General features: G+C 41.6%; 1 protein-coding gene across 4 annotated transcripts; it reads left to right on the top strand.

The window, feature by feature from the left end:
* The first annotated feature begins 19,189 nt into the window (after positions 1-19,189).
* DOK5 (docking protein 5) lies at positions 19,190-63,400 on the top strand. 4 transcript variants are annotated; one of them, XM_057401681.1, is made up of 9 exons: positions 19,190-19,332; positions 39,620-39,727; positions 50,799-50,913; positions 51,013-51,132; positions 51,879-52,068; positions 53,527-53,662; positions 59,547-59,609; positions 59,815-59,935; positions 62,737-63,400. In XM_057401681.1, the coding sequence occupies exons 1-9, from the start codon at positions 19,267-19,269 to the stop codon at positions 62,802-62,804; spliced, it is 987 nt and encodes a 328-aa protein (XP_057257664.1). In that variant the 5' UTR covers positions 19,190-19,266; the 3' UTR covers positions 62,805-63,400. The 4 variants fall into 4 exon arrangements, with proteins under 4 accessions (XP_057257664.1, XP_057257663.1, XP_057257666.1 ...); XM_057401680.1 differs by having other exon boundaries at positions 50,992-51,132; XM_057401683.1 differs by lacking the exon at positions 59,547-59,609.
* Positions 63,401-71,885: the final 8,485 nt, after the last annotated feature.

Genomic DNA, 71,885 nt, shown 5'->3' with positions numbered 1-71,885 from the left:
ACAGCTGTGCCTTAGGCTATGAAGCTACTTGTTTCTTGGTGTATGTCATTTACTACTGTGTTCATCGTTTGTGCATTTCCCTCAGTGAAAATAAGTATTTTCTTTCCGTGCATTCCATTAGCAGTAGATATCTGAGAGTTTTTTATTTGCATTTTAAAAGACATGAAGTCAAATGCACAGCAGGTCATCAAGCTCTGCTGACACACTTTGAAGAGTGTTTTCAATGTTCACATGCTAGCTGGTCTTCACAAATGGGTCTGTACAGCCCCCCAAAGGCACATCTGAATGAATATATTACAATACCATTTGGATGTGTGACTTTGACATGCACAACAAACCCAACACATTTTGTCGATATAGATACATTAAATATATTTATATTGATATTTCAGTTGCCATTTGTATTCATGTCTTCACTTGACACTTCTGAAAATCAATATTAAGGTCTTAATCTGACAGGTTTAGAAATCAATAGGCAAAAATCTTTGTCTTCAGTTCACTTTCCTTTTGAGCCAGGCATTGCTCATGTTTATGTAGGAGATACTACTGAGGAGTTTTGAGGGTAGTATGAGTCTGGATAAGTACATTTATAGCTGGAAGTAGCTAGGCTAAAAACGCAGAAAGTGCCTTGTCCCCCCACTTCTCAGTGCACTGGGAAAAGCACAACTGCCCATGTTTTTTTTCAGCCCTAATTCATGTTTTCTGATAAGTGGTTGATTTCTAATACAGCTACAATTGTATTTATATCAGTGTTAAATGTGTAAAAGGCTGTTGCAAAAAAAACAGTATTACCTAGCTAATGATATGAGACGTGGCATTGAGTAAGAAATGACAAATGGATGCCATTAATTTTGGATGTCTGCTCTCTGCACAAATGGCGCTTTTTGAATGAAATCATTGTGATGAAAGAAAACAAAATGTTTATTCTTATGATTTTCTTGCTATAGGAAAAACTGCTGAAATGTTTTCAAGTAGCCTTGGAAATAGTATTAAAACTTTCTGTTTGAGATATGGACATGTTAGGCTTAATTTAAAAGAGTTCTTAACTAATTTCTCTGAGGAACAGCCAGAGCCATCCTGATTCAGGGACTTCAGAAGTCAAGCACTTAAAAACAAAGCCATCCCTTGTGCAAGGTTTTAAGTATTTCTAGCAGAAGTTTCTAGGTAAGAATGTCGGAAGCTGAACTTCAGCTTTGTTGGTGCTGCCTTTTTTCTTGTCCTTTTGTTTTTGTGATCACCAAAGCTCTGCAGCTTGTTACACCCAGTTCAGACTCTGAATTGCATCTGCAAGTTAATTGCATCTGCTACTAATAGATGCTAGCATTTCTAACCCATAGACCCGCTGCTGCAAAACCTTTCTGTGCTCTAGTATTGTGACATTCTCATTTCAGTATGATGTTCTAGCTACTTTGCTGTTTGTCAGGGATCTACTGAAGTTGCCTGGTTCTCATTCTGTATTATGTTTTTCTGGGCAAGTTTTCCAGGCTGTAGCTCTCACACATCTGAATGAGCAATCTATTGCCACTTTGTTGAGATGAATTTTGCTCACGTAACCTGTTAATGTCATTGAGCAAGAAACCAGTCAGCTCAGCCTGGGGGTTTTTTGGTACGTGTCACTCTGACAGGAGATGCACAGTTTTTCCTCCCTGGCACTTTTTATCTTAATGCACCATCAGTGCAAGCATGAGTCCTTTATGTCATAGAGATCACGTAAAATCATCTTGTTCTGTGGATTTTTATAATGATGACTCTGCGGATGTACTTTTTCTTACCTTCTTATTTGCATTTGATGCTGCAGCCCTGTTTCAATGCCCTTAAATGAACCCAATTTCGTTACCTAAGAATTCTTTCTGCAAGTCAGGGATAAAATATACCTGGCAAAGTAATGACAGAAGTAATAAATTGTCCTTATTTAGAACTAAGCAAATGTGATTATTTTCTTCATATCTGTATCTAATATTGATATGGCATGAATTTTTAAGAGGAGAAAACACAAGCTCATTCTATACCAAGTTTTAAAACTTATCTGTCATCCATTGAATAGAAAACCTGGCAACCTGTATTGCTACATTATATAGCCTCAGTAAGTTCATGTAATGTACTATATAAAGCTTTTCTATGACTTGATCTCTGAAATTGCTCCTTAGTACATAGGTAAGGTGGAAGATAAAGCAAAATCATGCTCCATTGAAAGAACTTTAATTTGCATGCAAATTTAGTGAAAGATAGATTTAAGATGGGGAGAAGTAGATCTAGCTATGAGACAAAAGGCATTTATATCTGGCGTTAATAATGCATAGTGTCCCCTAATGTTAGAGCAGAGAGCAGGTGCACCTCCTCTCTATAAGGATGAACTGTTTTAATAATAATGATTTCATACAAGTGAAAACAGTAATTGATCTAACTTACATTAGCATGTAAATTATTTATTAGTGAACTGCACAGAATAAAATTAAAGTAGCCAGCAGAAACACTTATTTGCCTGTGTGTGTTCCTGCCCTTGGTGTGTGATATTTGCTGTACAGATTCTTAAATGATGTATAATTTCAGCAAAAAGCATCTATGCAGATGATACACATGAAAAAACTGTCCAGAACAGCATCATACTTTGGTAGAGACTTTTTTATATATTTCACAATTTAAGCAGAGATATATTCAATGCTCTTTGCTTTTAGTTTTCTCAGACTTTATTTCCTGCTCTTTGTAATTCCCATACAGTAACTTGAATTTCACCCCTCTTTAATCCCATTACCACTCATATGCCTTTCGCTTAGCAAACATTTTAGGTAGCTCTTTCTCCAGTGGAATGGCAATGAAACTCGATCCGTATTTAGGTATTAGTCATAAATATGATAATATTAGTCAAGAAACAACATTTGCCCATCACCATCTTTCTAGCTTGTTTTCAGGATGGGATATTTGTAGGGGCATTCTGGGTACATGTAGGAGTAATGCTCCATTTTTTACATTCATCTATCTATTTCACTAATGATTCAGTCCCACGGGAAGATTCTCTGTTCAAAGCAGTGAGAACTAAATGTCAGTGACAGTTTGCACCCGTTTGGATCAGCCCTTCTGCTCACCAGAGAAGGTCTCTGGACTCTAGGGCTCTAGTTGTTCCCTGTGATGCTCCAGCAGAGATGTGGGGCAGTGAGAACCAGCAGGATATCACTTCTGGGTCACAGCTCCTAGAGGACATTATCAGAGGAGACATTTTTAAGACTGTTTTCTCCAGGGACCTTCATAGTGCATCCAACTTGCTGACATGTTAGAAAATAAAACATAACAGTGCTTTTCTACTGAACTTTCCTTCAGAAATCTCAAAGGACTCTGCATAACATTCACCTGCACTAAAAGCTTAGTGAGATCGTTTCATCCATCACTAAATACAGCTAACTGAGGATTGGGCTGCAACAACGCTTTCACAGTGACAAAATTGCCCAATGACTTTGGGAAGAGAATACAGAAGAATATCATACCCAACTGAAATTGTAAGGGTACTTAGACTGAATATAATTGCATGTAATGCAGTTTTCCCAGAGCACCAAAAGTAACTGCAGATGCCTCCTGAAACCCCTTATCAATACAATAAGTAATGCTGCAAGGATACAGCTGCAGTGGGGCATGCTTCATGGAGGATTCAGTTCAGTGACCAAACAAAAGCTTAACACACTGTCTGTGAGGAAAACCACCAAAACAGGGATTAGAGAGACTAAGTGGGCTTTGTGCACAAGTCCATGAATGTCTGAAGTGCTTTAAATGAATTGCATTAAATCTTAATAAATGGGCACTTTTTTCCCAGAAAAGTTAATGAAATCAAACAGATTTAGGTGGTGCCTCATGGGATTCAAGAACATCAGACTGCTAATGAGAAAACTTCTGGGTTCACACTTCTTATTTTTACAGAAGAGTGTGAGTAAACCTGACCAAGTTTTAACTGGAAAATCCCACTGGCTAAGCTTTCAGCTTAAGTCAGTCTTAGTGTGTTCTGGGAATGGAATCCATCAGCTAAAAGGCAGGATAACTGGGTGTTGCTTTTTAGGTGATATTAAGGAAGGCTCTCAAACCAGAGGCAAAAAATCCAGCAGACAACATGTGGGGGTGTGCGGTAAAACAGAAAGTAGTCAATGCTGAAAATAACCATAAATTCAGTAGCATTTTAGCTGCAATTAAAAACACTAGGAATGAATTTCCTCCCTCTTTATTCCAGAAATGACCTATAAAAAGCAAAAGTGAACTATTAGTATTTTTCTAAATGCTGTTGTGTTTCCTTTCATTGAGGAAATCTGGGAGGATGAGCAGCTGTGCATGTTAAGGCCATACACTTTAGTGGGATTTTCTGTCTGTGCAGTGTAAAGTACTTGTGAGCACCAGGCAGCCTGCTTGGACTTCTTGAAGCCTCCAAAGTTTCTGTTGGATACAAAAGGTTTCTTGGCAGAAAAGGAATATCTAGGGAAGCCTGAAGCCTGTGTATCAAACATCCACTAGGGATGTTGGTCCTTCAGTTCCCAGCCACCTCTGTCACCCATGATTTCTTCAGGAGTTTGGAGCTGAACTTCTTCATTAATGGTCCATAATTTGAGGCACTTTAAAAAAGAAAAGTGCTGAACATTAACTTCCTTTTTGAAGAGTGCTATAAATTTTGATTACTGCTAAAAATTTTGCATTGAGGCTCTTCCAATATAATGAAGATGGTTGGCAGCGGAAAACCTGAACACAAGGGAAGAGCTCAGATGAAGAAAACATTCTAATCGCATAAATCATTACTCCAGGGCAAAATGTAATGAGCATTCTTTAAAACATGAGCTGTCTGCACTGTGACATCCATTTCACATCATACCACCGTGCCACACCAATAATTTATTAACTTTAATGAAATCCTCCTCCCCCCTCACATCACCCATGCTTTTGATTAGTCTGAAGGTATCACAACAATACTCAGTATTGATTTTCCTATAAAGACAGCTTCTCGGTCCCCATGGAGAAATGTGGGAGCAAGTGACACTTGTGACCATGCAGATTTCAAATTAATGGGCTACTCTGCTATGACTAAAAGAAATGATAGGTACCTCGTGGTATTAATCATTCCGTGACAGTCTGTCTTAATTGCACAGTTTTGAAATCTCTATAGCAAATTCACTTTTCAGGTTTAAATCACCCTACTGCATATCATCCATGCTTAGTGATGGTCGTGTTTTCAGGATGAAATGTTGAATGAGAATGGTGCAGAAGAGCAGATGCTACACTGAGGCATTTTCCAGGTTTTGTAGCACCTTTAACTTCTGAGCAGACATAAACATGCTCCCCTACAGAACACGGTGATAGAAATGTCTATGCAGTCACAGGCAAAAACGTGGAGCAAAACTGAGGAAATGTTTTTATTCAGTCATGGTCTCATTTGAGAGAATGATTGCAAGAGAGGGATCTGTCTGAGAGGCTGTATTTATCCACTTGATGCATACGTGTGTTTACTTACATTTACATAGGAAAAATAGTCTGACATGTTCAGCTTTTACCTTTCCATAGGGTAAATGCAAATATCCATTTAAATAAATAAAATATGACCAGCTTTGTGATTGCTGACATCTTCCTGAGCTCTCATTTGTAACACACTTTTCAATACCAAGGATGTTGATATCTGGTATCTTGTTAATTCCTCTGTGGGGAATAGGGCTTTTACTGACTTCCAGCCTTATCAGCAAGGAGACATATGAAGCTCTTTGTTTCATTGTTTTCTCTTTTATTCAACAAGTTACAGGTTTGATGCAAATCCCATTAAAATCTCAGTGTGTGTTGGATCGTTTTCCTATTGCAAAGCTGCTTTACCTTTTCTTTCTGCTAGCTGTTAGGAAGAGGTGAGAGCCTCCACCAGCTGTTGTCTGGGCTTCTTGTCATGCTCCTAATGCCTCCTTATCAGCTGGCCAGCATCATTTGCAGAGCCGCAATAATGCCAACATAGTGAAATTGTACTAAAAAGGTGACTTAACATTTTGTTTGTGAATTGAAAAAAGCAAAAGAACACCCAAAACCCCACAACCCAACCCCCTCTTCAATTTACCTGCATGGCAGGGGTATTACGGGGTTTCACAGAATGGTGCAAAGGATACGGTAATTTCTGTGCTGATTTATATGTACACAGGCATACATTTCTTTACAAATGGTGCTTCTTACCTGTCTTGTACTCTTTATCTGGCAATGATTCATGAGAGATGTAATCAAACATGCTCTGAAGCATAAAATAGGCATGCCTCCCTCATGAGATACTACCACTGGGACCTCGCAGCATGCTGGAAAAGGGAAATGCACATTCATTCTCCCCTGTGCAAACTCTGAATCACCAAAAAGCTTGTTTGCACAGTGGTTTTGTGGTGGCAGATCCCATATGTTGCCTCTCTTTCTGGCTCTTGTTTTCAGACGAGGTGCTGTGCTGGAAACAAAAGAGGCTTTTTCAGGCCACAAAAGGGCAATACTGTTTTTGCTGGAATTTGTACTGGTTTTAACATGGCTTCTGCTTGCTGCTACAGGGTGTCGAAGGGAAAGCGCTGAAGCAATGTGTCCTTATGAGATAGCTGCCACAGACTGAGTCAGTCTCATTAGCACACCACTTCATTAGGTTTTTCTTTTAATTGCTTCATTGGCTTAAGCTTCAGTAAGCATCTAAGAAGATTTTTCCATTCAGCAATAGAGGAAGATGCTCAGTGTGTAGTGTTGTTCATGGCTTGTCAGTGCAACAGAGACAGGAATGTTTTACTTTCAAGTGGCAGATTTTGCTTTATTTTCCATCCTATGATTAAAAAAAGCAAACATCAGTTGCTGGTGTGACAATGAATGAGAGTTACAGAGAATGAATGTGAGGCACAAATATGATTTTTTGACTCTTTTTGTTTTTAATTCCTAATTTTACCAAAGGCCATGAAGATTGGTCAGATCCATAATGCTCGGGGACAGCAGACCAGATAGTTCCCTTGAAACTGCAGTGGCTACATCTTCCAAAATTCTGCTTTTCTTTAATATTAAAAAACAAAGAAAAAAGTCATATCTGACTAATTCTAAAATTCTTCTCATTGAAAGACTTGGGAGTTGCCAGCAGTAGTGCAATATTTGCTCTTATCTGCCTGTCATACACGTTCTCACTTGCTTTCGGTTAATTTGTCACATACTTCGTAATTACCATTAACCATATGAAATCTTCTCTAAATGAAATGCACTGCCAACACGGTCATTTGCAGTTATTCAGTTTCCTTTAAGCAAATCGTTTTAATAAACCTGAAACCCTCTTTTGATCTTATTCATAGTTTTAGGAGCTGCCTTCTACCTTTGTCATACAGGATTTTCGTTTCTAGTTCATTAATTTTGAGCAACCTTTTTGGCTAAATCTCCTTAGAAATACTGCAAAGTTCACCTAGGTTGATTTAATTTATATTTTTGTATGTGTTAAATGACATTCTGAACTATTACTTTATTTTTTCCTTTTCATATATTTATCTGTAAAAATATTGCCCAACTCAATTAATTCTTTACACCAAGGTAGAAGGAACTATTTAGTTTCCATATGTGCATGCACAGACAAGTTACAGCATGACATTCTTGCATGGAAAATGGTTTTGTTGGTCAAAGAGCTTTTCCTGCATTGTATGTCTGCTCAGGTGTAGCTACCTTTGGGAAATAAAAAGGCAGCAGGTTTTCTTTGCTTTATGTGTTTGTTAGCTGTACCCGAGGTGGCTGCAATGGCTTTTCACCATCCCAAGCAGGTAAAAGCTGCTGCCCTTATAGCTGAGGTCTCAGCATTGTACCCTGTCCTACCCCTCTCTTCATATGATGGATGTCTGGACCCTGCTAGTCCCAGTGAGGGACACATGCTCTAAAAGTACCATTTCCTTCTTTCTGTCCTGGACCATGTCTCATTTCTGCTCATTGTCCAGTTACTAAACTTGTTGCATTAAGCTTGTGGCTGGGCTGTGAAGTGCAGCAGGTCTGGATGGGGAGCGCATCCCTGTGCCTGCACTCTGGGAGGGGAGCTGGGTATTTGTCTCATATCCACCTACAGTTTACATGCAGCTGTATGGTTTGTGCTTCCTTTCTTCCAGATTGGACTGTATATTACTCTGGCTCAGTTATTAGAGTTGAGTGCTGTGCCTTTCAGTCCTGAAGTACAATTGTTTATATTGTATGACATTTGTCAAATCTTTCACTGGCAGATAAGGTAACATCAAAGTCTTAATAGTTTATTCTACAAGGATATTTTGGAGTCTTTCTAATCCTCTTGCATGATTGCTTATCTTCTTCACTGCAACTTGTTGAATGAAAGGATAATCCTCCTTTTGGATTAGTTTAGGAATTTTAGACCAAAAAGTCCACAGTGTTTTATATATGAGAGTATTTTATTGCTGTTCATGGTGCTTCTGCTGAAGTTCAATATTACTACGTAAGCACTATATCAGTTTTTCATTCTGCTTAGCTGGAAGCATTAAGTCAGTAAGTGAAAACAAGATTTACAGATATATGAAGAAATAATAATATTTTAAGAAATATATTTAAGAGGATTTCTGTCTTTCTAGAAATCAAGGCACAAGCAGGAAAATGTCCAGAAATTAGTGAGTCATTGCAAAATGTTTTCTAGAATTAGTGAGGTTGCTTGGGCTGAGATATCCATTAAGAAATGTGCAGAACTGTGTGGAAACCTAAATAAAAACTCCAGTCGTAATTATTCTGACTATGTTAACTAAAAGATGGATCCAGTTTTGAGAGGTGACAATACCTGTGCATATCTAAAATGGATTTACAGATTCCACCAGATACTTATTTCGTTCTCTCAGAGTTTTCAAGGAAATGTTAACAATGCAGTGTAGTCAAGTTACTCCATTTAAGATGGATATATACAGGGAAAAAAACCTCATGGGGAAAAGCCACTGGAGAATTCTATTCCACAAAATCACCAAATGCTTACACTTTTAAAGCTAGAAATCTCACAACTGGACCTTTAAAAATAGTAATTGTAGTGCAAATAACCAACTGGCAGCACTTTTATAAAGACAATATGTACATTTAGATTCACAATTATACACTTTGTTTATTGGCAAACATTCCTTCTCCAGTTTGAAACAAAGAAGAAAATGTGATGAGTAGCTTTCGAGTGACACTAAGTATTACACATAAATGCATTTTAGCAAATCTGCCCCATGAAAGTCTAATAGAAACCACTGATTTTCATGAAAGAAAATAACATTTGGTTAAACTTTAATGTTAAGGAAATGAACTGTCAGAAAGGATAAGGCTTGAACAGACTGAGAAGGGTTGACAGCAACGCCTGTTTCAGACCCAAGTGCTGCTAAAATACCATGGTAACACTCATGCATTATTTATTTCCATGACTAAATATAAGCATTACTTTTGCTATCCCAAACTGAACCACAGCTGGGAATTAGAGTTTTCTTCCAGTAAAGCTCATCAGTCTTACTGATCTATCAATCTTACCAGGCCAATTAACCAAGTAGTTGTTCCATCCAGGCCATGTAATGGGGGTACACACTGCCCCAGGAGCTTGCACCAGCCAAGAACATATCCACACGTTACATGGCGTAAATTGCCTGTATTATCATCAAGTGACAAATGAACTGTGTGTAGTTGTAGGATGGTCAGAAAAGAAGGAACAAGCTCAAAACATATTAGTTGGTGACACCAATCTAGATCCAAGGGATTGCTCTACAAGGAAGCCAGCAGAAAATATGCTGATGGCCAAATGCGCTGCCCTGACTGCCCGCATGTCATTGCTGGGACTGCCTGCATGTCATTGTTGGTGCCCCTACCTTCTGTATGAAAATTTTAGATCTTATGTGAGCCTCTGTAGTAACAGATTAATTGTGACAATTACTCAACATTTTAAGTTTGCAGCATGTGTTTTGATTGGAGACCGTAAGAAAAGCTCCCAAGACAAAGGCTAAAGACCGACGTGTCTGCTAGTGCAAACTGGCATCATTCAGCTGAAAGGAATGAAATTCTGCCAGTTCAGTTTTAGTGAGACTCTGACCAAACGCTCAGAATAAAGTTCCAGTGAGCAGACACCAGTTTCTCCAGGAAAAAACCTCAAAACTACTGTTATTGATAGAGAATGAAATGGAGGCCTCAGAATTACTCATCCATCATTCAAGGAAATGAAGCCCTGGAACAGCCATCGCCTGAGCACATAGCAAACATTATTACATGAGTAATACCATTAATTGGTAATGTCACTATGGTATTGCTTCAAATTATGTTCATAGTTAAGGCTCTTGATGAGTCAGGGCAGTAGCACTTCAGTGCTCATGGTCAAAAATTACCAAGAAGAGAAGCACAGGAAAGAAGTGAATCCTTCCCCACACCTAACGCGAATGAAGGGCAGACTCCCCAAGGAGAGGCAGACTCCCCAAGGAGAGGACAGTTAAGCTTCCTGTTCAGGTGTGTGCTTTCACTACTGCCAGGAGCCCCAGGGATGCACACAACTCTGGAGCTGATTTGCTCCTTGTCATGTTGATAGCACCATATGGCCCTGCCTAAAACATCCCAACTCCATAGCGAAATGGGAAAATTCTGTATGCTTCACCTGTATGTTGCAAAAGCCTCCTTCAAAATATAATAAACAGGCTCTTGGAGGAACCTGACAGAGGTAAGCATCCAGACCCCACTGAAAAGTCATTAAGAGTTGAGCTTCCTTAAGCTCTTCTGAAAAGGCCAATGCAAAAAGTGGTTTCTGAAGCATGAAAGTGATGCCCAGTGCAGTAGTGCCAAGAGCAGAGTACACTGCCAGTTGTTCTTGCATCAAGCTCTGGCAACCAAAAGGGACAGGCAATATTGTTACAGTGAGATTAGTTACAATTTTAAAATGCCTTTCCCCCCATTCTTTTGCCATAGTTTGTTTTGAAAGAGAAGGCTGTTTGAGTGTACAAATTTGTAACGATTCACCCCAAAACCACAATTTGAATTTGGTTAATACAATAATACTGCAAGACAGATGTCAAGTTTAGCTTGTTCATAAATTGTACATGGATTTTTTTTCCATCCAATTTCCCATTGTCTACTAAAATGTACGGAAAAAGATGAATGCAAAGCTGAGTGGATAATTATCAGGATGGCTGATCACTGGCTGAGGCATACAGTAGCAGACAACTGCACCCACCTGAACTACCCATGCCAGATCACAATTCACATTATGGAGTTGGATCTGGATGATCTTTAAGGTCCCTTCCAATCCAAACCATCTGTGATTCTATGATACTTTGCAGAGAACTGGGCTGGATGCAGTCTGGGCTGCTGTTCCTCTTCTCACCACCAAAAGTTCCTGTCCAGGCCAGCTGGAAGGGTTGTAAAGCTGCATGTGGTTTTGCTTCAGAGAGAGATCTGACTTAGCTTAAGTAATCTATAAGTCTCATATATGAATATAGTATAAAGTTTTAATACAATGATGGAAGTTTCAACAAATGGTTTGTTATGGGTTAAAGAGCATAGGGGCTGTGCAGTGTGTTTGTAATTCTTCAGCATTACATTTTGTAATAACTTAATAACCTTTCAGCTTAGTGGTTATTACCACCCAAATCCATATATTAGTAATACCCATTTATCATTTTAAATGTGTTGTAAACTACTTATTGAAAGGATATTAACATAAAGTGAGATAGATGTGTCTGGCCACAAATAATGACAAAGTTCAATTTGAATTGATCTAACGTTTAAACACCTGTGAGGAAACACAGGCTCTGCTGACAAGACTTGTTAGTGTTGGACAGTGCATGTTTCTCAAGTTGTCTTTGTTGTTTTTGTTTATGAATGAGTGCTCCTTGTATATATATGCCTGTGCTTTTCTCCCCTGCTCTATTCCTGCTAATCAGTGTGTGTATCCACCATGCAGGACAATGAATGAGTCCCCAGAGCCAGCTGAGCCTTGGCAAGCAAAGTCACCTGTGTTAATGAATACTCATTTGAAATAATTTACATGAGAGATGCAATTTACAATATTTTCTGTGTAAATTGCATGAAAATCAAGGATAACTGGGTGTTAAAGTCATTCCTCTCAGTTCCTCAGGAAAGTAGCTACATGAGAAAGGTCTGTAAATTCCACCCAGTACAGCCAGATGTTCCATTTATGGCAGCTTTGTTAGAAAACTTGTTAAACTGTGGGCAATAGTAAACAAATATTTCCACTGCTGTTTTCTACAGTCAAACCCCCTGGCTTTCTGGCATTGCTTCTGAGTGACCTGACCTACAATTGCAATTAACCCTTTGGCAGACTTTTCCTGGTTTAGACAATCTATGCTTGTGCCGGAATCTGCTCCTCAAAATGTTGAACAGCGGCAATATTTGCAGCCCCTGAGAGGTGTGAGCACATGGAAGGAATTCCCATGCTATTTCTGACCAAGACCCTGGGAAATCTGAGAAATCATTTAGTCTTTGAGAATCCTTTCCCATTTGTATACAACAGACTTGCTGGCACAGTTTAGCGAGAGACTAGGAGGCACAGTGGCTGAACCCAGACAAGTCCCCTTCAATTTCCAGTAAGATTTTAGCTTCATCGTCAGTACAAATGCAATTAATGGTGTCTCACAAAGGTCACAAGTGGCTCAATTTAAGGTGCCTGCATTTGCTGAGCTGTTAGCAAAAGTTTACAAAACCTGTATTCTACACAGAGCCTTTTGCTACATGGTGTTAGTCGTGCAAATAGCTCTTAAGATCACTTCTTAAGCAGAAGGCCTGTCATTTGTGGTTTACCAATCTGAAAGTGTTCTTAATATTTTTAATTCAATACTGAAATACAAATTCCAGATTTGTTTGCATGCCGTAAAAAGCATGACTTGCTGTCCTTATGTCTAACTTACTTGCATTAGTCTTTGTTTTATAATGGCTGTTTTGAATTTCCACCTTCAAAGTTAGCAAAGAACACCTGTAAATTTGGACTGCCTTTTCAAGAAAGTGACAGCAGGTTTTCACATGTGAACCAAATGTTTCCAATTCCATGTGCAGGAGGGTGATTGATGCAATCTTTTGTCTCAGCTGTAGCTAGGGAGAGTAAGAAAATACATCTTTGTAGCTGTCTTTTCTCACACTTTGGTGTGAAGGTATCAGTCATCATTCTTTCTTAGTAATTTGTCTTGCTTCTAAAGGAAAATAACTTGATTTAGCCTTTTAGAGCATTACAAAGCACAACTCTTCTTGTGCCACCTCCATGCAAAGGGATTGATATGTTGGAAGAATGACATGGAGAACAAAATCCACCCTTCGTTCCTCCCCTGTTCCATAGCTCCTGGGTGCAGGGCGTTGTGAGCGCTTTGGCTTTTCCTACCTCAAGTCATGCTGCAGTGGGGAATGGTGTTTCTTTCCATAGTCATTCATTTCATTCAGGTGCCCAGTTCTGATAAAGACTTCTGTAAATTTAACCTTGCACAGTGGAATGTTAAAATCCATCTCACAAACCTACTGATTATATAAGGCAGCACATAATACCAGCATTGTAAATTGACACTATGTGATATCTTTTCCAAATGCCATCTGCAAATGCTATAATTAGAAAATATATTTCTTTCTAACACATTTAATGGCAACACAAAGATCCAGAAACTTTCAGGTGTAAGTTTTCAGTAGGCATGCAGCAATACATACTTAAAAGAGCACTAAGACAAGGTAAGAATTTGCCTCATAGACATATTGTTAACACAGATGTCAAACTAGCTTGACATTGGCTCAGTAACGAGTATGTAGGGTGAAACAACAGAAAATAGGTTTCACTGGATCAGTATTGACATATCTATAAATACAGACCTTGCAGTCTAATTTAGAGACAACTCACTTTTAAAACAGTGACGGAATTTTAAAGAAGCTTCTATCTGAATTTTCAAGTGAAACCCTTAACATTTGGGTTTCAACTGAAACTTAGCTGATGCTTTTCTGGCAGTGTGATGATAGTAAATTATTAATTTGAATACACTGTATTAGCAACCAGCATCCTGTTACGGCACTGATGAGGCATACTGCAGCCTGAGTGCTAGCAGTAACCCAAATGTTACCAGAGACAAGGTTTGGGTTCCTACAGAATGTCCTTAAAAACGTCAGATACCATTATATATGGGCCCTGGCTTAAATAGCCCCTGGATACCATGAATACTTTCCAGTCAAGTTCCTTTGTGAGCATATAGTAGGCAAAATGTCTGTTTATAGTATGATTTCTATACCTTTGTATGCTAAATCTCACGGTTTCATGTTGGCAATTTGAGTCTTGAGACACCCTTTTGCAGGCTTGTCTTCACTGTCTTGGAAAATGCTGCCTTACCCCAGGAGATACTGATTTGTGGAAGAATCTCTTGGAGGAATTATTCATTGTGCTGTGGCGTTTAGCTGGGCCAGCCCCAACGATAACCACTTGTCATGCAGTGAAATCCACCTACATGAGCAGCACAGTTAAGCCCAAACACACAGACAAATGTGAATGAGTCTTTCATGTGCACATGGTGTAATCCGAATTCAGCTGCTGCTGAGGTCTGAGTCTCTGGCACTCCTGCATTGCCTACTCATAGCTTGATAAAGACTACAGTCACATATTTTGGGACCTACTGTGGGATTAATGTTCCTGTGCTGGCTCAGACAGGAAATATCAAACAGGCAGTCAGGGAAACTGCAATTGCACAGCCTATATCGCTCCAGCTCTGCCATAGCCAAAGATCAGAGGGAGCTGACAGTCCCAGAGCTGCACTCTGATACACTGCAGACTCTGATAAATTACCTATAGGAAAAGGGAGGATGGATGGTGACCTCATGACCCACCATTCACTCCAGCTTAATCCCTCCAGACGTGTTCTGCAGATGAAGGAAGGCCTTCAGGGGAGTGAGGATGAGAAAGTTGCTTAAATGCTTGTAACTGTCACAGAACTACAAAGCAAGCAAAATGAATGTTGGGTTTTTTCAATTGCTAATGTTATCCTGGATTCACTTTGCTTGCAGATTCAGGCAGCATATATTTATTTCTACCTTAGCATTCACTGTGTTGACAGTAATTTTGTTAGGGACAAAATATTACAATCAGAACCAGAGTTTCCAGTGAAAGGATGCATTTCATTTGCTACTCCCCACCCTCCACTGACTTCTCTGCCTTTCACCACCTTGGTCTACATGAAGCAGAATTATATGAATCATGCAGAGGCAAGGTAATTTCAGTGCCTGATACTGCAATATTACTGTGCAAAATGACATGTTAGCCTGGTTAATAGATAATTTATTCTCATTAAATATTGATTATCAGTGGCTTATGCTGGCAGGCACTTTCCTGTTTACTGTGCAAGTAGTTATATGCTTACATTCTGTTCTGGTAGGGTTTTTTTTTTAAGCTAACTGTTCAGTCTCATGAATTTTCATGTTTTGGCACTGACTGACATCTGCATAATAATTCTGCCAATAAGTTATGTGTGCATTTCTCAAATGCAATTTTATACCTAATGTATTCCAAAATCCCTGCAGCGAGTGAGGATGCTATAACCAAGGGTCCTGCCCTCACTTTGCCAGGTAAGTTACCTCAAAAGCCTACCCCAAATTTTCCTAAACCCAAAGGTTTCCTAAATTCTGTGCATTCTGTGCCCCAACACACTTCTCATTTGCCTGAAGCCTGAGGTCGCTGCATAGAGAGTCTTGCTGGCATATTAGAAACAAAGACAGAGGGGAAGATATAACAGCAAAGTATCTGAGAAATCTTTATTTCTGCAGAATTCATTCACTCAAAATCAGTTTGCACAATGAATGCTGAAGGAACAGGCTTTCTGAGCGGTTTTGTACTGTGGATCCAGTGGATGCTTTCGCATTAGCACCAGCAGTACAACAAGCCACAGTTATAAAACAAAACCATGCATAAGCAAAAATCAGAGTGTCATGCTTTAAAACTGTGTGTTTTCTTCCTATGCATTAGAAGTAAATTCAGAATAAACTTTTTTTTTCCTTCTTTTTCCCAAATTAAATACAGCTGGCCCAATGAGCCAAGGCAGCACTAGGAGGCTGGCTTCACAAAGAGGAGAATAAGGGATGTCAAAGTTTGCAATAGCATAGGAACAGCATGCTTTTTTTAAAGCATGACACCTCTGGTGTTTGCTCATTACCTGTCGCATTTCCTTGCAGCCAGAACTAGTCCAAATTCAGACTGTTCATTGCAAAATCAGAATGAAATGTCAAAAAAATTACCTCCCACCAAAACAAAACTAGACATAGGAATGCCAAAAAGCTTCTCATGGAGATACTGTGTTTGAAATATCGCATTCCGGTAACCTCAAAGTACTTGATAAGGTCAGAACACTTCACTGTGACATTATCATTTCCAAACTACTCTGAAAAATCCAAACAGTAGTGGAAAAACGTTGGCATCTTGACCTTATGGAGACAAAATGTTATGGGAGCTTTTCATGAAACAGTATTGATGCATGTTCTGCATTTCCAGAAAATCATTTCAGGGTGATCAAATGAGAAACTCTTTTTGTCAAGAAATGTTTGAGTAGTGCCAGCTCCATCTGTTCGAGGAAATAACTTCCACAGAGAATATTGCTCCCTTAAAATGGCCTCCACAGCTTTTTTATTCTTTAACTTGGTACGTCTGAGAGCTGTTTAACAAATTCCACTGGTAGACTGTGATGAACTAATGTCATGGGCACAGAGGATGACATGCTGCAAATGTAATAGGTGAATGGAACTTCTTTTTAAAATGTCAGTATGGCATTTTGAAAACAACCGGATACCTTCATTGTCAGTGAAAACGCACAACAGTGATTTCTGTTCACAGAGCCCTAAAAGCAAATGAGCTCATTGTAGGGCAATACAATGATAGTTATTATTAGATTAGAATATAACAATAATCCACTTAAATTATCAACAGCAGGGTAGTACTTCAAAGTGACCCTTAACTCTTATCTTCCTAAGAAATAATTGCAGTAACATTGTCATTAAAAGGAAAAGTATTTGAATTTCAATGAAAGCTTATTATAAAGGTTTTGCACAGTTTTGAATATAGATAAACATGTGCAGTGTTTCCTTTTAGGGAGTGCAAATGGTCAATAGACCCCTAGGGAAATGAAAGAAGGACTCCTGTCAAAACAATGACAGCACACATTTGCATGTGTATTGAAAACGTAGTAAACAAGGTTTTTTCTAGTGATAGTATTGGGTTGCAAACCTGAACAATGAGATTTTCTGGCACATTCTTGGAACATATTGCACACATGGGGATTAAAATGCATATTCTCTTTGAAACATAGCATTTGTAAGGGATTTATGTTGTTCAAAGTGAAAACGTAAGTGGACACTAATATCCTAATTCATCAAAGAATAAGCACAGGCTTAAATCCACCTTTACTTAACAAAGCTCTTAGGAATGTGTTTACCTGCAAGATTATGCTAGTGGCTAATGGTATCAGCAGGATGTGTTTACAGGTACTGGAAGGGATTAGAAGAAATGTCTGAACTTGTTGAAAAGACATCTAAAGTGTGTCTGTAATTTCTTTCCTGCTACAAATGTCTTTGAAACTAAAATAAGCAAGCTTTGGATTTTTCCTTTTCTGAGATTAGAAAATAGGTGATGGTTCCAGCATTAATACTTTTATAGTACTTGAGAGTGTAAAACACATCTCTGTGTGAATGCATGCTTCCATACCAGATGAAGCAGGCTGGGTGTCTAAACTTCTTTAGCTTTCAATCGGCAGTGGAATCTAATGAATGGTACTATGGAACTGGTATTAACAGCGTTCTTGGGTCAGTATGATATATTTAACAAAAATACATTACTTGGCAATTTTGCATGCAAGAACCCATACTTTGTAATATTCAACTTCTGGGTTGATTTAGGGTCATATTGCTGTAGTGGATGGACTTGTCTCAGAATATTCTTCTCATTTCTGGTGCATTTGGGTGCATGGGTGTGGACGTTTTTGCTGTTTCTAGCTGAAGCTGTTCTGTTTTACGCATCCTGCAAAACAGCTCAGTGAAAAGAAGAAGGAAGTATAAAATAACAAACAAGACTCTGTGGCAAAGAGTGCAGACTTGTCTCCTTCCTCCTAAGTGAATTAGCCCTTCAGCTAGAGAGTCTTACACTCCATCTCCGTAATCCACTCCATCAATTGATATTTCGCAAAGCCTTGCAGAGCATAATCAAGAACTCTTCAAGCAAGAACTGAAAGCACCACGCTGTCACCCCAGCAGAGCAACCACCATCATTTCTGGCTGCTCCTAAAATGAAGGAGCTACAAATTTAAAGCAGAAAGGGGCCAGTTTTATTGCAGGTGAGTTCTGTAGTTATGGAGTAACGAAATAAAAACGGGCATTGCCTCCCTGTCACCCTGTGCTGAGCACAGCAGCGAGGTGCTCTCCCTTTTATTCTCTTTGGTGATTCCCTGCCCTGCCTTCCTCCTTGCTACCCTGGTTGTAATTTCAATGGCAGGATAATTCTCAAAGTCAAAGTAATCTCTCTGACTGACCTCAGACTGCCTGTATTTGTAATGCTATTAAAAGGTGTCATGAAGAGATGAACAGTCCCTTTTTTCCAGGACATAGCATTTATAGCATGCCACAAGCAGGTAACCCTTGTAGAGCTAGCTGAGTTACTGGGGCCCCTCTCTCTTGGACTTGCTGGTGTGCTTGGCAATAGTTGCATGTTCTTGGCAAAAGAGAACTGAGAGGCATCCAGTGCCAGGCGAAGTCTTTCCCTGCTGCAACCTCACATTGCCTCGAAACTGCAGCATAGGCTCGTGTGACATTTCCACGACATGAAGTGCCCAGCAGGACAGCAGCTCGGGTTACTGCTCTTTAGAAGGAGGTTCTGGAGCTGGACCACTCGGCGTTCTTTCAGGCATCCCAAAGACTTTCTGGGAAACCCCCTTTCACAGGGAAAACCAGAGGTCTGAGCCGCACCACCTCAGCAGCACGGCGCAGACGTGGCTATTGCCCGATGACCCACCTGCAGCTGGAGGAAGCGATGCTCTTGCTACAGGGCGGAAAGGCATAAAGCATCGAGACAACGCGCCTCGAGGGTGAGGGCGCTCGCAAGCGCCCGGCCCCTCGCTGGCTGTCGGGACAAGAGCCCGCAGCCCTCCCGGTGGCGAGGCCGTGCCGGAGGCGGGGCGGGAGAGGGCGGGCTCTGCCGCGGTCCTTCCCACGGCCCTTCTGAGGGCCCGGCCCGCGGCGGCCCGGGGCGCTCCGTGGGGCAGAGCGGTGAGGAGCGGAGCGCAGCGCGGTGCGGGTGTGAGCGGCGCCGGCCGCTGCCAACTTTCCCGGGGCAGGATGGCCGCCAATTTCAACGACATCGTGAAGCAGGGCTACGTGCGCATCCGGAGCAGGCGGCTGGGGGTGAGTGCTGGCACCTCCCGGGCGCGCACCGGCCTCTAGCTCGCCTCTTCTTTTATGTTTGTCCCCTTCCGCTCCTTTGTCCTTTTTGTTTTTCCAAACTGGGCTCAGTGAGTGTCTCCGCGGGGAAGGCGTGAGACAAAATTTGGGGGGGGGGGGAGGGGAAGAAGAAGAATAAAGGCACCCAAATGTGTGTGTGTATATATATATATATATGCATTATATATATGCCTGTGTGGTGTACCTGTATCTTTGAATCTTTATTCCCTTCTCACGCTGGGAGATGGGTTCGCTGCCCCCCCCCGAAGCCTCGGCTGCTTCCACCGCCCGGCTCTGCCCTTCGTACCCCGACAGCCGCCGCCAACTTGGGGCCGGAGCAGAACGACTGCCGGCGAGGGGAGCGCGGAGGGCTCGGACCGCTGGGAGGGACCGGGTGGCCGGGAGCAGGACGGGGACTGGGGGTGCCTGTGCCCCTGGGATGGGGTCTGCCGGTGTGGGGAGCCCTAGCCAGCGGTGAGAGCTGGGAGCGGTCGGTGGCTGCAGGGGTCCTGGGAGGGGGCTGCTGCAAATCACGGCTTTAAGGTCTTATGTGGGACAGATGAAAACCTCGCGGTACCCTCAGGGCTTTTGAGTTCATTGGAGCTGCGCAAAATGAAAATCCAGAAAGCCCCCTTTAGCTCGTTATTTATGTTTAAACTTCCTGTAAGGTTGTTCTTTCGCTAGTGTGCCGTGTTCCTGGGTTCATTGCAGGTGCTCAGTGGGCAGCAGTGACAGGGCAGTTCCCTGCAGTACCTGGTTTGGCATCTGCCCTCTTAAAGCAGGGGCTGTTCACGGGCTGCTGCTGCTGCCTGCCCCCATTGAGCGAGCTACCAGAGCTGCTCCGGTGTTTTCTGCACCTTCGGCCTCCCTTGGCGAGCCAGCACGGCTAAAGGAGGGAGGCTTTGTGTATATAACATGTTTAAACTGATGTATCTGCCTCTCAGGACAGGAAGGGAACTCATTTCTTATGTTTACTGAGAGCTGATGGATTGGCAATTCTCAGTTGCTCATAGTGTGAGTTTGCATCAAGATTTATTATGGGAGAGAAGAAGAGGGTGCACAGTCATCTGAAAGCTCTTGCTGGCCCATTACAGTTGTAGTTTGATTCTCTTGCTGTATCCATGCTCAGTGCTTTTCTGCAGCTTTGGTAACTTGCATCTTACTGAGTTGTTTGGAAACTGGACAGCATTTTGAAGTATTCCAGCAGGCTGTTTTTCTTGTATGTGGACTTGCAGGCACAGTTTTTCTTTAAGAACCACACGATCCTGTGACAGATAGAGATAATGGCATTATGGGGCAACTTGTAGTAAATTTAGCAGAATTAGTGTATTGTAACTATCCTTTCATTACTAAATGTATGCTTGTATTTAGTTTGCTCCAATGTAAATGAAAAGTAACATTAAACTTTGACACTTTTCCATAATGTAGCCGTGAAATCCAGTGATCATGTAAATAAGGCACACCTTACTCTGAGAAAGGTGTAAGTTCTGGTAATACCTGTGCCTTTCCTTTACTAAGGCTTTCCAGAACACTTTGAGGGTGGTGGTGGTGAAGTGTCTCGTTCCTGCTCAATAGACATGCACTTGACAGGTGAATGCAAAAATAGAGCAAGTCATGGAGAACAACGCTGAGTCCATGGAAACGGAACAAATATTAAATGTTTTCTTTGGAAAGACGGTTTCTTTATTTGATCTCATTCCTTCCAGTTCTAAAGGTTTGTGTCATTATGAATGGCTGGAATGTGTGGAAGGAGTGGCAGAAAGTGCTTTTGTGAGGGAATCCAAGCAGAGTCCCAGAGAGTTCCCATAGCCATAGATCTGTTAAACTGTGGAGCCCTGAGTTTGTTGCCCTAAGCAGCTCTTTGCACTGGGCGTGCTGTCCCAGTGGCTTTCCAGCGCCGTGGAGAACGTTACGAGGAAGGCAGTAGCTGCAGTGATCTGGCTGTCACTGCTTTGCATCTGGAGAAAGGGGCCTTTGCTATGCAGGAGAGGTGACCTGTTCAGATCTGGCTGCTCTCTTTGGAAATAGCAGTTTCATCATCAGTAATACTTTACTGTCCTTGTAGCTCTCAGTTTAGAGTATTGGCCCACAGCTTAAGGATGGATGGTTGAAACATGGCTGCAGATTTCTTCCTGTAACTTTTGTTTCCTATAAGCTGCCTAAAAGTGCATTGCTCTGATTTACATCGCCCAAGTAGAAATGGGTAATGTGATTAACCCCAGTTCTTTAAATGCAGGTTTGTGTTGCTTGTGGCAACATTGCAACAGTCAGCACCCACTTCTCCCTATGCAGCCCTAGCTAGACGCTGTCCTTTCCCCTTTGTGTGTTTTCTGCCTTGGTGAGGTGTGTACGTGCATGGCTGAGCACCTGGACTGCCACCTGGTTTTAGCAAGAGCTTGAATCCAGCCTCACTCAAGGGCTATGTGAGCTTGGCTTCTTCAGAGGTGAAGGAACTATGCAAACAGCTTTCTATAGAGCAGCTCTGTCAGGGAGGGCAGTAGGACACCCAGGAGCTGGAGGTGGGAAGGGAAAAAACACTTTAGACCTTAAAATACTAACTTTTAAAGAACTTTCCCACACTGAAAACATTAGGAAGGACCAGCCTACTCCAGCCCCATGGAGGACTCCTGCTTATTTGAAAAGTATTCCAATACTCTGTGTGTGGTGGGATGCAAGTGGGAGTTATTAAAGTACATTCCAATATTATGGTGGCACAGCTGTAATCAGTGCATTGTCTTTTCAGACTGAATTCAGCTCCTAGGTTTTTCTCTGCAATGCTATGGTAATTCCATCTCCAAGGGAACTAGGAACTGAGCTTGTATCTACAAATTATCTCAAGAAATGACTTTTCTGAGTAACTGGGATGCAGGTGCTCCATTTGGAAAGAAAGGGGTGAAGAGAATCAGTTTTCTCAAAACCAAAGAAAACTGCCAGTTCCAGTGGGTAGTGACAATTCCACTGTAATTTCAAGATTGAATTTTGTACCTGGACTGTTTTTGCACACTTTAAATATGTAAATTTAATTTAATATTATTTAATAGAATGGTTTCCATAGCAACATTTGTATCACATGTGTTTTCTGCAGAGCCAAATATATTCGGGAGAAAGCGCACTCTTCCTGATTCTTTCCATCCTTATAGGGAGAAAAATAATTCCCTCAGCCAATGATTTCCCTCTGTTATGTCATTAGCAGTGACACAGAGGAGGTGGTGTGCTGGAAAACTGCTGACAGTGTATAAAAGCACAACCTTCTAGAGTTCCTGAAAACAAAGGAAACCTGCTTTGCTCTGTGAACAGTGCTTCCATCAGTGACCGCTGGACCTGGATTTTGGGAAGGAAGGTACTCAGCTGGGCTGAGTGCTTTTGCCTGCAGTCACCTTCCATCTGATTCAGTGCTTTCTATCTACCCGTGAAACAGAGGAGTAATTTTATGGCCTCTTTACCGGAATAGGCTTTTCTTGTGCTTATGATTTTCAGATAGTGTCTTTTCCGAGATACAGATGTGGCCTTTCTGAGGGCGAATATATTATGTTGATATTTCCTCTCCTTAATGAAACAGCTAGTTTGTGTGTTTTCATTTTAAGAATGGGTGGATGTGTACTGCTTGTGAACACACTTGAGCTTTCATTTGAGATTGGACTGGCTCAACTCAGTGTTCAAATAATAAGAAATCAAAGCAGGTGCAAATCTTTGAACTAAAGGGCCTTTGTTACACTGGTGAGCCTGAAGAGCTTTAAAAGGAAAGGGGCAGTTAGTGGCCTTATTTGAGGTGCAGCCAGCCCACCTTTCCTCATGGGCTGGGAGGCTCCCAGAAGTGTCTGTTGGTTGCAGCCTCACACTTCTGTTGAACTCCTTGTTGTCAAGGCTTAGCTTACCCCTCCTGCATGCACACCTAAATTCAGGTTTGCTGTAAGCCAGGTTTTAAGTTGAGCAAGCATTATGGAGTACAGGAGCTGCTCTAAGGGTACTCTTCACTGCCATAGTCAAGTTATAAGGCAGAAATGCATGGTGGAGGCTCAAAGAGAAGGCTCTGATGTTTCTGAAGCCTGTTTCTCTGGGTAAAGACAGCAGTGTTGGGGGTGTTGGTGGCGTGGCACCAAGAGGTGCTGGCTGCCCTCTTGCATGTGGGGCTTTGAGGACGATGCTGTTCCCCTCGGAAGACCCTGCACAATTTACAGGCATCTGGCCTGTCCCTGTCTCTTGATGTATGGGAGACTGATGGAGCAAGATGCCATGGGGTTAGCTGTCAGCCCCTGGTTTCTGATATGCCAGTAGGACACTTGGAGTGTCTTGTTGCATTAAGTGATGAAGTACTGTTAGTGTCAGAGGGAAACAATCTCTTCGATGAACGGCATCTGCCTTAAGCTGTCTGCAGCTAAAAGCCAAATAGTGCTGATCAAACAGAAATGCCTCAGAGAGCCAGCTGAGATGTGCTGCTGGTGAGATGTCTCTGTTAAGGGGTTGTACATAGTCACAGCTATGCAAAGCCTTGAAGAGTCTGGTCTGGCTCTGCACAATACTTGATTGACTAGAAAACATTGGCTTCCAAAAACATTCACTCTGACTTGCTTGGAAACCAGGCATCTTCTTCGCAATAGAGAAGAATAGAGGATTTGGCTGTGGTGGCTTGCATGTTGCTTCTTTCTAGGAGGGGTAGAATACCTTTCTGAGCATACCTTAAGATGATACAAATATGACTGTACTCTTTCTCTCAAGCTTTGTCTGCTATGAACACATCTGGCTTGTGTCAAGTATTTCCATTTTATCTCTCAGGTATATCAAAATGTGAGCTTCATTCTGTGTACTGTGATGCTTGACCTGCTGTGGTGCAAGGTGGATCAAAGCTCTGCATGTGCAATGTGAGGAGGCTGCTACTGAACAATCTTCCAGGAAAAATCCAACAGCAAGGATAGACAGCATCTTTCAGATTTTTAGGGCTTAAAAATAGATGTGGAGCCATCTATGCTAGTTTGTGCTCTTGTGTGCTCTTCCCAGTGTGCAAAATTCCCTATGCTAAAGCCATCTTTATCTGGTCAATAAACCTCTTAAAACGTCTTTATTCTGGAAGACTTTTGCTGTAAGAGGTCTATGCCATAATCTAATATAAATCCAGGTTGAAATAAGGAATTAATTATGGTTTAAAAAGTGAATATACAGTTGTTGCGTACTTATTGCTTTCATTATAAAGCCAAAAGAAGGGTAACAGTTGTGGTGCTTTCTGCTTCAGCAAACTTCTCTTTAGCATTGAAACCATTTCTGTTCCCAGGTTATTCACAACATGTTATTTCAGGTCATCTGTGTCTCAATTTCATGGTGAAGATGAAAGAACTGGAGCTGCAAAATAACTTTAGCTCTCACAGACATGGAAGTAGCTCTTCTCTACAGACATAAAGTAGCCTTCCCAAGCTTCAGTGCCTATTTTCACAGGGTATTCAAGTTAAACACTAAAGATCATGTGTACCTAACAGGAGAATAGGGAATGCTGAAATGATTTGCATATGAAAATTGAGGTGACCTCTAATCTAGAAGAGGATGGAGTTTTTTCCTTTATAAAAGGCAGGGTTATTAAAATTAGAAGCGTGTAGGACATAATGCTGCTCAATTAATATACATAGATTACTGCTTCTGTATGGCAGAGGCACTTAAAACAAATAGTCCTGGCAATTTGTTAGAAAAGCCTTACAAAGTGTTTATCTCTCTAGAACATATACTGTGCTAACTAGATACACTGGATGTTTACAACCCAGGAAAACAATCTGAACACTAAAAATAATGTGTGCTGCTCTCAGAATTGGGCATTATTAACAGGCAGCCTGATTTATTTTATTATTGCCATGATTTTATAAGGTATTTCATGCATGTGGAGGTTTGGGAGTCTGCTCCACAAGCTTGTATCACTATCAAGTTATTACAGGCTATTAAAAACAATCCTTTGGGAGGATTCATTGACTTTAATGGAGCTGTGCTAACAGCCAAGTGTCTGTTCCTAAAAATGCAGGTTTCTGCAGAGGTTTCTATATCTGAATGAAGCTCAGAACGGAAAAGAGGGATAAAGTGGATTCTTTTTTACCTGGCAATCTGCTTCTTGTACCTCTGTCTGGCCAAGGAGATGCTGCTAACAGAGTTTTGCAGAATGCTGTCTCCTGAGGTATCTCCGACTTCGCACTTACGGGGTGAGGCACAGACCAGTTCTTGCAGTCGTATCTGTTTAACAGCACTTCTAATTAAATCCGCAGGCTGCACAGCCTGCGCTGGGGTTGTCTGTAACCCCATCTGCTGGAGGCACCTCCTTGTTATGCAAGGAATGATCAGCCTCATCTGTCTATTAGAGTGGGTCCTCCATGGAAATATGGGCAGGAGCCAAGAATAAGATCTGAGCACCCAGCGTGAGGGCTGGCAGGGTTTTAGAGCTGAAGCCCAGAGTGCAGTTCTGATATACCTTGCCCTTGTCCATGGGAGTTCCCCAAGGGCACGTAGATCAGCCGTTGACCTCCAGGTTTCAGTCATGGCAGATACTGGGTTGTCCACCATCTGATGTGTTCCTGCAGTCCTGCCTGGAGGTTTCTGTTGTCGTCCTCTCATGGGGCTGGATCTTCTGGGATCAAATGTGTAGAATGGAGTTTTAAACTAAGGATTTAGCTACCGTTGTTAAGATGGAGAAACTTTTGCCCATATGTCTAGCAACAAGGTTATTTGAAGAGCTGAAGGTGAGCTAAGCTCAGCCCAGACCTCTTCCTTCCAACTGCTTCTTTGCAGGGCACTTCCCTGGCTGTGCTGGAGGCACTGTGGGTCAGGGCACTCAGCCTTTCCTTGCTGTCCTTGCCCTTGATGGGGCAGCATAGTTTGATTTTTTTTTTCTGTGCCTCTCCCAATCAACTTGGACATGATGAAGTGATTTCTCATTACAGGGGTGACCTAATGCAAGTGCTGAATGTTACTGGAAATGTGGCTGATAAGTAGGGTCTGATTTGGAGTGGAGGGAAGGAGAAAAATCAGAAGCTGTACTTCTGAAAGCTGCTGTGTTGATGCCATCGATCTCCCTGGTACAAGGATCACATTAACATACAGTAGAAAAAGTTTGTGTGGGTGACATTGTTCTGAATGCTGTTTAAGACTGATCTGAACCAGCTTAACCCAGTTCAGTAAAGTCCTGATCACAGTGAAAGCAGGGAAGTAAAAATTGGTAGGTAACAGGGACTGGGTCTCGTCTGAAAGACGTGACTGCTGGAACTACAGCAGTAGACTTGTTCCCTCTTTAGTATTAACCTCGTTGAGGTCAGAAACTAGATCTGTGCGTGTCAATTTTCTTTGCTTGATGGGTCTGACTAGCCCAAAACCTCTTAATCACATCAGTGTGAAGGAATGTGGTGTAAGTGGTGTCCTCCAATGCAGAACTAGGGCTCTCCTGGCCAGCCCCATAGCAGGAATTTGTAGTAGCTTAGTGTTTGGTTTGTGACAGAAGGGAGCTGACTTCTTCAGTACTGTGTAACTAGTTGCTTGTTTCTAGGAAATGCTTGCTGAGGTGATATGAGCAGTACTCAAATAGTCCTGGGTTAATTTAAAAACCCAGTGGAAAGAAAGTCCTTCTTAGGGTTTCTGGAGTGCCTGCTTCTTTGGTCAATGCTTTACAGTATCAGACACTCTCCTAAAATTAGGAGGATGTTAATTTTTGGTGTATTTCAGTATTATTGCATGAGAACTTAGGTGTTGGGCAGTGGCCATATGCTAGGTTTAAGTGGGAAAATTTTTTGTCATAGACCTTAATTCCTTTCCACGCTTCTGTGCTGTAGACCTTTCCTCCGGAAGTTTAGCATTAGCTCATACTTCATACTCGTGTTTTAGGGCTAGATGGGAAAACTTGTGATTCATGCTTAGAAATTTGGAAAAAGTTTTGTGTAAAGTTTTGGCCTTGGTCCACTCCGTTTTTTTTTTTTTTTAACATCAGCAGAAATTCTTGATTGTCAAAAACTGAAAAGAGATGAAGCTTTCTGGTTCTTCTGTTCTCGATTTGAAGTAAACTGACTTCTGTGGAAACTTCATTGAGAAGATTGGTGTTGAGCGTTTAAAATGACATGTACTTTTGCAAGTTTTGCTTAGCGCTGTTTCTGTGAAACCCTGTGGGAGGAGAGGTAAGATGGGGGAGAGACAATCTGCAGGACTAGAACCATATGGTTAAGAAGATTGGTGCTTCAAGAAGCGTGCCAGAAAGTTAATATGGGAATTTTAGAGCACAAGCTGTGAAAAGTGGAAACAAGAATAATGTAAGGCTGGGGGCAGGGTGGGGGGGAGAGAAGGTAAAGTTGTCTGCTTATATCTACATTTGAAGCAGCATTATTAATAAAACTCTTGTGTTCACCTATACAGCTCCTTTCAGTCTGGCAGCATTGAGACAGGGAAAAAATGAACAGATTTCTCGTGTATCAACTTCAGCCTGCAAGGTATTAAGCCCATTGGATAGTCATATTTTTAGACAACTGTTAAATAAGGTGTTGGAACATATTCACGGATATTAACATTTCTTACTGCTTGGAACTTGTCAGTGGCAGCAGGGAGAGGATCCAGGATATTGCTTAGAAAGTTTGAGCTTTTATCCTCCAGCTGATGAGGGGAGGAACACCAGTAAATGTCATTCAAGACCTAATGAAGCTCCATCTGGCTGCTGGCTTTGGGTCTGTCAGCCCATGAGCAAGTCCCCTTTAGATTTCCTCTGGCACCAAGTTATGGAATTTGAGTCCAAGTCAGCATGTATCTTGAAGGGCTTACCTCTGGAACTGAAGTAAAGGTTCTCAAAGCAAAGAAGTTGAGTGGGAGAAAAATGAGCAGTGCTTGTCATTTTGGAGCTGCTCACCTTGTGTGATCCATGTGTTTAGAGGAGCAGGGTGTTCAGCCCTGTGTTCTGGATGAGTTAGAAGCAAGTTTTGCAACAAAAATGGAATTCTCTGTCTTCTCTAAGGTATCTTAATTTTCACTTTGTGGAAATGTGATGGAGAGGCAACGGTCTGATATCTTTCCCATGGCCCCCGCTTTTCATCAAACCACTTTTCCTATTGTGTTTCATTTTAAGGCATCATCTGAGTTTGTTTTGGATATTACTCAGAGCCCAAGCTATGATTCTAAACTGAGCTGGGAAAGCTGGAGGTTTATGTGTCTTAAAAATAGGCAAATCTTATCCTCAGAATTGTGTGCAGAGAAACAAAAGAGAGCCTAATTTGGTTCATAAAAACCCACCGCCACAATCCCCCCAAACAAGTCTAAGAACTGTTCCAGTTTCTTTCCAAGAGGCAGAAGATGTGGGATTATGCAGATCATGATTTGGATATGAAATTCCTGTTTTGACAGTGGCCCTTTTTAGGAGCAGGAACAGCTTTTCTTGTGCTTTCCAGCATATGTTTTCTGGCAATTTACCTTCCACATTCTTCTTTGGAAGGTGGGCTTAGCTTGTGAAGCGAAACAATGAGATTCTCAATTTGCCTTTTCTCATACACTGAGTTAACTAGTAAACAAGTGGTTCTTACTCATTTGCTCCCTTGTTATAAAGGTGGAGTTTTCATTTTAACAGGTGTAATGCAAACTGACCAGAGCACCCTTTTTCTTCTGCTTTTAATTCAGATCCTTCCCTCATCTTCTGCCAGTTGTTGGTCCCAGTTCTGCATGTTGACTGTTTGCTTTTCCTTTGCTAGAAAAAAGTCTGTACGGTTTCTGCATATGAAAGGGTATGCCAAGATCAATTTAAAAGGCAGTGAAAGAAAAAGAAAACCCAATTGTAAACAGGTGAAATTTGGTCTTTTGTGATTTTGATGCCTTTTCATCATCAATTTGTTACACAGTGTGAAGGTAATTTTCCTGCTGGTGTATATGGGCATTACCCTGAAGTTAGATCCATGATAAATTACAATTTTTGCAGTGTTTGTGGAGACACTTGAAAGAAAGTAACAGATGCAAGGTCTGCACCTGGGACTGACATCTTAATTTGATGTTTGCGTAGTTTTAGGTGTACTGTGGAAGTTGATGGACTGTTCCTATTATCTTCTTGTCTGACTTCATCAAGGGCTGTCAGAAATACCAGTGAAAGTTCAAGCTGCTGTGGGAAGAGTGGGATTTTTTTTTGGTTTTTCCACCTTTACAGAAAATAATGTAGCTTGTTTCAATTCCAGATGGCAATACTGTAAAATCAGTGGTGTTTCTCCCCAGTAACGTTAATGTCGGAGATTAAGTTATCCCTTTACTTACCAGGTAATGTTTATCTGGGGAACTATCAATGCCCTATGGTCAGTAGAGGAAAAATTCCTCTTAATGTTCTCACTAATATCTCCACACTAGTGAGGATGGATGTTAGCTGATTGTACTGAATTAACAGCATACTATTGAGTGGCATACTCTTGGCACGGTGATTATGGTATAATGCAAGTGGCTATTCTTTGTTAAATGAAGTAGTGCACATTAAGGCGGTACTCTGGTAAGCTTTCCTAGGCGTATTTTAGGCAGCAGTCACGCTTTCTTGAGCATGGAACCTATCTAAATGTGGATGAACTCCTGAACTCTCTCTGTAATGAGTACTACCCAACTGGGACATGAGCAATTAATAGAAGTAGGCTTTGTCCATTTGAACTAATGTGTAGATTAGTCTGAGCAAGCGCAAGAGGACCGCAAGAGCCAGTGGAAAGCTGAAGTCTACCAGGGAAATATTGCCTCTAGAATCCTCATTTTTAATCTGTGTTTCTTAAAGTCTGTCCTCCCCCCAACCCCAAAACAAAATTAAACCCGGTAAACAAAGAAAACCCTCCCCCAGCCTCACTTGCAACTTTACCAGAAAAAATGACTGAATTTTGTGTTTAAAGGCCAAACTGGTGACAAGTTTAACCTGGTTGGTACCTTTAAAAGTTGTGACAGAGCAGCAGAGCTCTTGCATACCTAGGATGGAGTCCATCTCCTGATCACAAACCCCATGCGTGCTGCTCTGACTTGGATCCCTTTGTAATTCAGGATGCAATGAAGGTTATCACTCTGAAGCCAGTGCACCAAAGTGCTTGAAGAGGAAAATGCGTTTTGATTGCCGTGGACTTCTCCCTGCAGCAGCTTTGAGCAGAGTGGCAGTCCATTAGAGCCCAGGCAAATGACTTCAATTATTTGCTGCAATCCTGTAAGGCAATGCTGAAATGCTTGTTACTATGATTTAATGGGCTGTAATTCTGTCACTCTTAACAAAGCACTATATTTTGGTGAAGTCCAGCTTGCAGTGACTCACTTGGTAGCATTATTTGCTCTTTTATGCAGATTCACTTTGATTTTATAACTGATCTGAGCTGCAGAGGGGCTGGGAAATGACCTATGACTGCATAGCTTTGATGTCAGGATTGAAAGAAAGATGTGGAAGGAATAAATCTTGTTTACCATGTGTTGCGATGGAGCGATGGACTAACCTTGAGACTTACTTGAGGTGTCTGGAGGCATGGGAGGTAGTATTTGCTACAGGAAACCTGTGATGCTCTCTGAAGCTTGCAGTTGAATTAATTGGTGAATAGCAGAATGACAGCGGGCCAGGAATGGGCAGTTATACCCATCTGTTAGTTATGGGCTTGCAGGGCATTTGTCATCCTTGGCTCTCCAAGCAGCACATAACAAGCATCATTAGCTGAACTTAACAGGTGGGCAAGTGGCAACAGGTATAGCCCAATTGCTCAAGTCATACACGGAAGATTGAGAAACTGAAGCCCTTCTGCCATGTCTGGCTTTGGCTGGCAGCTTATTGCTGAAGAACTTACTGAGGTAAAGGACAAATCCATGCACACATTCTGCCCTTCTTCTGTCTCTTGTGTAGTCTTAAAATTAAAAGTCCAGCTCTGAAATACAACTCTTACAAATGGTTGTATGTTCTGTGGTGCTGAAGCCTGTTGCTGGGAGTTTGTGAGCAAGTACAGTTCATCTCCAAACATGAAGCAAGTCCCATCAGTGCCTTCTTACAGCTGAGTTTGGAGCATTGCCTTACCACGGCTTTCACAGGTGAGCTTGTGTTCTCCTGTGAGGATTGATCAGCTGTTATCAAGGGTTAGCACTTGCGTACTCTGTAGCCTCTTTGCATCCCATGTACTGATTAGTGAGCTCTGTGAACTGTTAATGAGCTGTATCAATGCTATTTTCCCTCTATAGCCCATGTAATTAAAGTAACCAGATTAGATCCTTGGTTACAAAAAGAATAATTCCAAACCATAATTCATTGCAGTCATTTTAAGTTGCTCAGCAGTTACCTAATTCTAACAGCACTAAATTGTGTTAATTCACTGGACCGCGCTAATGGCCTGACCCAGCAGGACAGCAGCACATCCAACTGCACTCTGCAGAGCTCAGCCAGCACGAGCTGGCTGCGCAGAGGCAGTTTTTAGTCTGCATTGAAGCCTTTACTATTTTTTTTCTTCCTTTAGTAGTTAAGAGTCCTAGGCTGATTATTCTCCTATCCAGTTTCATGCCTAGAATTAACTGTGCCCATATATAAAGCTTAGCAGATGTTCAAGGAGCCAAATCAGATACTTAGCTTCAGTCTGACTTTTTTCAAGCTGTCGCTAGCAAGAGAGGGTTTCTGCTTCCTGGTAAATGCTTCCTGGCACTTGGAGGCACTCTCCTCTAATGGCCTTAACAGCCCAGAATTATAACCTTTTCTGTGTATGATTTAAAAACCCCAACCTAACAAACCAGCAACCCTATGCTTTGAAGGCTGTAAGCCAATAAAGAAGGGCCTGAAAGTGGAAGGTTATTTCAGGTAATGCTGTCCTTCTAATGATGCTGCATCCAACTCATCGTTTTTTTGAGAAAGTAGGCTGGAAGCTGATGTCTTGCTTTTAATGTCCTTTAGGTCCTGAAATTCCAGACAGTCAGTGGAGAAACTAAAAAATGGAATCAAGTTCTGTATTGCTCTCCTTGGCATCAAACAGCTTCTGCCTTGCATCTCCTGTGTAGTTTATTATACAGTGTAATTTATTTACACATCAATTTATCAACAAGTCTCCTGTGAGTTGCATGTAAGGAGCACCTGCCAATGCAAATTCAAGGCACCATGCACTGAGAAGAGAAGGGAAAGAAATTACTCCTTTGCAGAACCCTGATGATATTCATGTGAGATAAGCAAGTTCTAAACCCCAGCCCTGTCATCTTAATGACATTTTGCATTAGTGGCTATTGCTGTTCTGTCCCAGGTGGCAACCCCCTGAGTGACCTGCATTCGAGAGCTCTTTCCCGGCCCCTTGAGGTCCGAATGCTGTTTCAGGTGTCCCCCCCAAGCCTGGTGGCTTCTCTGCCCTGCCTGGACGGTACCATAGTGTCCTTCCAAAGCCCTCAAAAAATTGTACGTCAGAGAGATTTCACCGGTAATGCGCTTCATCGTATGTCCAGGATCTGTAATTAAGATGCCTCTAAACTCTAGATTCCCAGCTGCTGAGTGCATCAATGATTTGGAGGGGTATATTGCTTCTAAGCTACTTTATTGACAGTTGCAGTGATTCATTGTAAAAGACTCTCATGAGTTCCTGGGTGTCACTTTAAAAATTAAAATAAAAGCTAATCTCTTACCAGGCAGGAATGTCTCAGCAAATCCCTTCTTGTCTTTCAGTGAGCCCATTCCATCTTGAAATCTGCCAGTGGTGACTTGTGCCAGCAGCAGCATTTTCGTTGAACATTTTTCCCTCTTTGTCTGAACCAATGACTAATATATCTATATATATATATGTATACACAGCAGCTACAGGCAAAACCTGTAAAATGCTGCCTGTGTTTCCCTGTCATCGTCCATTGTCGCAGAACATAGTATAGGCATGAAATAAAACAAAGGCTTCATTACTGAATCGTTAGGTAATCTTGGGTGAGCCATTTTACTGTCTCTGCTTAGATTATGCTTCCTCACCACCCTTCTGTGGACAATGTGCCCTAGATCATAGCAGGCAGACTTTCAGTTGCTGAAGATGTTTTGGCAGCAAGTCTTGTCTGTGGAATGAATCCCATGTAATCATGAAGGACCAAAAAAACCCCAAAAGATTAGGAAAAAGTTGCCTTCTAACTAGTGTGCCAAGTGGGAATGCATCTGTAGGCTCAAATCCAGCTGTTTGGTGCTTTAAACTAAGGATTGAGTTCTGAACCTCAACCATTAACAAAAATCCCACTTGGTTGATGCAATTCCAGTTTTGAGGGAAGGGATAGAAAGAAGGAGTTTTTGAAGAAGAAAGAGTGTTTAAAATGCCTCATTTTAGAGCAGCAGGCATCTGTTTTGACTTGTATTAATAAATGTAAAAGTAAAAGAAGGGCTATAGATTCATAAAGATCTGCCAAACAGTCTTCTGTGTACTGGCCTTATAGCAAGTTCTGGCCATTGCCGAACCTGTATTTTGTAACTTCATGGAAAAGCATGGCAAAACTGAGCAATGTAGTGCATTCTGATCAGGCGCAGAGACAAGATTACAGCTTCATTCCCTATTAGCAGCTGTGGGTGACTTCTTAGTGTAAAATACTGTTTCAGAAGATGTATACTGAATGAGAGGAAGAAGTGAGGTTTCTCCCTCCACAAATGTGTTTCTCGGGGGAAGCGGAAATCTAGATTATTTTCTTTGGTTCCCCAGAGAATAAGATAGCTTGATATAAACCAACTTTGATTTATGTAGTCATTATAACCTGATCACAATGAATAATGCAATATCGCTTACTCATAACACACATTAAATGGGTATTCTGGGAAAGTGAAATTGTCTTGTTGCCAAGTGCAGCAGTATCTGTACAGAAAACATGTGGACAACTTTGCTGCTTGTTTCCCAAAGCCGGTGAGCCGCTCTCCATTTCTGTGCACTATTTAAGTCAAGCTAAACACATTTCAGTACAAGTTAGATAGATTTACAGCTATGTGATTATTTCTAGTAATCCATCTACTTGTAATTGTTTTATACTTTACATCGTGGTTTTGTAGACTGAAATAGAGCTGAACACTTGCATGAAGTGGGCAAGGGACAAAGCTGGGCTGGAAAAGTAGAGGAAAGACATAACCTAATGGAAGAAATACATTCAAATTAAGTACTTCCATTTTGTAAGTCATGGAAAGATTGTGGGGTCTTCACTAGAGCCACAGTTCCATTCTACCCGATGTATAGAAGTCATTAAGTCATCATCATGCTTGTACTTAGATGTCTTTACTAGAAAGAGGTCCTCCAGATTTTCCCAGCTACCTGATGGAGATCTGCTGCTCCAGATGTGTCTGAGGAGTGAATATAGTTCAATGATGAGCTGCAATCTGCCTTTGTAGGTAATAATTCACTTTTCTAGTTGCAAAGCAAAATTCTAGATCCAGTCTCCTCACAAAATTCCTTCAGGCTAAGAATTCTATTGCAGGGCTCTTGACACCTTTTGAGTCAGAAGTGACACATTAAGGCACTTTTAAAATAGAAGAAATAAGATCCACACACTCAGTACAAGCTGGCTAATTTCCTATGTGACCAACTCGCAGTTGGAAAGGACCTTGTACCTGGAGCTCCAGTCCACTGGGCACTTCCTGGCAAAGTTCAGCAAAACCACTCAATTTTCCGCTTGTAACCGAGGTATTTCAGTGGGTGAGCCATCTACCAGCCTTGGATAAAATTACAGCACTTGTTTTCCTATCTCCCTCCTCTTTCTACCCCCCAAAAAAGATCTCAGAGGTACTGTGAGAAATGCCTTGTGCCATTGTGCTGTGCCTTTGCTAGATTAGGTTTCTAGGGGTTATCAGCAACAAAATGCAAGATGCCGGGAATAGCCCAGGTTTTCTGGTGCTTGTCCTAAGCTGCATGATTGTACTTTCAGCTACTGCTGTGAAAAAAGGCAAGTTTGTGATTATTTAACAGGAAGTTCAGTGTCTCTGTAAATGCAGCTCATTGCAATTCTTTGTTTTAGGGCAGAGAGCAGAAGAACACAACACTAATAAAATAGAGCAGCTTTCCCTTAAGGTTCACTTGTTCACAAAGGGGAAATTCGCCAGATGAGACTTTGTGCTACTGTCTCTGACCTCAGTATCCCTCTTAAATAACTAACAAAAGGGGTGGAATTGTTTGATCCTGAAGTAAAATAGGCTTGCTTTGCTATAATGTAGGAGAAGCCACATATCTTGGTTTTAAAAGATAGCCTGTTTTAACCTCCCTGTCCCAAGATTAGAAAAATAGCCTCCCCCTCAGTCTGGAAATAATTGTCTGTTTGCAAATGCTTTTTTAAAGCATTTGCTGAACAAAGGTATTGAGGGTTGGGGTGAAGTTGCTTTAGACTGAAATGCAGATTTTAGTTTCTAAATACAAGTATTTGTTTTCTGCATGGAATAGTTTATGCTTCATGTCAAAGAATGACATTTGTAGGCATTCAGAAAGCTAGCTCTTGGTTATCTTGGCTAATGATCAGCTGGGAGGTGGTGAAGGCTGACAGATCGCCCTCCCCACACCTATTTCCAGGGGCAGTCCAGGGGTTTGGGTCGTCATGTAGGACAGCACGGCTCGTTTCAGCTTCCCTCTCTGCAGGGAGAGTATTCCCAAACCACAGCTGAACCACGGAATCCAGGCAAGTCAGAAGAAATGTTTCCACTGTACTCAGCCAGATGCTGACCAGTTCCAGCTGAGGTTAATAGCTCCTTTGCTTCACAGTGCAGAGCATGGGAGCGGGTGAGCAATCCTGCCTGGTTTCGAAGGCATAGCGCCGAGAGGCAGGAATCCAGATACTCAGATTGCATCATTCCTTTGAAGTCACTTCTTTGACTTCATTTGTGGTAATGATTTATATCAGCTGGTCTTTAGAGCCAAAAATAGAACTGTTTTGATGTGACCTTGGACATGCATGTTGGATCCCTTATCTGGGTTTTGGATCATCCACTTGATAAACAATCATGTTCTTTCCCTTCAGTTTTACATTGATACCTACTTGATGGGCTGTTGGAACCTGTTAGAAGCTGAAATTTCCAGGAGAGACCATAGGAAGTAGATGCTAATTTTTGATACTCGAATTAACTTCTGAGTTAGACTTTCTGTAAGATCTCACCGGGAAAGCTTTGTGAATTTTAGGTGTTATGCAAATGACAGCTATTACTGTTCTCTCTCAGCACATCAGATCCTGATTTTTTGCTGTTTGGATTTATCTAATCACTGTCAGCCCAAGTGTTTGGTGTGGAAGTAATTACAGCAGTACTTTCAACTAATTCCTATTCATGGTGTAGTACTGAAAATGTGGATTTGAGGGGTAAGTTAGCTAAGCATTCGTGATGGAATAGGCACCTGAGAGCTTCCAGGACTGGTTCATGTTGCTGCTGTCAAAATGTATCAATGTAAACAGTTCCTATACCTTCTTCAAGCTGAAGAAATACTGACAAGTTTCAGGCACTTACTAGATCATGGTGGCATCAAAGACCTAATTATTTGCTCTGTATTGTAGCTCATAAAGGGTCTATGATTAGCTCTCTGTCTTAGGCACATCATCTGTGCATTGAGTGTGTTGAAGGGCTTTCAGTGCTCCTAGGCAGATGCTGCCAAATTGGTTATTCATAGAATCATAGAATGGTTTGGGTTGGAGGGGACATTTAAAGGTCACCTAGTCCAGCACCCTTTTTTAGTGCTTTATTGCTAGAGGTTTAGGGTACCATGTAGTTCATGGTCAGTCAAGATGGTGTTGAATGTTCATGTGTGAGAGATACATGTCATGGGAGCAGAGAAATGGGACTGTGTTACTAATAAGTGTTCCTGATGGCTCCATTTTCTCATTTTTGAAGGTGCTAAGCAGGTTTCAATAGAGGGCCTATATCTTCCTTTTGAATTTATGTAAACTCAGCAGAGAGGAGTTAACCATCATAACCATTTTACATTGATGGGATTCTGAACTGTATATTCAGGCAAAAAATTGTTGTCTCTTATCAAACAACATACTTTATTCTACTTTAAACTACTATTGTGGTAGAATCTCTCTGCCTAGAGATTGCCTAGGAGGAGAGAGCTGACTAGCTCATGCAGGAGGAGGAGGAAGTTCAGAGGAGGGACCTTCATGACCTGACTTTCCTCCAGGTTTGTCGAGTTAGCGTCATGAATGCTGTTTGTCCCTTATAGGTATAGTTACATGGGTCATGATGATGTTGTCCTGAGGCACTGATATAATGTATTCCAACCCTGGGATTCTTCTGTTAGAGGATTGTTCTAATATGGGATCAGAACCAAAATTGAAAGACCGGTATTTATGTTGTAGGCTGATTTGGTTTTTGCATGCTTAGAGGTACTTACAGTTTTGGTCCTTCTCCCCCAACTTTGTCCTGATTCTGATCTAAATCCAAGAATTAGCCTTGTATTGGTCATTGTTGAGCTGTAGTAATAAATTCCAGTAGCACTTACTTAAAGCCATCTACCATGCTTGACTGGAGTTGACTGTTAATAGTACTTAAGCTCCTGGTGGCATTTGGGAGGACGATAACCATACTGGATCTGTGCCCAGCTGGAGGCAGAGCAAAACTTCAGTGGTTTATTTGTATTAGGATGTTGTTCTCGTGTCCTGCCCCTAATTCCATGTGCTGCTGAGCTCACTGTTGAGCTACAGCTTTTGCTGACCCAGAGAGGCGCTTCTGAGTGCAGATGGTCTGAACAGGACACCACTGTGGTTGTCTTTGCATGTGTTGTACAATGGCAAATGCATTACTAAAGAATTCTATTCTCTTCTATGGGCTTCTAATTGCTGAAGTTAAAGTGAAAAGTGGGTGGGGTTTTGGAGAGTTTTTTTTTATCAGATGTGATGAGGTCATCTGGGCCAGGCAAACAAGATTCTCAGAAGGTAAAGGTAGAAAGTCTCTTCCAGTAGAAGCAGGTGCATATTTAAATGGCTTTTTGGGTGGTAAGCTGTCATTTGGGTCAGTGTCTAATAATTTTTAAACAACTCAATTCAAACCCTTGCATTAAACATAACAGGTTGAGAGGCCAATAAACTGGAAAATTGGAAGGAAATCTTGATAGGTTCAGCTGGTGCCTGGCATCAGAGCAGCCTGTCCATATTGTAAATGCTTCTGCAGCCAAGTGGGCCAGGAGTGTGAGTGCCCACATGTCAGGCAGAATAATAAAGCTGGGGGGAGTAATGTGATTCTCTGAACAGCTTTATAGAAGCAGCTAAAAGCTGGCAAAAGAAACAGCTATAGTCAACGAACAAACATTTGTGGGTACAGAAATAAAGTTGCTTTTCATGGACGTAATTGTTTTGTGCTAAATGCATTGGTTAGAAGCCCATCAAGGGTTCAAAGGATGGATTTGCCTTGGCCGCTGGTTACCTGTTGGGTGCTGGCTTAGCTGGAGGTGGTGAGATGTTTTGATGGGTCACTGATCACTCCAGTGAATTTGTGCTGTCAGAGCTGTGAACTACTTGATAATGGCTGGTCATTGTTTTTCTTTGAAATCACTCTAATTTTAGTGTCAGTTTTGTTTTATTTCTAACTTACCAGGTGTTACTTTGGAATTACTAATTAGATGTAGGCTGTGAACAGTTGGCAAGGCTTATAACTCTTTCCCTCTATACTGACAGTATGTTATCTGAGCTGAGATCTATGGTTTGAATGTAAGAGGATGGTAGAAAGTGCACCACAGTTAAGGAATAGGTGGGAAGATTGTGAGAAATGGTGGCAGAAGTTTGAGAGGAAGTGGCTTAACGCTGTAGATGGAAAGGAGGTTTTTTTATCTCCTCTGCACAGTTTGCCACAAATTACTTGAGTTTAAATTCAACTGGACTCTGAAAGCAAAATGCCAGTTGTCAGAATGGTCCTAGGTTCTACAGTTAAATTATCTTTTTTGCTACCCGGTAATTCAGTTCCTTCTCCCTTATCTGTATCCTTGTTTATCTTTGCACATAGAATATCTCTCTTCCTTGTGTGATGGAAGATCCATTGCTACCTCTCTGCTCAAGCTTTCTTCATGTCCATCTGAAACATGCAAGACTGGAACTGTAATAAGTCCATGTGGAAAAGTCTGACACTTATTTTTACAAAGCTGTTCTTAGAAAGCCTTGCATTTGCAAGCAAGCATAATTACAGCTCTTTCTTCCTAGCACCTTTCATGCATTCATGCGCTGTCTATAGAATTTAGATTGTGTCGTAATTCAAAAGAAATAGTAAGTATCCATTAGCTTGATTTTATGTTTTGTCTAAGCTACTGAGAGCCATTAATTGTAGCTCCAGAGCAAGAATTGATTTATGAGTTTAACATCTATGTGAATGCTTGGAGATGCCAAGTTTACTCTCTTGTGTTTCTAGATTTACCAGAGATGCTGGTTAGTATTCAAAAAAGCTTCAAGCAAAGGGCCAAAGAGGCTGGAGAAGTTCTCAGATGAACGAGCTGCTTACTTTAGATGCTATCACAAGGTAAGGCACAGGGTTGCTTCTTTTCTCAATTTTGTTTTATATGTACAATCAAGAGTAAAATCTGAAGTTGACATGTATTAATTTGCCTGAAAACTGGATTTTTTTTCCTATCAAGGTCCTAAACCCACTTGTGTGTTCCTTCATTCAGTGAAGTAGAGGCAAAGTGTTCTGTTTTCTGTTTTGAAGCAAGCATCTTGCTAAGCTAATGGAAAATGCCTTTATTTTTAAAGAAGATGTCCCTTTTCTCAGCCCTTTAAAATCAGATCTGAAGTATTTGCAACGGCTCCGACTCTTCATAATTACAGTAGCGACCACCCAAGGTAACGTGAATTCAAAAAGCTGGATACATAGATGTTCTCATTTGACTAGGATATTGCATCTGTGGGAAGACAGTAGACAGCTACTAGAGGTGAAGGCTAATGTGCAAATTTTTCTTGCAATGATGGTGTGAACACCCTTGCTAAATTCACAAGTATTAAAAGAATGAAGTTTTCCCCTCTAATCACTACTTTGGAGTTATGTGCACATTTCATATTCATCTAAGAATTTACATGTGTAATTCTCCTGGGCATGGAGGTGAAAATAAGAAACCTTTTAACTCAGAATCCTTGTTGGCAAAAGCTTAATATATTAGAAGATTAGGAATTATGTGCTTAATTCCTAGGAGTCGGTGAGCACAGCTCAGCTTGAGGCTGATCCACACTTACTCACTTTGACATACGTTTAGGAGGAAATCTTGAGGGAATACCAAATGTGAATTCAGACTTGTCTGTTTGCATGCCATGTAATTTGTAATGGATTGCTCATAAAACCTGTGGCTATTTGTAGTAAGTCATGCCCAGAAATAGTTCATTCAGATTTACTGTAAGCAACTTTCAAAAGTAACAAGAAGTGCATTTTTTTTTTATCTGATGTGTGTGAGGGTGTGTATAAGACAATTTCCAGCTTTGTGTGAAATGCTGCATTCATAGTAATATGGCTTTGTCAATTATTGATGCAAATCTGTATTTATTCCATTGGATTAATGCAATATATTAGCAGCACACACTGTCTTGGAGTTCACATTAAGTAATGAATATGAAATCCAAGAAGAATCTAATTAGGCTGGATTTTTTCTCTTATTTCAAGAAGATCTGTGCCTTCACACTTATTTGTGATGTGTATAACCTAACAGCAGTTTCCTACGTGTGTCCTGGGGTCAGCTGTAACAGTTATTTTTCTCCTGCTCAGTAGCTGGTGCAGTGCTGTGTTTTCAACTAGCCAGAGAGCAACGCTGATAACACCAGTGTTTTCAGTTGTTGCTAAGTAATGTTTACTCCAATCAAGGACTTTTCAGTCTCATGCTCTGCCACTGAGGAGGGGCGCAGGAAGCAGGGAGGAAGCAGCGACAGGACACCTGACCCAACCTAGCCAAAGGAGCATTCCATGCCACAGCACACCATGCCAATATATAAACAGGGGAGAATTACCCAGAAAGCCCAGTTCACTGCTCGGGTCGGGCTGGGTGGTGGTCCGCTAGTGGTGAGCAATTGTATTGTGCATCAGTTGTGTTTATTGTTTTCTTTTTCTTTTCCCTGTTTAGTTTTGTATTCTCTTCCCTTGTTATTTCCATTATCATTATTATTATTGGTGGTACCAGTAGTGGTTTTGTGTTATACCTTAGTTACTGGACTGTTCTTATCTCAACCTGTGGAGTTAAATTCATTTGATTCTCTTCCCCATCCCTCTGGGAGAGGGGGGCACAGGAGGAGGGGGGTGAGTGAGTGGCTGCATGGTTCTGAGTTACCAGCTGGGCTCCAACCATGACACTCTGGATCTGGAGACTAATGCACCATAGAAAGTCTTGCTATCTTGGAGGGATTTTCAGTTATAAGTCAAGCTTAGTCTGTAATTAACAGTTAATTTTAAGCTGTTGCTGCTTCTATAAATTTAGTTTCTAGATTTCTCTGGTAGCTTGTGTGACAGGAATAAACAATGGTCAAACTCCCGTATCAGTCAATGGGAATTAACTGTTTAGTAGCTGCAAATTCTTGCTTTCTGCTTCTGAGAGCTGTAACATAATCAGAGATGTAACATTAATAAAGGCACTAAAGCAAACCCTAGTTTTGACTGAGGTTTGAGAAATATCATAGCAGTAAGACATCTTCCACACATATTTTGTGTGGATTTTATCAGAACTTGGCCAAATCTAGGGGTTCTTTCAAGCAGGATGAAGGCCTAAATCCTCATGTCTTGAGGGGAAGAAATTTTTACCTTTTGGAGGAGTAAACCGCATTTGAATGCATGGTGTCCTCCTGAAAGCACTGGAGTGAGCTGGTAGATTATTATTTCCTAAATCGCCTTTGGGGCAGGAGAGGTGCCTTAGGGTCTGAGTCTTAGGAGTCTTAAGTGGAATATACCTGAGATGGTGCATCTTCTATTGCTTTTTGGTGTCTTGGACACATCGAGTTAGACTACCAGCTCCAATCACCCTGAGCCCTTCCCTAAAATTCTGTCTGCTTCAGGTCCTTGAAATGTAGACCCAGATTATGGGATACAGTATTGAGGTTTCTGCCAGGAACCTGTAGTCCTCCTGTTAAAATGGACATCTCCCTTCGCAGCACAGGAACTGGATGCTGTGGATGTACTTGCTGAGAGCCACTGGGGTGCAAACAGGCTGGATGGCCTTGTGGGGTCTGCCCTGGAAGGTCGCCATTGGCGTTTGTTCTCCTCATCACCACTTCTTACCCCTCCTCTTCACCACTCTGTAATGAAGCAATGCTAACCAAGTACAGTGTGATCACCCAGGACAGGGGGTTGTCACTTACATGGTGTTGCTGTTTGGCAATGGGGCTCTGCAGTATCCCTGTTTTTAGCCTGTGATGGTAAATGAGGCTGTCCTCTAATTGTAGAGTCATCAGCTATACAAGCTGATGGATCCTGTTTAGTTTTAATGAACCTTCCTGAAATGGAAGCTAATGAATATTAAATAGCATTTTCTGGCTAAAATGTGTTAACTTACAAAGAGCACAGGTGGAAAAAAACAAGCTTCTTTTTAAAGTAAGCTTTGTAAATGTGTGAAATTCTAAGGTGGTAAATGATGCAACTTCTAACAGCATTAAATATGAGGTGTTGAAAAAGGAGAACATGTCTCTGCTGCTTTGTGTAGCTCTGTAGTTGAACTGATTCTTATAAAAAGCATAATTAATTATTAATAAACCCCAACAAACAACTTGATATGGCAGCCTTCAACTAACTCCACTTGTCACCTGGTTTGATATAGAATAGTAATGGGACTTTGGAACTCAAGACATCATCCAGACGTCTAGGATAGTCATCGCTGTTGTCCTGATACACATTTGGTCAGCCTGAGCAGCTGTTGTAATAACAGCTTGATGGTGTGTGGAGGCTTTTCTGTGAGAATTCCAGTTCTGTCACTCCTGGACAGAAGGCTGCGTCTCGCTGCTGCTGACAATGAAGTTAATCCTATAAATGAGAAGCCCAGCCAGTCCTGTTAATATGTCAAGTGTCACTGTGTCATAAGCCTGTGCTAATGAATCTAAGGATGAATGCAGTTCAATCTGACAGATGATACTGTTAGAGGAAAACCTCACTTACAGATTGCCAGTGTTTCAGATATACGATTGTTAACTTCCTGCATCGTTCTGAGGTGGTTCTCAAACACTGTTGAAAGCAGCATCAAATCTGGAAAACTGAGGAGCCCCCAGTTACCCCGTCAATCTCAGGAAAGGTTTAATTAATCATAAAACTGTAGAAAAATTAAAATGATGAATGGAGCTAATTTTGCAGTAGCACCTGCCTCCTGCACTGAAGTGTTGAATTGTTTCATTTCTTTTTTTTCTTTCTGTGATGAATTACAGTGCAAACATTACTTCAGTTTATTAGTGGAAAAGGGCTGTCCAGAGCATTTGTTGTAGTGGCGCCATGATGGTACCAGTCACTGGAGCTGAGTTGCTGTGGTCTGAGACCATACATCATCCCCTTGGCACCTTTATTGAGTCAAGGTCTCCCCTTTACCCACCTGACATCTGGGTTACAAGCAGTGTCTCTGGGGTGCCTTGGTTGTGCTTCTGTTATATTGAGGGGGAGGCAGTTTGTTCTCATTTGAATGCCTGATGTATGCGTCCTCTACTGCAGCCCTGCAGCCAGGCTGCATTTTGACATCCTTGCTAGTGAAAGTCTAAAACAACAAAAGAAATAAGGACTACATATGTGTGTGTATATATATATTATAGACCTTTAAATCCTTTCTCATCTTATTCTCTGTTTTAAGAAGTGGAAAGGTTAAAGTGTCCTAAAATACAGGTCGTCTGAGAACAGTCATCCGTAGCTTGTGAAATGAACTGGAAATCTGCATACACAAAGCAAATTGCCCACTTAATTCACATGGTCCCACAATGGACAGAAAATAATTAGGATCCAGGCTACAGAACCTACACAGAGTTGCCTTTCAGGTACCTGTCTAGTTTTCACTTGTTAAATGTAAATAATAACCACAAATTACCTTTATGCTTTAACAAAATAATATTGGAGGAAAAAAGCCGTTCTTATTTCTTCCAGTGACTTTTAACTTTGCAGTGTGCCAGAAGAATCCTTAATATTCCAGTACAAAACCAACTAATTGCACACTGCTGACAGGAATATACTGATTCCTTGAGGGGATCTAAGTTTCAATCCGATTGTATTAATCTTGCCTTGAAACAGCAGAAGTAATTTAAACAGTCTGTCTAGTTATGGAGTAATCCATTTGGAAAATTGAATTGTGTAATTTGTAATTGTTTTCCAGGCTAGCTAATGCAAAACTGTGTTGGTAGCAAATTAAATGTTTAAAGTATGACCACTCTGCTAATAACTATCTGTTAAACATTTATTTAAATGAATACTATCACTTTAATATGAATGAAACATATAGTTTGAGGCTTTAAAAGAATTAAAGTAACTGGTCAGGATGTTTTGGTATCTTCACTATGCTGTCATACTGCGAGGCTCCTTGCAAGTCTGTTGTGCAGGTGCGTGCCCTTCCATTGTGGAAGGACATACCTTGTGCATGGGTCTGCTGATCCTGTGAGTGAAGGAGCAGTGCCAAGAGTGATGGTAAATACTGGATTTCTAAATCTGGGTGTTGTCCCTGGCTTTAATTTCTTTGAATAAGTCAGTGTGTGCCCTTCTGTAGGTAAACAAGGGAAAACTGGCATATTCTTCCCACTGAAGAAAGGAGATACAGGCAGGGTTGTAGATTATGTTTATACATTTTTAAGAATATTTAAAAACCTATTTAAAATCATAGTGTGTTGTGTGTACTTAGTAACTTATATATAGAGAGCCAAATCTTATAAACAGGGCTGGGCTGGAATTGCAGCAGCAGCATTTTCCATTAAATGCTCCCCTGGTGTGTCCTAGGAAGTGTTCTACCTGTACTCATCATGGGGGGAATTTCCAGGAAACCAAGAAATACAGAACCATGAAGTCCTAAATTAAGATTAAACCACAAGATTCTTAACAACCACTGAATGAGGCAGTTGTGGAGGTAATAAATACATTCTCTTGTGTTATATTCTGAAAGGCTACCCACATTTGAGATTTATGGATGAATTCAAACAATGCTTTGAATGCTAAAGACCATTGTTAGTAAAGAGTGTGTTTGGCATGTTTTTGAAGGGAGTGAGAGAGCTGGAAGAATTTTTGCCTGATTGTAATTGGTCAGGGTGAAGCTCTGTCTGCTGGTACTGCCAGTAGGGAAATGACTGATTAATCCCTGTTCCTGGTTCAGAACTCTCTTACCACACAGCTCTGCAAGTATTTTAGGTTTTAATCTGATGAAATGTATTTCGATCACATGGATTGTCATCTTACTGTAAAGGAGGCTTGGAGGTAAAGGGGAGAAGTATGCAAAGGGACATCTTTAACCCTAAACAAAATCTCATTCTTGTGACTTCTCTGTTAACACTGGTTTAGGTCTGATATTTTTGGTTTATCCACGTTCTTAGAAGTAAGTTCATAAATGTGAATTACTTATTAATCTCAGATAAATAAATAATACATCGATTCAACCCACCATGAACCCACTGTTTTACAAGAGCTTGGCAGAAGGAGAGTTATTTAAAAAGCACATGCAAACAAAGAAAACTTAAGCCTCAAATATCTGTAGGTGTTTGGTGTCTGCTCCTGACTCCTCTCCAAAAGCATGGTAGAGGGGATGTTAGCAGCCTGCCACTTCGTCAGTGTGAATTCATTACATATGTGCCAGACAATTTGAACCATCTGTTACACAAGGGTGAGCAACAGGAAGGCTATTCAGACACCTGGGATAATGATGGTGGTTTGAAGCACCTTGCTGGGTGGCACGGCGGGGCAGAGATCAAGTGATCTGTAGAGAGCTTCTCTCTTAGGATCGCAGGTGCACTGTTGAGCCTTGGCAGCAGGAACAGCTTGGCCTTGCCAGAAGGGGCTGTTACCACCCTGGAGGACCTCTGAAAGGTGAGGGCAGTTTCAGCAGTGCAGCCCCCAAAGGGAAGAGAGGGCAGCTCCTCACTGAGAATATATTTGCCGGACATAAAAATTGGGTGCCACAAGGTTGTGTCCAGGACAGAAGGTATGCAAGAGCTGAAGGACGGAATGCAGGCAACTCTTCTGCATCCTAGCACTTGTGCCACTGACTTCAGAAATAGTCCCAGAGTGCCAGATTTTGTCCATCTGTTAAGCTCCTTGTGTCTGCTAGGTCTGAAACTATCTGAAACTGCCTGGGAAGAGACTAGAGTATGTGCATAGTAGTGTGGACATTTGGACCTGGGTCAGAGCTCAGAACTGGGGGCTACCTGCCTGTCACCCTTCAAAGGGCAATGCTTTGGTGTCAGCTGGTGCTGCTCAACGGAAGCAAATACCATCAGGAAGTCTTCAGATGGATGTGGAGACTTTCGGACCATGCTCTGTGAAATGCCATTATACAAGAGCTCTCAAGCAGTCAGTGCAGCACAGAGTAACCCAGAAGCTGCCAAATGTTGTAGCTAGCATTTCTACAAATACAAATATAAATACCTTCCCCCCCCCCCCCCTTTCAGAAGCTAAAACATGAGTTATAAAGGATTTGATGATCGCTGAAGTCAGTGACACGATGGTATTTGATTTCAGTATTTCTTCAAGGTATTGTCCAAGGGGTGAAATCGCCTGCAATTTTATTTACCAGGCTATAAAGCAGATGTGGTTTTGGTACACACTGCTTTGCAGTGCAGTCTGTGTGCATTCACACAAGGCATAAGGTGGTTCCTGGAAGCACCTGACTTGCTGTGCTGCAGGCTGTGGACTGATACGTCCTGTCCCTTCTCCCAGTACGTAGCAGTCGGAGATAGGGTGATGATAAAGCACGATAGAGCTTTCTAAGCATATTAAACAAAAACCCTCATATAATTAAATTGTTCACCCCATCTCTGTACCCCTGTTTCCTTCCTCCCTTTCCTGTACACCCACCTTGCAGACCAAAGGAAAACCCAACCCCACTAACGCTCAAGTCAGTGGCACTCTCATGTGCTCTGTCTTCATCCTTCTCTCTTGCGTTGACTTGGGGAGAGTTTGCACTTAGAAAGACGAATTAACTGCTGGTTGATACCCCAGAAAAGCAAAACAGGCCACTGTGAATACTGCAAAGGCAGTAGATGAAACAAATAATGTTTTAGGTAATCTGCATTGTCTTCTTTGTACCACAGTATAATTAGAAGGAGTACAGTAATAAAAAGCAAATGTAGGAGAAGGCATGTTTAAATGAAACCAAATTTTTCTGTTCAGAATGTTGAACTTTGGGATTTCAAGCATGAGCTGACTCTTGTAAAATCTCTATTGGAATATATTACTCTGCATTTGGGATTACAAAGAAGTACTTTACTGCAAGAACTAACTGGCTTTTGAGAAGAATTTATGATAAGGAAAAAAACTTGCTATTCTCAGCTCCAAAACAATGATGCCATTATATTTGTGCCTTTTTTGTGTTCAGTCGTTTCTAAAGGGGAATGCAGGAGTAGTGAGGTTTGCTTGTCATGAGGTTTAGTCACCCAGCCACCACATTTCTGCGCACCTTGAGTGCTGCACAGCTCCCTAATAGTCCATTGAAGCGACTGCAGCAAAAGTGGCTGTTCTGTCTTGGGGGGAGCAGTGAGATTGCTGCGCTGGGCCACAGGATGGAGCTGCTGGGTGTAACGTTTGGAGAAACCTTTCTTGACTGGGAGACCTAAAGAAAGAAAATTTTGGGTTGCAAGGCATGTCTGTGGCTTCTGACCTATGCTGTGTGCTGGGTAAACCTTGTTGGAGTGACCAGCTGCTTCTGGTGTGAAGCCCTGGACTGGAGGGAGACCGCAAGTATCTGATATATTGGCAGGAGGAAATCTCAGTCCCTGTGGCTGGGTTCAGAGATGGTGAAGTCCTAGAGCTGCATTTTGGATATGATACTTAAGAAACAGTGTGCAAGGCTGGAAGATGCTGGGTGGGCAGGGATGAGACTTGAGTGCAGAGGTTGGCAAGTACAGGTTGTTTCTAGTAGTACAGAAATGAGTGATGGATTCTCTGTGCCAAGGATGCAGAGACTCTAGGAGCTCATGTGGGGAGATTGGGCACTAGTTGCAGCTTGCAGCAACTTGGGAGGTAAAGCGTGGTCTTAGGGATGCTGGGAGTGATGAAGATAAGGTGTACAAGGTTGGAGCCATAGTAAAAGAAATAGTGATCAGAAATGTCTTTAGTATAGGCAGGAAAAGCAAATTTTGGTGTAGGCAGGCAAAGAAATGTTTTAATTTTGTCTTTTTCATTTTCCCAGCAGTGTTATGAACATCCTCTCCCATCTGCCCCAGGGGTTCATGGCTTTGAACACAGGCTCATTGGTGAAGCTGTTTGGGTGGGTTGGTTGGTTTTAATTTCCCAGCACTCTGCAGGAGCAGGCACCATCCCCACATGAGCAAGTGTCCTTTCCCTCACTCACTGCCATGCAGGATGTCTTCCTGCCTGGGGCTGAGACAGCATGTGCTACCCCTCACCATGGGCAACAGTTGACTAGGTGGTACTGCTGAGCCTCCCAGCTGCTGGAAATGCTTTTGGCTTCTCAGTCAGCATGGAGAGGCAGTTTACTATTCCCTGACTGGTATAAACCTTTCATAATCTCGGTGAGTCTTGTCACAGCATCCTCAGGTTTCATCAGTCTAGAGACAATTACTGGGATATCCAGCAGCGGGAGTGTGACATGCCTGATCTTAAGAAATGAGCTTTCCATTAGGACAAATCCTAGGTAGCTAAATGATTCATTACCAAAATGTATGGCTATGTTCCGCTTCTGCTAACTTTTGTACTTGTAGGTACAAAACTTCATTAGCACATTCACTTGCAGAAAATGTAAATGTGCTCAGTATAAATGTCAAGGTAGTTGCTGTCTTGAATGAACATTTCCTTCCTGCATTTGAATCTTTTTTTTTGGCAGCTGGCAATTTGTGCTTGACCTGTCATATGCTGAGCACGATGGGAATAGGTTATGACAGATTTGTCATGCTTAACAATGAGTTTGTCAGTGCCTTGTTAGCACTGAGGGATGTGCTTCCATCACAGGATTTCCTGGAAGAGTAAAACACTGCTCATGCAAAATTAAATCACAATTAGGAAGTTTCAGTTTTGACAGTTCTCAAAATCTTGAACCTGGAGGCTATAAAAACCTGAGCTCTAAATTTGGCAGCTAAATTTGGCTGTTTCTGCAAACCTTTTGCAGAAGGTTTGGCATGTTCCCCATGGGATATTCTTTCCATTATTTCCTTCTGCCTACTGCCCGTAAAATGAGTTCCCAGACTTCGGCTCTATTATTTGTTTTTATTTTGCCCACCAGCTGCTCTTTGTTCTTTCCATTCACAATAAGGTTACCTTTTTGGGGGGTTGGCTGTCTGTTCTTCCCTGCTGCCAGAGAAAGTGCAATAAAATGACCCCAAGAAAGAGATTTAGGATGGAGGGCCAGAGAGATGGAGGGGGTTGTGCTGCCAATCCCAAGATGCTCCAGAGGAGTGGTTTCTGTTGCTAGACCCTACAACACTGATTACTCTTTATACTTTGAGTCCTATCTGTGAGACAGTTGCTGCATTTCTTTGTTTAGAGTTGATGCAGTTTGATATGAGGCTATTCCACAGAGCTAAGGAGACCAATGTAGTCAAGGTGTTAGGTTGTACAACTTTGGGAACATTTCTGTTGAATTCCCCCTTTCTCTCTTTGCAACCCCTACCACGTTAAAGAATCAGCGAAATATTTTCTGAAAATGAATATCTGAATATAACTTCCTGATTGCCTCTCTGGGTGGGAGCCTCATATTAAAAGGAATTTAAATAATGCAAAATTCCTCCTTAGTCAAATTTAGGAGTGTTACTTGTGGTTGTGAAGGTGAAAAGTGGATATTAGAAACATGGAGCAACTGTAGTATGTATTTACTAAAGCTGTATGCAGGGTAACAGATACATGTTTATTTTTTTGGCACGAAAGCTGTTTTTCCAATCGCTTTTTGGCAGCCAAGCAACAGAAATCTGTGATTACAAGTCTGTGAATCTTTAATGCTAAAAAGCTTTCTAATAACTAAAACTGTGCCTTTTTAAGTGGACCATTTTAACAAATCCTTAACTTCCCATCAAAAAATATTTTAGAGAGCAGCTTTTCACCATTCTTACAGTTTTTTTCCTCCATGATGAAAGCTGTACTGGAGCTGGACTTGCTCCTCCAAATGGTTGAATCCTTTAGGTTTTTATCTTCACCTTTCTCTGCTTCTGCTACATCAGGTTGGTCTTTCTCATATTCTTTACATAAATATTTCTCAACCTGGAGTGAGCGTTGATTCCATCTGCCTCTCGGCTAAAATCCTGCTCAGATGGTGTTGCACTGAAGCTCATGTACAGACAAGAGAGAACCGGACAATGTGGCTGCTTCATCATCCAGGGGCTTCAAGCTCATTGTCTAAGCATGCTTCTTTGTCCTTTTTGTTAGATATTATTCTTTTGTCTCCTTCTCCGGTCAATAATGGATATGTATCTTTTCAAGCTCCTAATTAAAACTCTAACTTGTGCTTTTCCAGGTCACAGAGCTCAATAATGTGAAGAATATCTTACGAATGCCAAAAAGCACAAAGAAGCATGCTGTTGGAATTTATTTTAATGATGACACATCAAAAACCTTTGCTTGTGAGTCAGGTGGGTAAAATGGCAACGCACCTTAGCAAACAGAGCATTAATTGTGAAATTATAAATGCATTATATACCTACACACAGATTTTCTGGGCATTTATACAGAACTTGAGGCAGATGAGTGGTGCAAGGTGCTGCAGATGGAGTGTCTTGAAACACGGATTAATGACATTAGCCTTGGAGAGCCTGACTTGCTGGCATCTGGAGTAGAGAGGGAGCAGAGTGGTAGGTACATAAATGTTCACCTTTTAAATCTTTATTTGCACCATTTTTAAGTCTTTTGGACTATGCCCGTGAATATCAGAAGTAAAATGGAGCAAAATTGTTCTGAGCCCTCCTTCCTATTTTGTGGGGGGCTGTTTTTGTTTGGGGTCTTATTTTTGGCTTCTGGGTGTTCTTAATTGCTACCAGAGATAATAAGTAAGGTAATGAATTATTTTGGAGAAGCACTTGCCTTTCTGAGGCAATTTAGTTGCTCTTGAAAATGGGGACTGTGTTTTGTTTGTGTATTCTTGTATGATGTCTGTACAACAGTTTCAGTCTGTGACTGGGGCTCTTTGGCAGCATTGTAAAGCAAATCAATAATAGTAATTGCATGCAAAACCTGAGCCCATGGCTACTTCACTTTCCTATGCAAATGAACTGATTACATGCAGAAATGCAATTGCAATGTATTTATTCATGCACACAATTTTAGTGATTGTTTGCAAATATCAGGGTAATGATGGTGCCATTCTCTTCAGTGTCTGAATGTGTGCACAAATGTTTGATGCCCTATGAATGCAGCATTCTGATTGCCCTAGACATAAAGTTAATTGGGTTACTGGAAGGAGTTGAGTCTTTGTTTTTTGAATTAAGTGTTCTAAGTGAGAATAAGATCTTGTCTTAGATATCGAAAACAGGAAATTCCTTTAATGAATTGCACATTTAATGGGCAGGGATTTTAGACTAATCTTTTGTTTTTCTCCCAGAGAGATTCAATGTGTATTTGATGCCATCCCCTAATTTAGATGTGCATGGGGAATGTACCTTGCAGATAACATTTGAGAATATCTGTCTTTGGGACATCCAGAATCCCAGAGTAAAACTCGTCTCTTGGCCATTAAGTGCCCTCCGGCGCTACGGACGGGACCCCTCTTGGTTCACATTTGAAGCTGGGAGGTAGGTCTGTGTTCACTACATTGCATTGCTTTCCTTGGTGGTGCTCTGGATCACTTCTACAGGGTGTTGAAGGACATGAGAGCTTATCTTAAGACAGAGGCTTATCTGTACCCTCTGCTAAAAATATATATATTTTTATATGTATATATTTACCATATATTTAATAGAGAAATTATTTCTATACATATAAAAATAATATTTTCCAATAATAATTTATATTTATATAATTATATATTATATATAATAATTTATATGTTAAAATTTGTGGTAAAAATTGAAACAAAAATAAAACCAAATTAAAAAACTCTCTTAATCCCAGGTTGCAGCCTGAAAGGAAGCAGTTGCTAAATAAAAGTGCCTGAGGATGGGCGGTGGAGGAGTTGAGGTATCCCAAGGGTTTGCAGGGTGGAGGCTGGCAGCATTGTATATTACTGTATAGGATTGTTCTTCAGTAAAGCTATATATGAGACAGAGAATTGGACAGACAGGTCTGGGAAGAAGGGGTGAATATCATGTATCCTTTGGGTACAAAGTTATGGGTTCTGTACTGGAAGTGGAATTTGAAGTTGAGAGCAGTGAGTGCCAAGTTGTTTCCCAAAAGCAAACTGAAGTAATGGAGCAGGAACTCCTCTTTCTCCATTGAGAAACTGGATTACCAGTTTCCATCTTTTTGACAAATGAATTTGTAAGAAATTTGAATGCAATTCCTTGTTTTAGAGATGATGTTCTGTATTGCTTCCTGCAGCTTAGTTTTAATGAGCTGAAGTCTTTGACTGGCTGAATTTGGAGCACTTGTTTATTGAGCTATCAAATCCTGTCTAAAGGATATGGATGCATTATTTTGGATGAGCACGTGAAAGAATTACAGTAGTAAAAAAAACATATGATACAATTAACTTATCTGGAAAGGGGACAGTGTTTAAATGTCCATCTTCCATATTACTGCAGAATAACCCCCCTTGGTGGAGGGAAAGGATACATTTTTATTTAGCTGATTATGCATTAACCATGATAAGACAATGCAGTTGGGATGCTGAGGATAGGTATTTATTGTTTCAGGTGGAAGACAAAACTCTGCAAAGCTCATTACAGGCAGTGTTAAAAGCCTGCAATGGGAAGACAATCCTACCTGGCACAGATTCAAGATAGGGTCTGAGTATTAAAAATCCTTGTCTTGTGCATGATCTCTCTAGAGCTTAAACACTTAAGATAGATCAGTGGTACTTAGCTGAATCCCTGGTTGGTGAGAGCAATACAAATGTAGGCTAAAATAGCAAGGTTGGACCAGGGGTGCTAAGACCCATAAGCAAAGACTTAAGTAACTTTGTTCCATATTTCAGCAACCTCTGTTTTCTTACTGCTTGTGCAATAGCACTTCTAGAGCAGCATGGTAAACTTTTGCTTGCTCATGTAAACTTAAATCTCACACTTGGATCCCATCTGTTCTTGCTTTGGCAGGATGTGTGACACAGGAGAAGGACTATTCATCTTTCAGACCAGAGATGGGGAAGCAATCTATCAGAAGGTTCACTCGGCTGCTTTAGCCATAGCAGAACAACACGAGCGCTTGTTGCAGAGTGTGAAAAATTCAATGGTACGGCTGCTTGTTATGTTTGTTGCTTCACAGTGGGCACCAACTAACTATATCTGATCTTAAGCTTTGATTCACAGATAGTAAGCAGTCTGATGATTGCTTTTATTACATTGTGCCTGATTACAGTTAGGGTAATAGATTTATAAACTGAGACTGCTTTTCAAGAATCAAAACAGGGAACTTACTGCTTGATTTTTTTGTGTTTGCAAAGCTATCACTAAGTGTGAATCAATACAGAGATGATAAGCTCCTGTCAGTGCACATTCTCATTAGGTTCCTTTGATTAATCAGCATCATGAGTTTGTTTGGAAGCATTTTTCATCAATCTATTTGCAAGATGTTGTGGCTCATGCTCAGTTTTACATTTGCTAATTGATGTCTACACTCCAAGGATGATTTGGAGGGAGTCATATGGTTCAGATTAAACTAAGGCGGAGGACAAGATGTTTGTCTCATCTCTCCGTGGATGTCTGTTTTCCACAAGTGCTTTTTGTATCCAGAACTTGTTTTACAACCCATATAGAAGTGTAAGATGCAAAGCTAACATACAGATTGAGAAAAGATAGTGTGGGATCTCCAGAAGCATTCTGTCTAAGGAAGGCAGTTTATGGCACTTGCCACTAATGTGTATCAGGCTCTTATTAACTTCCACATAATTAGGGGAAGTTCAGGTTAGATATAAGGAAGAAGTTCTTTACTGTGAAGGTGGTGAGGCGCTGGAATGGGTTGGCCAAGGAAGTTGTGAATTCTCCATCCCTGGCAGTGTTCAAGTCCAGGTTGGACAGAGCCTTGGATGACATTGTCTAGTGTTAGCTGTTCCTGCCCATGGCAGGGAGTTGGAACTAGATGATCTTAAGGTCCTTTCCAACCAAATCTATTCTATGGTTCTGTGATTCTACAGTAAATGAAATGGGAAAGTGAGGAACATTCAAGTCTGTTTCTATGTGGGTTGTGCAATGCCTTTACTTTCAATAGGAAAGAGCCTAGTTAGTGTTTTGTATGTAAATAAAATATATATATATATGCTGCTCTGTTAACTTCTGGCTAGTGTCATTACAATGTGTTCCCTTCTGTAAAGCCCAAGAGAGAGCACTGTGTCTGTGAGGATGAAGTACTGACTTGGAGCCTTTCATGTGACAGCCTCTGCCCTGTGTCTATTTGGACCACATGCTTTCCGAGTACTTCTAGATGTACTTGACACTTCGCTTTCTTGCTTATAAAAGCATTAGAACTAGCAGGTAAATGCTGCAGCCAGCAGCACTGGTATTTTTCCCTTTCCCAGTAAAGTATCATCTAACACCATCTTTGCTGCTTTTGACTTTTGTTTAAAACCAAGAAACCAAGAACTTTTTAGTTCTAGTTAACGAAGGGAGTTCGTGTTCAAAAATATCCCAAATTATCTGAGTTGAGACAGATGGGTAGATGATACAAGTACTCAACACCAACTAAATTAAGCAGATTAAAATTAACCTAGGCTAAAGCAGCATAACTAGCTAACATTTGTAGCCCACCAGGATCAGAAGCAATGGAGTAACCTGTTGAGAGCACAGCTTCATTTTCAAAAACCAGGGATAAGTTCTGTAGGAATAGGGAGTAGGCTTACAGGCAATTTCATATTCATTGGTTTTACATTTGTGTAATAGCATCTTTAATAGATGATGTCTGATGTTGTACTGTAAAATTTCCATCTTAGAAGTGCCAGTAGACTCAAGAGATGCACAGTTGCTGTAGATTTCAATAGAGAGCAGCTGCACAGCCTCTAAAAGCTTTTTCATGAACAGCATCCAACCATAGACCCTAAATCTAGTTTTATGGATGCTAGAGTGCTAAATGGGGGTTAAGAACATATTCCTTTTGGAATAGAATGGTGGATGGAAAGTCTTGTACTTTAGTAGTAGAATGTAATAGGAGTCCATATGCCCCAAATATTCCCAAGTTTATTGTAGAAACATTGTCTGGTTCCAAAATAGTAAGACTTGGTGGCTTCTCTGGAGTTCAAGGATAGTCGGATTTAGAAGTTTATGCAGAGCATCACTGTATCAGTGTGGTCTCAGGAGGCTTCTTTTGCCGATGACAAAATATTTGTAAAGTACATCTTTGTTCACACTGAGTGATTTCCTCTGTATTTTTATCCTGCTTTTGAACGCCTCAACAAGGGGTTCATTTTGGATGCCTGCACTTCACGCTTGGCTGTCTATGTGATGTCTATCTCCAAGAATTATTTACCCTGTGAATTTTCATATTAGTGAAGCTTGAGCTTTTATTCACAGAAAGGGTAAATAAAAGAAGGTAGGAAATAGGGTGTTGAGAAATGAAGTCTGCACTGCATGTCTTCTGTTTGCTCCTGTAATCCTAACTACTGCTATATCAGTGTTATGATTATCCCAGACCAGGGTAAAGATGGTATTAAGCTTCTGAGGGCTTCTGGAGCCTATGCACAAAAAAAAATCCACCAGGAAACCTCAGCTGAATATCCCATGCTGCTAGAGTGAAATAAAGCTGCCAAGTACTGTTGAGAATGTGGGCTATAATGTGTCTGTCACCTCCCTAGCAGTCACTCTCTTTATGTTACAGTATGTTGGTTCAGTTTGTGATTATAACTGGCTCTGGCGCTTGAAATGCATGTGGGAAATTGACACAGTAGTGGTTCTTCAGCTTGGGAACCTCACCCTGACGCTTTCTGTTAATGTGCTGTTGCTTGTTGCCAGGGTCTGAGCATATGCTGACCAGTCAGTGACACTTGCATGAGTTGGTTTTTTAGTTTCCTTTTAAGTGAATTCAAAGATTTCTCTGTTTTTTCTTTTAAGGGAAGAAAGAGCTGGCTTTCCTTGGTGATGCATGAAGCCTTGCTGGTCATTTGGTAGCTCATCACATCCAGCTGTTTCATTCCTTTCACTTTTGCATTGCCAGACAATGGAAAGAAAATATCTGTTTGGGTTATATTTTCATGCATATTTGCTGTGCAAACTCAGGGGAGCAGTGCTGTGAATTGACTACTACGATTTGTGCCTGCTCTCAGTTCAGGTTGCTTTAAAAAAGCTGTTACAACATGACGTGTCACTAAGAAGTAATAACAGCAAACTTCCCGGTTTTGGCAGCTAAAGCTCTGTGCTCCATAGAAAGCTCCTATCAGCTGGTTTGTCAGCAGCCTTCCCTGATTTCTTCCCCTCTCAGCAACTCAGGTGTGAGCCACCTGATGTGCCTCTGTCCAGGCTGCTACTATCTTTTGTTGTTTCCACAGAGATCCATAATTACGAGTAGTAATGCTACTCACTTATTTTTGACATAAGAGGGGAACAGTGAGTATGGGTGTAAGATGGGTGGGAGCCAAAGCAGCAGCGTTAGTGCCCTTCAATTTCCGAAGTTGTTTCTCTTAGTCACCATTCTGTAGTTTTGCTGTAATGAATTTAGCAAATGGTTCTTAAGCAGTTACTGTTCTGGTTGATTTGGATTACTTAAATTTGCTTCCCTGGAAAGAAAAAGCCCTCAAAAGCACAGTGCGTGCAGGCTTCTCCAGCTGGGGATCTCAAGATGAAGGCTGACCAAGTGCAAGTTGTTCTTTGAAAATAGGATTGTCCAGCATTAGCTAACCAACAGAACCTAACAAAATCTTTAATCCTCTTTCTTTTCTTTCCTTTTGGAGCCATGTTCCCAGCTAACTTGAGAGAATGTTGGTGTGCAGGTGTTTCTTTCAATGGCTTTTGAGGGTTTTTTGTGTTGCTTGTGGGGTTTTTTTGGTGGTTTGGGTTTTTTTAACAGTACTTCTACTTTTGTTTTTTTTAAATTTTTTTTTAATGCATTTTTGCCATCTTGTTAAGGTGGGATCCAAGAAAGGAAACACTTAACCTTCTGGGAACCAGCCTCACCCTATGTTTGACCCAGAGCTGTGCAGAGCCTCAGCAAACTGCCTTGGTGTACACCTCTGTACATATCTCATCTGGATGACAGGAGGTTGCACAGCAACTCCCCAGCTGCTCTTGGCATTAACTTCCTCTTCCCCACCCTCAACCCCTTCCTCTGTGGAGCTCTCTTAGCCCCCGGAGCTGCAGGTGGCTTTGTGTTGTCCCTCATTGCTTCTCACACTGTTGCTGCTTCTTTGGTTTGAATGTGGCTTAACATAACTTGATCCCTGCCATGTGTGCCGGGAGCTGCGTTCAGACTGCTCTGGGGATGCTGATCTTTCAGGAGTCGGCATTCTCCTTCTGCCCTGGGCAGAAGAGGGCTAGAGGCTCCGGATTAGGTGCCCTCCAGTTATTAATACAACAAATAGTTTGCTGTGTGGAGCCGTGTGCCCCACCTGGTGCTCTGCTCCCAACACGTTGCTCATGGTGTGTTCCAGCATATCAATTCTGGCTGCTTTGCCCTGCTTAGGGTGCCAGGTACTTCTGCAGCATAAAGCCAGGTCATTAGCAAGTTATTCCTCCTCTTTCTGTTGCTGCAGAGATACAGTAGGTTAATTGTGAGAATGAAATCAATCATCATTAAAGCTGCTTTTGCTTGCAGTCTGAGGTGGTTTGATGAAGCGCTGTGAATTCAGGACATGACATGCTAATTCTTATCTCCAGCTGTGGGGTTTTTAATTCTTCCTCCTGCTGATTGAGTTCAGGAGGGTCACCCTTGCTGGCCCTTCTCTGTATCTTTATCTAACATTTCTCTAGCTGTGCCTCTTTCTTTCCTCCCAAGATAGTTTTTTACACTCCTGACAGTTAAGGCTGTTGCTTGAAGTGCATTAGCTTGCTGTCCAACCCGCCAAATGGAACCACCAAAAATGGCATCTACAGGGAAATGCCATCCTCGCAATGCTCTGCTGATTTTTATTCCCAGTAAAAGATCCCTTGTTGTTTGTTTCCATGGTGCTGAGGTGTGTGTGGTGACACTGTGAAGGGTGTCAGGGCTCTAGTGAAGGAGCTGTAGAAATACACTGTGTGATGTAGGTGGAACCTTGCGTGCTGCAGTGACTCACACCCAGCTGACACAGAGGTGGGTGTTTTAGGAGCAGAAGTTGATCTGGGTTTCATTTTGCTTTACCTTCACATCACAGACACAGTGTCTGCCATACAAGGAGTATGTTGAAGGTAGATGGCAGCTCTAAGTAACTTGGAAATGGGTCTGTTCAGATACAGCCAGCCCTTGCCTCTTTTCTGTGCTTGCTTTGCCTGTTTGGATTTGCTCTAAAATATACTGATTGTCTTGTAAAAGGTTCTTTCACCTCAGGTTTCATGAAACTAAAGTGTAAAACTTACCCTTTGGCAAAAAGCTGTCTTTATAAATTGGCAAAGTCAAGTGCAGTCTTGGTGTGTTTGAACTGATTTATTCCTGAGCTGTGGGAGGAGAATTTGAACTGCACTGTGAGGCTTTTGGTGAAATTCAAACATTTTTATTAGCTCACAAATACATCTTATTGAATTAATGGGAAAAAAAAAGGGCTTAAAGTAGTCAGTTCTTGTGTATTTTTCTGTTAAGTATAGTATAAATAACAAGAAGCTGTGATTATGTAAGAAGACGTAGCTGAAGGGCCTGTATGGAGGGGAAAGTGTGAGACGGGGCTTCCAGCAATGCACTGCAGCCCACATGCCCTCCTCCCAGCATACCTTCAAGCAGTCTAGCTGAAGGATGCAGTTATCTCCTGTTGAACTCCCATGCCATTCAGCTGATACGTTCCTCAGCTGTAGGAGAGGTGAATAGAAAGTGCTTCAAAACTAACACGAACAACTTGTCCTTACCCATGTGAAACATGCCCAGTCAGGTTCTCGGTGTCCTGAAGCTGTATTTAGCTTTGGGAAGTTGCTTGTATAGCTGGGAAGACCCTCTGATGGCTTTGCAGCTGAAGGGGAAGCATACCAGCCTTCTTCTACCTTCTGCTGATCCTCGGTTTCTGTTTCAGCTGCTTGAGTTACAACTCCCTTCAGGGGAAGCAGTGCTAGCCCAGGACCAGGGCAGCACCAAGGTGAGCTTTGGTGTGCAACAGCAGCATGAAATCCTAACCTGAGTGGTGTGTGCCCATGGACACTAACCCCTGAGCTAGTCACTGCTGCTTGTGCAGGGTGGGAGATGGAGGGAGGGAGAGGCTGTGCTGGCTCTGTCATTAGCAGCCTTGGAGCCCGTAGCTGTGCTGTTCTCAGTCTCCTTCACATCAGTGTATTGCTTTGCAGCTTCAGATGAAAATGAGCGAGCGAGCCGTGTCCCTCAGCACCATGGTGCCCCTGCCCCGCAGCGCCTACTGGCAGCACATCACGCGACAGCACAGCACTGGCAAGCTCTATGGTCTGCAAGGTAAGGGGCTGGGGTGGGAAGAGTCGGTGCACAAATCGGATCAGGACGTTCGTTGTTGAATCATTTCAGTATCTGTCCAGCCCACTGAAGGCTGATGTTCAGTTAAGCAAGTTGCCACTGCTGTCTGGTTGATGGAGGGAAGGACATATCCCACCTTACAATGGACAGCTTGGCAGAGGGGGTTATAATCAGGAAGTGCCCTTCTTCCCATTGGAGAGGGATCCTTCGTTTGACAAGTTTTCTGACAGTTTTTACAGGGTGGCCAGTTACCAAGATTGCCCAATCCTTTCTGCTACCAAATTCTTTTAATGGCACCTGATTTTGTTTGCCAGACTCACAATCATTTGACTCCTCTCTCCTTTGGATGGCTGCCTCACAGGAAGAATGATGCAGTCTTCATTATTCATTTTGTGTACATTCAACCAAAACTGCATCCTCAAAACCAGCTGAATTAGGGAAAGCAAAAGGAAATGGCCATGATAAGTAGTTGTAGAAAACTTGAACTGCTTGAACAGCTGCAGTGCTGCCACCGTGCATTGCAGCATGGCCTGACGATGGGCAGATGTCTTCTCCAGATCCCCTGTTTGCTGTCAGCCCACGGGGCAGCACAGCTCAATCACCTCATGCCTGAAAACCTCCCCGGGCTGCAGAGAATCCCTCCGTGGTCACCAGGGGACATCTAGTGGTTACTGGGTACACAGGGGGTATGGAGGGCAAGCACACCCTGCCGCGGGAAGGGTGCCTAGTGAGGTTTGCTGCAGCACTGGCGGGAGCCGTCCATGTCCCTGTGTTTCAAACCTGAACTTCAGCCCCTTGAGAGAGTGAGAACTGCAGCACCCAATGTGTAGTGGTGTTGCTCTAAGCTGGCTTCCCCAGAGGCACCCCTAGAGTGGAAGCTGGAGGTGCTCAGTACCTATGAGGAGCTGGTCCAAAGTCAGCATCTCATAGTCATGTAGTCAAACAACAACACCCCATTTGTGTTTCCAAACACACACTTTAAGCTATGTGGATTAGCTGTGTTAGTGTTTGCATGGAAGTTGGTGTTGCAGAGTTATGAAGTCAGGATCAGGGCATTGGAGAAGTCATCAGAAAACAGACTAAAGACTTCATACAAGTGCATCAGCCAGGAGCATGGAATGGAAGGAGCCAAACCCCCCATAACATTATTTTTACAACATATGGAATAAAGGCTGAGCTTGATTAAACATTCAGATGATAAAGATGAAGTGGTTTCCCTTCATCTTAGGGGCATTAGAAACTGAATCAACCCACCAGGGTATGGGTTGGTTTCTCTGTCATCCCTGAAGATCAGGGCTGGTGTGTGCTAGTCCAAGGGGCAGCCCTGCTCTTGGTGCTTATCCTGCTAACCACCCCCCCCCCCCCCCCCCCCCCCCCCCCCCGAGGTAAATCTCTGTTTAGCAGGAAACCTCAGGAGCTGGCAGGGCTTTCTAGTACCAACATGGAGATATCCTTTACTTAACACCAACTGTTCAGAAATCACGAGGCAGATATTTTAGAACATCCTGGTTTGGGAAACTTTCAGCCTCTCTTTTCTTTTGTGTGTGCCTTTTTTGTCCTCCTCAGATGCTAGGAGTTTCTCAAGGAATAATGAAAGACATTTATTTTACGTTTTTTAATAAAGCTGGAGATTTTAATAAAGCTCCAGAGCACCGACTATCACAAGCTGTGATTAAAAATTACAAGTGCCGGCAGCCCTGACGTGCACAGCCATGTTCCATTCTGGTCCTCTGATTTTCAGCAAATGATAAAAGCTGCTTCTTTTTCCTTTTCTCAACACTAGAGGGGGCAGGCAGCACATGAAAAGCCCCAGCTGCACCCGGCAAATGTTCTGGGGAAGGAGGAACAATGAAAGCAGCACTTACATGCCTGTTCACATTTGTTCAATAAATTAGGGCATGGGAAGATGACCTGCTGGTGGCAGCCTGTGGCACACGAGAACAAGGCTGCTTGCAGCACTCTGACACAATCAGTGGATTGGTCTTTTACTGTGCCTTACTATAGAGTCCTTTATTAAAACAACAATTCAGCATTGAGTTGACACAAGATAAATAGACTGTATGGGTAAACCCCACTTGTTTTATATTTAGAAAATAGCTTGCTTGTTAAGCTGGAGAAAAAGGATCCCAGGAGCCTGTTGTCAAGAGAATGGGGTAAAAGTCTTTGTAAAATAAGTAAGACATACAGCCAACGTTGTAATTAGGAAAGACACTGAAGTCCTTGTGTTGTTCGGCAGTCAAGGCTACTCTTTCAGTGGTGCCCAGAGCACCTCTAATTACACTAGGTTGCCAAAATCTTGATATGCTTCAGTTGCTACTGGAAAAAGAAATATAAGATCATTGTTATAGTGAGTTGTATAATGGAAAAGAAGCAGTATTTTGCTGACTCAATGGTAGAGGCACCTGAAAACCTTGTATTGCAAAAGCTTTTTCCATCAAAGTTGGAATTTACGATCTCTGAGTTGGCTCTTGTCCTCTTTTCTAATGTGTGGGAAAGAGCTGATGCTGATATTGTGAGCTAAAGTGCTTTTTATATGTAAAATGCAAAGTCAGAACTTTTAAAAATTTAATTTGCTTTGTACAACTTTCTAATGTTAAGGAACTGGGAAAGAAAATCTGAGTTGGAGATGTTTCTGAGGTGGAGCAGCAGATTAAGCAGAGATGGGTTTAATTAAAAGGCTGTAATCTTTCGTTCACATAGTCCTTTATAAAGTGCTGAATTAAGATACCTGTGTCTTACTGAGTGTTGTTCTGGGTTTTTTTTTTGCACCTGACTTGGTGAAGATGTTTCTAGCCCAGTGAAGCTTCATCGCACGGACACTTTTCCAACCTACAGGTCAGAGCATCGATAAAAGACTGCAAAGAACTTTACAAAGTCTTTGTCTTCTGACAGACTGCCCCAGTGGATGACAGTGATGATGATAAGCAAGAATGGAAACATGGAAGACTTCAGGTGGATGAAAAATTCTTGCAATACAAAGGGTTTTTTTTTTTAAACTTTGCCAAAAGCTAAAACTATATTGAAAAAAAACCCAGCAAACCCTCCAGTGTATCTTTTATATCTGACAGCTGGACAGAGAAGAAATCACTCCCTAAATATTTCCAAATGTTTTTGTATGATAGCTATGTTGTAAACTATGTTGTAAATATGAGACTCTTCTGTTGTAGTGTGGTTCTATTTTGTCTATTACAGCTGTGTGTTCACTGATGTCAGCTGTGTCATCCTTGTTTGTTGTAATGCTTATCTTTAGTTATTTACATTATTGTTCAGCCTAATCCTTGATCTTTGAAATGGTGGCCAGTTTTAAGCAGCTATTGGATACAATTTTTCCTGTTTGAAGCCTGATGAAGACTTGATTGATTTCTTTTAAAAGCACCCTCTCTAACTTCTATTTCCTGTATTTATTTCCATCTCTGTAAATGCTTGAAATAAAAAAGTCCCACTTAATTTGTACAGTGCTTTTTGTCATCACTACCAGCATCATGAACAGAGTTGTTGTGGAGCCACTACGACAGTGGAAGAAAGGAAGGACAGGTGGATAGGGATAGTGGTTTGCTGTGGATCCCCCACCCACATCTAAAGCCATATAACCACCTGTTGAGTGTCCTAGTGAAACAGAGTAGTAGATTCAACATGAATCTCACAGTGCCACAAACTATTTTGAGGCAGAAAGCTGATTTTTCTGTTTTGTGACAGCATCTGTGTTAGGTACTACTTTAACAGATTGGCACCAGCATCTTAATTTAACAGCAAACAGACTCTTCCAAAATAGCATGGTTGACTACTGTGTGCTGTACCAAATGGTCAGAAAATGTATAACAGCTGTAAATAGGAACACCGGGATGCAAATGAAGCACTGTGCTTAGCGAGATATAGTTAAATCATGTTGTTAACAAGCTCTGAGTAAGAATGCCTCATCAGATTACAAGTCAGACTGGTTGTAAGCATCTTAGTCCTGCTCACTTAACAACCTTAAGGACTAGATCTTATTTTGATTGTGCCAGAGGGGGATACGGTCTCTGCATATTTTTAATGGAAATAAGTATTTGATACAAATAGTGTTAGCAGCTAAGGTTTCAGCAGGTACCTTGGAAGAAAAGTAGAAGAATGCAATAGCTACAGGAGGTTTGTAGAGAATGAGCTTCATTTGTTCATGTTTGTAGAGAATGAGTCAGCACAGACTCATTTTCTCATATGACAGAGGTAATGTTCTTATGATTCAAGTGAAAATAGCAAGTATCTTGGCTTTTAATTCTGAATATGGAATTTCAGAGCAGACTGGGGGGGCATGCTGTTGATCATGACCCATATGATGACTGAAAGGAGATTTCAAAACTATACTCATAGTTGCAGTGGGCTGTACTCAGAGATGCTGTCAGTGTTCAGCTCTGGAGGAGGGTATCCAGAGTGGCATGCAGTTCTGGGTCTGCTTCCAGTCATGGTTAACCAGTTGGATGGAGCAATAGGGAGTGTGCTTATTAAAACTGCACATCTATAAAATGGGGAGGAAAGACACAGGAATACAAGATTAATACAAAATAAATTTGATAGGGACAAGTGCTTATAAGCAAGGATAATTGACTTCACAAACACATAATGGGAAGAGAAGCAAGATAGCCCTTTAGAAAGGGATATAAGGGTTATTATGGATTACAAGTGGAACATAAGGCAAAAAGGCCATGTTGCTGCAAAACCAGTAAGTGTCATAGAGAAATGTAAAAGCATTAAGTTTTCAAGACAGCTGAGGCAATTCTGCTCTGCTTCAGCCTGGCAAGGCTGGAGTCCTGTGTGGTGGCTGACCCCAAGCTAATGCGCTTGGCTACTACAGGTACCTCTGCCCCACTACAGTGGAATAGTTCAGCTCCTGACTTGCACTGTGTAATGTCTTTATCTTCCTTTATAACAGACTTTCTTTCCAGGAGTAAGGAAGAAGACCACGTTTCCAAGTCAGTTCAGCTTTTCTGGTTTTTACAGTGTCCTGAGGTAACAGTTGCTCCAGTAAGTTCTTTTTATTTAACTGGTTTCAGGTTTAACATCTATATAGCCCTTTAATAAACATATTCTCAATTATTGAAGTAAAACATTGTGAAAATGTAAGATATTTGGTTTCTTCATCCAGAGGGGTCACAGTAATGGAACTGGAGATGAGGGAGGCTTTCAAAGAAGCAAACCAATGAGTGTGGTGAAGGTAAATGTGATTCTGGAAATACAGGAAAAAGGAAAAAAAAATCACTATACCATCATTGTTTAAGATATACCATAGTGTGAAGATAAGATTAATTTATTGTAAATAAGGACTATGTTCACTTTATTTCAAAGCTGAACTTTGAAATAAGATAAGTTATTGAAAAGCATGTTATGACTAATAGGTCTTTATCTTTCAGGTGTACTTCTGTAATGGATTCCCTTTAGAGCTGACAGCTTCTGTTGTTTTATCATGGATATGACAGTTCAGTAAATGCTTTCATTCACCTTTCACTCATGCAGTGATTGATATGGTAAGACTATCTGTGGTTGAACAGTCCAATTACAAAGAAGACAAAAAAAGCTGCTATAACTTTGGCCTTTAAATGAAGGGTCATTAAATCAACTAGCTCTGATACTATTCTTTCCACTGAAACTGCCTGTGAAGGATGGAAAAGAGGCCCAGAAGTAGCTTTGCTTTGAATTACTGTGTGTATATGACACAATATCAAGAAGCTGCTTTGTTTTAATTTGTGGTACCAACAGATTAGGATACTTAATCTTTGCATCATTGCTGACTGCTTTGTTAGCAAGGTCATTAGCTGAAGGAACCGACAGGTTTGCTGCTCCTGTAGTTACTGACTTTATTTATGGTGAGGAAAAGGTCTTTTCAGTTGTTGGGAGCTGGGCTGTTTGGGCTGTTCAGAGTGTACAGCAGGCTCTGTACCATACTGTTATGATGGTGCCGTCATGTGTGTCAGTTGGATGTCTGTGGTGTTTGATACATTGGTGAAGACAGATGCCCTGGGGTGGAAACCTTTTGGGTACCTGAGCTGTGCTCTGTCTGAAGAGATTTGCTTCAAAAAAATGTGCTGCAAATCCATCTGTAGAGCTGTGGGGCTCAGGGTTCCATGGGATTCAAGGATCAGTATCTGACAAATCATCGAGATCTATTTTTCTTCAGTCTCTGCCCTACACACAGGCTTTCCCATTAGCAGGACTTCACACGGGGCTTTTTATTTCTTTGCTCTTGTCCTGTGTGTAAAAGGAGGATAACAATTTTATGGACTAGTTTCAATTGCTCCACCAAATTCCAGCCTTTTATATCCTTCAACCTTGTTCTTTCTCAAATGTCCATAGATCTTCCTAGATAACTTTTTCAAAGGCATAAAAGTGTTCTGCAAAGTCATCCCAATGGGCAGGTCTTTGGCTTTGTGTAACCTTTCCCATTCACATGTCTCTAAGTAACGCTGTGCCGTTTCTGAAATGGCTGCTCCAAACAGACCGGACAGAAATGCCATGCCCCTGGTCCCCTTTCATCCCACAGACCAGTGGCCAACCTGTAAGTCATAATAGTGGAGATGGTAAAGTACATTTTAGGGGTAAAGTAAAAGTGAGTCAGAAGAGAAGGTGTAGACCTGCTTACCCAACTTTTCAAATCCATGCTAAGAAAAGTTATTCTGCCTTTTGAGCCAGTATGAACCAGTGAATCGGTAATAGCACAGTGGGTAGATGGAGATGGTCCAGACTGCAGCAGAACTTGGTGGGTAATGGTCTTAAAAGGCTAATCTTGGAATCAGGTACATTAGGGGGAGCAGAATCATAATAATCAAGATGTCAAATTATATTTCTTTTCTTTAGATGTTCTTATTACAGGTAACAGAATGCAAATGCCATTATCTAAAATAGCATACAGGGCACTGTAAATAATTGTGCTGCTCAGAGAAAGGATAGCTGACAGCCTCTCCATTTCTGTTTTATAGAGGGAGATGGAGTCTCACAAGGACTTGCCAAAAGTCACTCCAGACCTCAAGGTGTTTCTTGGAGGCTTTTTTGTTTGTTTTTGTTTTGTGTTTTTAATAAAGGAAAACTTACTTTTTTAACAAGACATTTTTTGCTTCCTCGAGGGAGGGCAGCAGTTTAAGGGGGTTTCAGCATTTGTTTGAGTGAAGTAGCTTTATTTTTCATGCTTGTACTGTAGTTACTATTTATTCTTAAAATTGTTGGTATTTAATTTTGCTCTCCCATCTTACACCTTATAGCAGAAAAGCATCATTAATATTTAGGCAGATGAACCACTCTTGAAGTTTGTGACTTGCAGTCAGAATGTCCTTAATTTAAATAATCACTCAGATAAAATTAATGCACTCAGAGTTGCAGCCGAGTCCTGTTGCTGAGCAATTCTGGCAAGTGCTTAATAATAATTGTGCTGCCTCAGGCACCGAGATCAGGGGTCACAATGTGATATTTCTGTGTATTCATTAACTTCCGCAAGGGCAGATTGATCTTCTGTTTCCATGAACGCTAATGAACCATTTTCTTATTTTTAGGGAATATTCTATCACTACCACTAGCCATGTAGTGTTTGAAGAAAACCTGTTTTCAAACAGAAGGCTCTAATTAGAACTTGGGCCTCAGCTGTATTGATTGCGCTGCACTTTCTCAGTGGGTTTACAAATGCCAGAAAATAAACTTGCTAGGAAAGTTTACTGGAGTGGCTTTCTCTTTAGTATTTAGCCTATGGGTTGTTCTGTTTCTTGACAAGCCAAAACAGAGGAAATGGGTGCTGAGGTCTTCGGGAGAGCTGGGTTTGTATATGGGTATTTTCCCCCGTCTGTCTTTTAAATGCTCTGGAAATCTTTGAAATAAAAGGTGTGAGGTGTTCATCTTGCTCTAAACCAAAGTTACAATCTCTTTAGTGAAATTAACTCCTGGCCTTCCAGCCGTATGGATGTGAGAATAAGAAATAACCAAAGGTAGCTTAGAGTGTGTTTGGCAGGTCTCCATCCCCCGTGCCGTGATTTGGGTGGCATGGTTTAGTGTGAGGTGTCCCTGCCCATGGCAGGGGGGCTGGAACTGGGTGATCCTAAGGTCCTTTCCAACCCTAACTGTTCTATGATTCTATGCTGCATCTCGGCTCGGCCGCCGGGTGCCAGCCTTTCCCAGGGAAAGGGAACACGGGCTCCGCTGTTAGCCTCCCGCTGCCTGCTCCGCTACAACCAATAACGCCAAAATAGCTCATACCGGTTTTTCTTCATCTGTTTTGTGACGCCTTCCACCCTTTCCTCCCTGTCAAGCTGATACGGTCTGCCTCCTCCCTTCTTTGCACGTCAATAGAAACAAAGTGAAATGTTTGGGTTATTCTAAACGTGGTGTCTGTGGCTGAGCCCTGTAGAAACACAGTAAGAGCGTCTGTGTTAGGAGAACTGTAAGGTCCCTTTGTGCAAGCAATAAATTGTAGGAAAAAATGTTTTCTATGCCCCTGGTGCCATTTTTGCACCGTATGGATGGGATTGAAGGGGGCAGCACCACCTTTTGCATTTTGCCAATGACCCTGTGTGCAGGGGAAAGGGATGGGAGGTGCAGCAGGCAAACAACTGGATTTCCACAGATTTCTCCTGTCTCATGGCAATTCCAGAAACCAAAGGCTGTAAATGAGACCTGAGCCACTGTTTTCAGCTCCCATCACACCTCACCCGAGGTGTCTGAGGTGGCACATGTGGCACTTCATCCTAGTGCTGGAGAGTGACAGATTCCCAGGCTTCCCTAAAGGAATGTGGTCCATTTGTTTGCTTGGGTTATTTTTATTACGTTATTCCAACTTCCCAAGGTTAGGTCACAATCACCCAACTGCAGCAGATTGTCATTAAAGCTTCTCGGAAGCAGTCTCCTAGCAAGAGGAGCAGTGTACTGAACCAATTCATCGCAGCTTAGCAAAGAAAATAGGCAGTGCAGGGATTTATCCTGCCCTTGCATTGCTGCTGTAGGTCACAACCCAAGTGAGGAGGTTTAGATCCTCAGGTGAGGAAACCAGCAATGGACAGGCTCATATTTTGGCTCAGGTTATTTTTCCTGTCCAGTGTGAGATCCCACTCGATTTTTCCAAAGCTTAAAAATGGGAATGGCACATTCTCAGGCAGAGTCCCCAGGGAAAAATGTACATTAGCAGTCCTGTTACTTTCAGAAACAGTACAGCAAAGACCACATAAAACAGGGTGAAGAAGACCTGTGGTCCTATCAGAAAAATTAGATGTAAAAGGACACATTAAAAGAGACTCTAATGACCTGTGCTCATTGAGATGCTTCTGGTATTGTTTTTATGAGAATTGCACCCCAGCCACACTTAAACTCTGGTAGCTGCCTGAATTTTGTGTCTCAGTTTTCTAGGTTGACTTTCCTTAACCTCCTGTCCTATACTTTTATGTTCTGCTTTGAACTTCACATATCCAGCACACTCCACTCCAGAGATGGGCATGCTGTTTATGTGTAGTATATGAAATCACGCTTGTATGAAATTATAGCTTCTAATCAGATACTGTCTGTATTCTGAGGTAACCACGACATGGGTAAACATTACAAAATGACAAATGAATAAGAGAAATTAACTTGCTAATGTAATTTATTGTATCTTTTTGACTGAACAAAGAGTGCTCAATTTTTCACATGGAGATAAACTGTATATGGACCAAATGATACAGAAAACCCTTTGTGCTGAAGGCAGTGCATCCTTTCAGAATATATAGTCCATTAAACTGAAGTAAATAGTTGCATAAATACTTATGTCTCCATAAATGTGTAATGACTCAGCTGAAAGCCAGACAGTATATTTATAGAGATGCATGATCTCTATTTTTGGCACATTTAGTAAACTGAAAGTGTGCCTACACTGAGCATGAAGGAAATGCATAAATGTTGTTCTGCACTGTACAAAGGGGGAAAAGTAGCAAAATTAGATTTATAACTCCTCTGCCAGCTGTGAAATACAAGGAGTTGGGGGGACCTACTCCAGCCAGAGCTGCTTGAGGGCTCTGGTGTCCCCTTGTGCCCTTGAAGATCTTGTCCTTTTCTTCATGTATTTGTCTCAAAATGAAGACCAGGCCAGACTTTCATGTGTCTTTCAAGTCTATTGGGGTAGGCTTAAAGTAACTGTATTCAGATGCTGGAATGCCCCTGGATAGGTAGCAAGGGCAAACAAGAGTGGCTATGATGGAGTGATGTCCACATAAAGCCTCAGCAAAATGATGTCCTTTCTTAAGCCAAATCAAGAGTTGGATTGGAAAAAACAAGTCTGATTTCTCCAGATGCCACCACACCTTGCATCTGAAGCAGCCTACAGAAAAGATGGTGTTGCCCAGCCCTGTCTTTTGGATATGAGCTGCAGGAGCTCACTTGGTTCCATCATGCCATGGTCCATCACTGCTCACAGCCTCCAGCTGTTGGTTCCCTTGCACAGATGCTGCAGCTCACAGTGCAGGTCAAAAGGATTCCAGTGAAGCCTGATCCTTCCCAAGAGAGAAGCAGCAATTGCTGACATGGGGGTGGAAAGGCACTGAGATACCAGATTCTTCTTTAGGTGCAGACTCTCGGGAAATTCTGGAGATAAACCCTCTCCCTCTCTTTTATCCAAAGGCATCCATCAGTGCGGAATGGATGTGTGCTCCTGGATGGTCCCTGTGAGACACAAGTTTCATTCCTGTGGTTGGGAAATAGGATTGATTTGGTGCAATATCCAGGGAGGGATGCTTTACTAGAAATGCTGTCAAGTGACGTGCTTTGATCTGGGCTAACTGCGCATTCTTACTATTTCCTTCCCTTTCTTCTTGAGACATTTGGAGTTTTTACCAAAGGCATTTTCAGTATCAAACCAGAGGAAAATCCCAGTGCATGCTTTTAAGAAGGTTTGAGTTATTTTCCTTCGTGAAAGCCATGATAGGTCTCTACCACCGGCTATGCTTTTCTCTACTCCAGCAAGGTAACAAATACTTGCAAGAGGAAAATGCTTGTGGCAGACCAAGACTGACCTTTTGCTGTGAGCCAGTATGGATCAATCCAGAGCCAGAGTCTACCTAGAGCAGCAATAGATAAAATAAAGTTTCTATTTAGCTTTGTCTGGGGGCAGGGGGACTGTTACTTTGAGCATTTATCCCACGTTATTCAATTTGCTTACAGACTGAAACAAAATCAGTTGAAAGTTGTTTTTCCTTTGCCACACGTGACTGACAAATCCTTGTGGAAAATTGCTTAAATTGTGTGAAAACAGGATACTTAATTACAGTTTAATTATCTTGGAAGATTTGATGCTGTCTGATTGCTTTTGGTTTATTTCTTTGCTTGCTCTGTGGTCTCTGTTGAAGTTGTCTTCATTTATAGCTGAACCAGGTGCACAGGTTGAAACTGCACAGTTCACCAGCATGGAAGAATATATTTCCTCTTCAGTCTCATGCTTACACATATATCTATCCAACTGACCTGCTAGCAAGAGAAGCACAATCCACTTGTTAACATGGGCCTGATCCTTACAGCTGATGACTAAATATCTAAAAAGGAACCAGATGGGTTTTCACGGATCCAGATGTTGTGTTCTATTTCACCCAGTGTTTTTAAGGGAGAAATAAGGTTTACTGAAGAACTATGATTTTTGTCATTGAAATCCATCACTTACCCGGTGCTTGATCTGATACTAAGTGACCTGGATGAGTTTTTCCCATAGGGCAACCTAGGTACCTAAATCTCAGCTTTCCATTGCAACCAGACTCCTAAGATATCGGTATGCTGCTGGATATTAAGAATGCATCAATCCCACACTATATTCGTTACGGTGGTGGGAAAAGGGAAAAAAAATCGCTGTGGCTTATTTAGATCTTTGTTCTGGCACAGAGAGAGTTTTGTTCTTTGCCAGCAGAAAGCTGATTTGCTTAAAACGGCACTTGGGTTTGGGGAATGTTTTGTTTGGGTCTGGCTTTTTGTT

The sequence above is a fragment of the Pezoporus wallicus genome, unplaced genomic scaffold (genome assembly GCF_028554395.1).
Source record: "Pezoporus wallicus isolate ANWC-B61680 ecotype Strahan unplaced genomic scaffold, APGP_CSIRO_Pwel_v1 contig_9238, whole genome shotgun sequence".
In the NCBI taxonomy this organism is placed as follows: Eukaryota; Metazoa; Chordata; class Aves; order Psittaciformes; family Psittacidae; genus Pezoporus; species Pezoporus wallicus.
This window is presented reverse-complemented; position numbering and strand designations above follow the sequence as displayed.

Bases quoted from the DNA above. Each gene is read 5' to 3' on its own strand.
- DOK5 (XM_057401680.1), top strand. From the start codon at position 19,267: ATGGCCGCCAATTTCAACGACATCGTGAAGCAGGGCTACGTGCGCATC. The intron at 39,728-50,798 runs GTAAGGCACAGG...GTGCTTTTCCAG, and splicing joins ACTTTAGATGCTATCACAAG to GTCACAGAGCTCAATAATGT. The intron at 53,663-59,546 runs GTACGGCTGCTT...TTTCTGTTTCAG, and splicing joins AGAGTGTGAAAAATTCAATG to CTGCTTGAGTTACAACTCCC.